Source organism: Oncorhynchus kisutch, linkage group LG14, assembly GCF_002021735.2.
Source record: "Oncorhynchus kisutch isolate 150728-3 linkage group LG14, Okis_V2, whole genome shotgun sequence".
Lineage (NCBI taxonomy): Eukaryota > Metazoa > Chordata > Actinopteri > Salmoniformes > Salmonidae > Oncorhynchus > Oncorhynchus kisutch.
This window is the reverse complement of record NC_034187.2, coordinates 242,327-314,415: the sequence shown is the minus strand read 5'-3', so window position 1 is coordinate 314,415 and position 72,089 is coordinate 242,327. Positions and strand designations below refer to the sequence as shown.

The window sequence follows — 72,089 nt, the reverse complement described above, 5'->3', positions numbered from 1 at the left end:
AATGTCCATCACGTTTCTTGGCCCAAGCAAGTCTCTTCTACTTATTGGTGTCCTTTAGTAGTGGTTTCTTTGCAGCAATTCAACCATGAAGGCCTGATTCACGCAGTCTCCTCTGTACAGTTGATGTTGAGATGTGTCTGTAACTTGAACTCTGTGAAGCATGTATTTGGGCTGCAATTTCGGAGGCTGGTAACTCAAATTAACTTATCCTCTGCAGCAGAGGTATCTCTGGGTCTTTCTTTCCTGTGGCGGTCATCATGAGAGCCAATTTCATCACAGTGCTTGATGCTATTTTTCTACTGCACTTGATGAAATGTTCAGAGTTATTGACATTTTCCGGATTGACTGACTTTCATGTCTTAAAGTAATGATGGATTGTCTTTGCTTATTTGAGCAGTTCTTGCCATAATATGGACTTGGTCTTTTACCAAATAGGGCTATCTTCTGTATACCAACCCTACCTTGTCACAACACAAAAGTTACAGACGGACAAATATCATACCCCCCCTCAAAAATGCTAACCTCCCCTGTTATTGTAATGGTGAGAGTTTAGCATGTCTTGGGGGTATTGTTACTGTAATTTCATTATTTCCAATATGTTTTCCTTAATTGAATTCACTTAGAATATTTTCTGAGAATTTGTAAGATTCTTATTTGCATAAAATAGACTGAGACCAGTCTTATCAAAAATGGATAATAGTATTTATTCTCGGAACGCGCTGCCACGTTACCACGAGCAACAGTTTATATACAATAACATGATGTCATTTTAGAATGAATCCCCTCCTCCCGACCTAGAATTAAGTGAGTTTAAAAGTTCATTCCAACTCACTAACACACACACAGGTCACACAACATAACTGAATTAACTCTTGACCCCTCACCATTATCGATCACCACTTAGCTGACAGTTCTAATTAACAGAAAACCTAGGAATGCACTCACTGCCTTATCTAAAACACCCCAGAGCTCAGTTTCGTTGGTTCAACCATAGGTTAACGACCCTATCTGCTTACTTAACCCACTCCTCTCCAGACTAGTTTGGAATGGTGTTCGTTATATTGAATTACTCCTTGTTCATACCACATAATCCCTTCTTATGAACTCATATTGTTAATCAGATATAATAAATAAAATAAAAAATAAAAAGTTTACTTAGTTACAGTTCTATTTAAAATTAGGATATTGTTTTGTCATTTATTCATAATATTCCTAACAGGTATGATACAGTATTTGAGCGTCTAACTTTCTCACTCATCATTATTCACGATTCATTCAGGACCGTAATCATGGTAGCATCCACATTAATGTAGAATTGTTTAGAAACATTCTTTTCTTTGTAACAGTAAAAGTTACTCAATACACTATTTACACAATACATTATTTACCATTCATTTCTACTGGGCACAAAATAATCTGAAACACAACCACAACAAACAGCAAATGCATCCAACAGGATTAAATTAAATGAGGACGTATCGTTAACGTGCAGAAAACCCAGGCTTTGACCAGAGCAGACATCAGTGAAGTAGAAAGAGCACAAGTCACAATGCACTCTGCTCTCCTGTATTTGGTATTTGGTATTTTATTAGCATCTCCAGTAGCTGTTGCAAAAGCAGAAGCTACTCTTCCTGTGGTTCAACACAAAACATAATACAGAATGACATAATACAGAACATCAATAGACAAGAACAGCTCAAAGACAGAACTACGTAAAATAAAATAAAAAGGCACACATAGCCTACATATCAATGCACACACTAACTACCTAGGTCAAACAGGGGAGAAGCGTTGTGCTGCGAGGTGTTGCTTTATCTGGTTTTTGAAACCAGGTGTGCTGTTTATTTGAGAAATATGAGATGGAAATCAGTTCCATGCAAAAAGGGCTCTATATAATACTGTACACTTTCTTGAAATTGTTCTAGATTTGGGGACTGTGAAAAGACCCCTGGTAGCATGTCTGGTGGGATAAGTGTGTGTGTCAGAGCTGTGTGTAAGTTGACTATGCAAACCATTTGGAATTTTCAATACATTAATATTTCATATAAAAAGAAGAAGTGATGCAGTCAGTCTCTCCTCAACTCTAAGCCGAGACAGACTGACATGCATAGTATTTATATCATCCCTCTTAATACAAAGAAGAGCAAGACGTGCCGCTCTGTTCTGGGCCAGCTGCAGCTTAACTAGGTCTTTCCTTCAGAACTGGACCACACAACTGGACAATAATCAAGATTAGATAATACTAGAGCCTGCAGGACCAGCTTTGTGGAGTGTGGTGTCAAAAAGCCAGACCTCTCCCCGATCTTTACAACCATTGAATCTATATGTTTTGACCATGACAGTTTACTATCTAAGGCAACACCAAGTAATTTATTCTCCTCAACTTGTTCAACACCCACACCATTCATTACCAGATACAGCTGAGGTCTAGAACTTAAGGAATGATTTGTACCAAATGCAATGCTCTTAGTTTTAGAGATGTTTAGGACCAGCTTATTACTTGCCACCCATTCCAAAACAGACTGCAACTCTTTGTTTAGAGTTTCAGTGACATCATTAGCTGTTGTTGCTGATACGTATATGGTTGAATCATCAGCATACATGGACACACATGCTTTGTTTATTGCCAATGGTGGCAGGTCATTGGTAAAAAATAGAAAAGAGGGCCTAGAGAGCTGCCCTGCGGTACACCACGCATTACATGTTTGACATTAGAGAAGCTTCCATTAAAGAAAACCCTTTGAGTTCTATTTGATAGATAGCTTCGAATTCACGATATGGCAGAGGTTGAAAAGCCATAACACATACACTTTTTCAACAACAGGTTATGGTCAATAATATCAAAGGCTGCAATTAAATCTAACAGTACAGCTCCCGCAATCTTCTTATTATCAATTTCTTTCAACCAATCTTCAGTCATTTGTGTTGGTGCAGTACATATTGACTGACCTTCTCTATAAGCATGCTGAAAGTCTGTTGTTAATTTGTTTACTGAGAAATAGCATTGAATTTGGTCAAACAAGTTTTTCTAACAGTTTGCAGCAAGCTTATAGGTCTGCTGTTAGAACCAGTAAAGCCAATTTCTTTGGCTTCCCTCCAGGCCTGAGGACAAAGACTTCCCTCTAGGCTCAGATTAAAAATATGACAGAAAAGAGTGCCTATAGAGTCAGCTACCATCCTCAGTAGCTTTCCATCTAAGTCAATGCCAGGAGGTTTGTCATTACTGATCGATAACAATATTTTTTTCACCTCTCCCATACTAACTTTACAAAATTCAAACTTGCAATGCTTTTCTTTTTAATGCATGAATACGAAGGCTCACTTGTTTGTTGTTGGCATTTCCTGCAGACATTTGCCCACATTGCCAATGAAATAATCATTAAAATAATTGGCAACATCAAATGGTTTTGTGATGAATAAGTCGTCTGATTTGATGAAATATTGAGTTGAATGTCTTTCTGACAATAATTTCATTTAAAGAACTCCCAAGTTTTTTTCCATCATTCTTCATTGAACTTGGCTTATTCTTCTTTTCGTTGAGTTTAGTCACAATTTCTCATTTTGCAGTAAGTCAGCCAGGGCCTCCCAAGTGGTGCAGTTGTCTAAGGCCCTGCATCGCAATGGTAGCTGTTCCACTAGAGATCCTGGTTAATGTCCAGGCAGCCAGCTGCGACCGGAGACCCATGGGGAGGCGCACAATTGGCCCAGCATCGTCCGGGTAAAGAGATGGTTTGGCCGGCAGGGATGTTCTTGTCCCATCGCGCACTAGCGACTCCTGTAGTGGGCCATAGGTGTGGCTGGCTTCCGGGTTAAGCGGGCATTGTGTCAAGAGTAATGCGGCTTGGCTGGGTTGTGTTTTGGAGGATGCACGGATCTGGAACTGTGCCTCTCCTCATTAATCACATCAGACCAACATTTTTTTTTTTACATCATCCACATAAGAGTCACAGCAAAAAAAAATGGGTGATCTCTTATACACTCTTTTAGGCCCAGCTGTTGGAACTTTGGCTTTCCTGGATATTGCCACTATATTGTGATCACTGCATCCAATGGGTACAGATAGAGCATTAATTTGATCAATACATGTTGATGATCTTGTTCCTGTAGTGTTCGTAAACACCCTGGTAGGTTGATTATTAACCTGAACCAGATTACAGGCACCGGTTACAGTGAGAAGCTTCCTGTTGAGCGGACAGCTTGATGAAAACCAGTCAATATTCAGGTCCCCAAGAAAGTAGACCTCTCTGTTTACATCACATACACTATCAAGCATTTCACAGATATTATTTAGATACTGACTACACTTGGTGGCCTAAAGGAACACCCCAAAAGAAAAGGCTTTAGATGTGCCAAGTGAACCTGCCACCACAACACTTCAATAACACTTGACATAAAATCTTCTCTAAGCATTACAGGGATATGGCTCTGAATATATATAGCAACACCTCCCCCATAAACATTACAGGGATATGGCTCTGAATATATATAGCAACACCTCCCCCATAAGATCTTCTCTAAGCATTACAGGGATATGGCTCTGAACATATACATCAACTCATTTCTGTCTCTTCTATAGATGTTATATCCTTGCATTGCTACTGCTGTTTTATTTTATTTTTATTTCACCTTTATTTAACCAGGTAGGCTAGCTGAGAACAAGTTCTCATTTGCAACTGCGACCTGGCCAAGATAAAGCATAGCAGTGTGAACAGACAACACAGAGTTACACATGGAGTAAACAATTAACAAGTCAATAACACAGTAGAAAAAAAGGGGAGTCTATATACATTGTATGCAAAAGGCATGAGGAGGTAGGTGAAATTGGGTGGGCTATTTACCAATAGACTATGTACTCTGTATCATCAAATGAATTATCTAAGTGAGTCTCAGAAAATGGCTAACATATGAATATTATCCAATTTCATGAACTTTATTTCTAAGGCTACATATATTAATATGGGCCATTTTCAGCCCTTTCCTGGGTAGCTTATCAGAGATGGACTTAATACTGAAAAGAGCAAACAAAGCAAGATAAAAAAAAATGTATTCAGCAGTCCATTAATCAGTTGGTGTGTGTGTGTGTGCGTGCGTGCGTGCGTGCTGTCGGGTTGAAGCTATGAACCCATAGGCTTGGCTCTCTCATCCCTTCCAGTCTTCTGGGAGGGAGGGTGGACAATGAGCCTGTCATAGCAGATCTAAGCAATGTCCCCACGGGCTCTGGCAGCTTTCATGGCTGGGATCAGTTCTTTCCTCTTCTGGCACACAGCTTCAGGATAGTCCTCCTTCTTGTTGAGGAAGAAATACGTTCCTCTCAATTTCTTGGCTCTTTCAAGAATAGCTACCTTGTCCTTGAACCTCAGGATCCTGACCACTATCGACCTGGGCCTATCACCTGAGCCGGAGGTGTGTTTTCCAGGCCTGTGGGCGCACTCCACCTCAATCTTCCTGTGGTCCATCTTCAATTTCTCAGAGATCATTTCCCTCACTTTGTCCTCAGACTCCGTCCAGGTCTCATGTGGAGATTCTCCAATTCCGTCCACAACCATGTTGTTCCACCTTGATTATCCCTCGAGAGAGAACACTGTCCTCAATGGTACTCCGGCATGCTTTGGTCATTGTCATGGTAGCTACAGTGGTTTGTCCTTTAAAAGTTGCAGATTACTGCAGCACAGCTTGCGTGGTGCAGCAGAATTCGATGGCAGGTTATTTAAGTGTGAACCACTGGTACCATTAATGCTAGTTAGTGCTAGTTTGACCACCAGAGGGCATCTTTGAGAAGAATTTGAGAGCCTTCAATAGTGGCTGTACTAGAGAATGTAAAAAATTTTTTGGAAGAACATAGTATATGGAACTGATATTAAGACATTTTGCTTAATTGATTTGCTAACTATTTTATGGTGTTTCTATTCCAAGAAAATGAAAAACCCTGGACTATTTAGCTAAAGAATTTGCGTTTTGTGCACAGGCACGCGTGAGACCTGGGTTCAATTCCCTGACGGGGAGGAGGGAGTTGGCTGTCCTTGTAAATAAGAGTTTGTTTGATACAGCAACTGACTTGCCTAGTTAAATAAAGGTTACACTAATAGCATAACATTTCTACACCATAATTCTAGTCTAACCAATCCTCAAACGGAGATTCAGTCAAAATAAAAATCTCTTTGCAGTGTGAAACGGTGATAAAATAGTTGTAGGCTAATGCTTCAAATCCTATTGCTTATAACTTCCATTATTAGTGCAATGCTCCTTAAAGTGCTGCTCTGTGCTACCCAGTGTGGTGTGGTGGGGTTCCACCCCCCCCCTCCATCCTCCTCCGTTCCCCATGGGCTGTACCCAAACTGGATGCACGCATGCACCGTTGAGCATAAATAGATTTTTTCCCCCACACCAAACGCGATCACAACACGCAGGTTGAAATATAAAAACAAACTGAACCAATTATATTAATTTGGGGACAGGTCAAAAAACATTAAACATTTATGGCAATTTACCTAGATAGCTTTCAGTTGCTAGCTAATTTGTCCTATTTAGCTAGCTTGATTTAGCTAGATAATTTGTCCTGGGATATAAACGTTGAGTTGTTATTTTACCTGAAATGCACAAGTTCCTCTACTCCGACAATTAATCCACACATAAAATGGTCAACCGAATCGCTTCTAGTCATCTCTCCTCCTTCCAGGCTTTTTCTTCTTTGGACTTTATATTGAGATTGGCATCTAAACTTTCATAGTATTATCAATCAAATTGATTTATGAAGCCCTTCTTACATCACAAAGTGCTGTACAGAAACCCAGCCTAAAACCCCAAACATCAAGCAATGCAGGTGTAGAAGCACGGTGGCTAGGAAAAACTCCCTAGAAAGGCCAAAACCTAGGAAGAAACCTAGAGAGGAACCAGGCTATGAGGGGTGGCCAGTCCCCTTCTGGCTGTGCTGGGTGGAGATTATAACAGAACATGGCCAAGATGTTCAAATATTCATAGACGACCAGCAGGAGTCATCAGGCCAGGTAGTCCCGAGGCATGGTCATAGGGCTCAGGTCCTCCGAGAGAGAGTAAGAGCGAGAGCGAGAGTGAGGAGAGAGAGAGAGGAGAGAGAATTATAGAGAGCATACTTAAATTCACACAGGACAACGGATAAGACAGGAGAAGTACTCCAGATAAAACAAACTGACCCTAGCCCCCCGACACATAAACTACTGCAGCATAAATACTGGAGGCTGAGACAGGAGGGGTCGGGAGACACTGTGGCTCTGTCCGACGATTCCCCCGGACAGGGCCAAACAGGCAGGATATAACCCTACCCACTTTGCCATCACCACGACGACCGACAAACTCAGTCTTCCAATCACTCACATGGGTATAACAAATGAGGAGATGGAACATGGGTATCTGCTTCTATAAACTAATGAGGAGATGGGAGAGGCTGGACTTGCATCGCGTTCAGCATCACAAATAGAAATGACTTCTATTGGAACGCTTGGCAACGCAGACGTTTGTTGGCATGGACGAGCAGTGTGGGTTTAATGATTGAATAACATTGTCATGACGTTGGCCTGGGAGTAGGTTTATGACAGTCATAAATACCTCTTACCCCCTTTTTCCTCTCTCTACCCTACTGATGTTACATTTGCAAAACCCTTGGTTAACATAGAGATTCTGGGAACATCAGAAGGTGGGGGGAAATTAACTATATTCTGGTAATCCGACCAACTGAACATTTGCGGTGGTACTTAATGAATATGATGTCAGTTCGGTTGTCATCTGAGATATTCTCATCAATGATAAGATGACATAAACTCTACAGTGGAAAGTCTACACATCAGAGTTATCGGATTCACATGGAATTGTTGTTCAATTTAAATGTTTGAATATGAAATGTTTCGTGATGGGATGCAATGTGATTTTAGCTTCTAAAATGTGAGATTTGGGTTTTCATAAGATAGGGCTCTGCTCAATCAGTGGCCGGCCCCTGTGAAGGGGCTATAAAACTTTTCAAACACGCCCTCCTCTCCCTTCCTATATAAAGCCTTGACGACAATATAACCTCCTGTTCCGAGGACGACGGTCCGACATCAGAATGGTTCAGATAATAACTACAGAATGAAGCCAACATCAGCGTGAGCTTTGGTTGCGAATAGTATGAACTTTGAACTCTTATTCACTACAGAAGTGATACCTCCTAGCTGTTGAGTTAGCAACAGCAGATGCAAACGAGGGTTAGCAAGGAACAGACAGAGTATCCCGTCTATCACACAACGACATTACCACAACGTATTCAATTTACCAGCAGAGACATTCTTCAAAGGACAAAGGACTCGGTTGGGCAACATGGCCTTCCATCTACCACCAACCTACCGAAGCGCAGCTCAGAGTAAATATTTATTGCATTTTCCTTTTCCAAATGGGCGGTAATTTGGAATGCATAAGATACTGTATTTACGATAGCATAGCTTCGCCCCTTTGCTCCTCAGTCTTCCCGCTCTTTCACTCAAACCCAGCCCTTTTCTTTTGTGTAACAAGCAGTCATATCTGTCCCGCCCGCTAGGGACGTTTTCCTTTATGGCATCATTTGTAATCAAGTTATGATTTAATTATGTGTATGTGTAATTCTGTGTGATTAGTTAGGTATTTAGTAAATAAATAATTACATTTTGTACTGCTGATTCAAATTGTTAGCCAGAGTTCGTGCAGATAACCAAGAATTTACAACTTTCAGATGAGACTGAATTAAGATGACGATTAATATTGACTGCTATTGATGTAAAATATTACTAGGTCTTTAAGAGTTTATTCAGAAGATAACAGCTCTATAAACACTCTTTCATGGTTCCCTGACTCTCTAGTTAATTACATTTACATAATTAGCTCAATCAGGTAATATTAATTACGGAGAAATTATTTTATAGAATAGCATGTCATATCACTTAATCCGGCATAACCAAAGACACGACAACATGTATGTAGTACATTTATTTTGCAACACTAGCAAACGCGATGAGTTCGGTTTGGGTAGCATGTAAGTCTGTCTTCTGTGCACGGCTCTGCGGCCCATCCCGTGCCCCCTGCTCTCGTGCGCTTTCAGTGAATACAGCTGGAGAACTGTAAGGAAACTCGGTACGCCACTCGGGAGCCATGACCAATATACCCAATATATATATATATATATATATATATATATAATTTTTTTGGGGGGGGGGTCCAAGATGGCGTAGCAGTCAGACGTCTTGTCGTGTCGTGTCCCTTGTATATATCGTTTTTTTACATATTTTTCTTCGCATATCTTTTAAAACATTTTGCTAAACCTCAACTTCTAAATACTCTCCGGCAACCCGCCTCACCCAATGTAGCGCGGATCTGCTTTTTTTCTAAAGTATTTATATTTACTTCGGATCCGGAACCCCAGCTAACTACCAGCTATCAGCAAACCATTGCTAGCGGTCTTCAGCTAACAGGTCATCAGCTAACCTCTAGCTCGGAAAGCTCTCGCCAGTTCGAACAACGCGACTCTAACCAGAGCATAACGGACCTATTATTTTTTTATCACCGGATTCCCACCGCAAACTGAACATTTTCAGCTGGATCTTCACAACTAGCTAACTAGCTAACCGCAACCCCGGATGATTACTCCTGGCTAGCGTTTCCACCCACTTAGCTTGAAGCTAGCCCGGCCAGAGCTCCTGTGCTACCACCGAAGCATACTCTTGGGCTACAATATCCGGACCCACGACCGGTCTATCGATGTCACCGCATGAAGAGGCATAAACAGACTCACCCCATCGCGACGTCCCCCAAAGGCTAACTTTCTAGCCCTTGCTATCTCCTTGCTTGCTAATTCGGCCTGCTAACTGCTAGCTTGTTTAGCCCCGGTCCGCTAACTGCTACCTTGTTTAGCCCCGGCCTACTAACTGTTAGCTTGTTAGCACAGGCCTGCTAACCGTCTGAATCGCCGCGCCCCAACCACTCACTGGACCCATATTTACTTTCAATCTCTTTTCGATTTTTAATTTGTTTATACCTTCCGGTAACCTGCCTCACCCAATGTGATAAGGAATCGCTATTATTTAAAATTTTTAGAACACACTCAAGAACGTCCAGAAGCTAACCAGCTAACTAGCTACATGCTATTTAGTCATTGTTAGCCACTGCTAGCGGCTTTTACCTTTTACCTTCTGCACAGCCAGCCAGTTTTTTTAACCTGGATAATACTCGCCAGTCTAGCTTCCCTGCCCCATCCACCGCTGCCCCCTGGACACTGATCACTTGGCTACATAGCTGATGCATGTTGGACTGTCCATTAATCACGGTACTCCATTCTGCTTGTTTATGTTTTATCTGTCGGCCCCAGCCGCACTCAGGCTCTGTGTGTAGTTAATCCGACCCTCTCTGCCTAGTCAACGCCATTTTACCTGCTGTTGTTGTGCTAGCTGATTATCTGTTGTTGTCTCAACCTACTGTTTTAGCTACTGTTTTAGCTAGCTCTCCCAATTCAACACCTGTGATTACTGTATGCCTCGCTGTATGTCTCTCTCAAATGTCAATATGCCTTGTATACTGTTGTTCAGTTTAGTTATCATTGTTTTAGTTTACAATGGAGCCCCTAGTTCCACTCTTCATACCCCTGATACCTCCTTTGTCCCACCTCCCACACATGCGGTGACCTCACCCATTACAACCAGCATGTCCAGTGATATAACCTCTCTCATCATCACCCAGTGCCTGGGCTTACCTCCGCTGTACCCGCACCCCACCATACCCCTGTCTGCGCATTATGCCCTGAATATATTCTACCATGCCCAGAAATCTGCTCCTTTTATTCTCTGTCCCCAACGCTCTAGGCGACCAGTTTTGATAGCCTTTAGCCGCACCCTCATTCTACTCCTCTTCTGTTCCGCGGGTGATGTGGAGGTAAACCCAGGCCCTGCATGTCCCCAGGCACCCTCATTTGTTGACTTCTGTGATCGAAAAAGCCTTGGTTTCATGCATGTCAACATCAGAAGCTTCCTCCCTAAGTTTGTTTTACTCACTGCTTTAGCACACTCTGCTAACCCTGATGTCCTTGCCATGTCTGAATCCTTTTCCTTCAAGATAGAACTGCCAAAGGTGGAGGAGTTGCAGTCTACTGCAGAGATAGCCTGCAAAGTAATGTCATACTTTCCAGGTCCATACCCAAACAGTTCGAACTACTAATTTTGAAAATGACTCTCTCCAGAAATAAGTCTCTCACTGTTGCCGCCTGCTACCGACCCACCTCAGCTCCCAGCTGTGCCCTGGACACCATTTGTGAATTGATCGCCCCCCATCTAGCTTCAGAGTTTGTTCTGTTAGGTGACCTAAACTGGGATATGCTTAACACCCCGGCAGTCCTACAATCTAAGCTAGATGCCCTCAATCTCACACAAATCATCAAGGAACCCACCAGGTACAACCCTAAATCTGTAAACAAGGGCACCCTCATAGACGTCATCCTGACCAACTGGCCCTCCAAATACACCTCCGCTGTCTTCAACCAGGATCTCAGCGATCACTGCCTCATTGCCTGTATCCGCTACGGAGCCGCAGTCAAACGACCACTCCTCATCACTGTCAAACGCTCCCTAAAACACTTCGGTGAGCAGGCCTTTCTAATCGACCTGGCCCGGGTATCCTGGAAGGACATTGATCTCATCCCGTCAGTTGAGGATGCCTGGTCATTCTTTAAAAGTAACTTCCTCACCATTTTAGATAAGCCTGCTCCGTTCAAAAAATGCAGAACTAAGAACAGATATAGCCCTTGGTTCACTCCAGACCTGACTGCCCTCAACCAGCACAAAAACATCCTGTGGCGGACTGCAATAGCATCGAATAGTCCCCGCGATATGCAACTGTTCAGGGAAGTCAGGAACCAATACACGCAGTCAGTCAGGAAAGCTAAGGCCAGCTTCTTCAGGCAGAAATTTGCATCCTGTAGCTCCAACTCCAAAAAGTTCTGGGACACTGTGAAGTCCATGGAGAACAAGAACACCTCCTCCCAGCTGCCCACTGCACTGAGGCTAGGTAACACGGTCACCACCGATAAATCCATGATTATCGAAAACTTCAACAAGCATTTCTCAACGGCTGGCCATGCCTTCTGCCTGGCTACTCCAACCTCGGCCAACAGCTCCGTCCCCCCCGCAGCTACTCGCCCAAGCCTCTCCAGGTTCTCCTTTACCCAAATCCAGATAGCAGATGTTCTGAAAGAGCTGCAAAACCTGGACCCGTACAAATCAGCTGGGCTTGACAATCTGGACCCTCTATTTCTGAAACTATCCGCCGCCATTGTCGCAACCCCTATTACCAGCCTGTTCAACCTCTCTTTCATATCGTCTGAGATCCCCAAGGATTGGAAAGCTGCTGCAGTCATCCCCCTCTTCAAAGGGGGAGACACCCTGGACCCAAACTGTTACAGACCTATATCCATCCTGCCCTGCCTATCTAAGGTCTTCGAAAGCCAAGTCAACAAACAGGTCACTGACCATCTCGAATCCCACCGTACTTTCTCCGCTGTGCAATCTGGTTTCCGAGCCGGTCACGGGTGCACCTCAGCCACGCTCAAGGTACTAAACGATATCATAACCGCCATCGATAAAAGACAGTACTGTGCAGCCGTCTTCATCGACCTTGCCAAGGCTTTCGACTCTGTCAATCACCATATTCTTATCGGCAGTAGCCTCGGTTTTTCTGATGACTGCCTTGCCTAGTTCACCAACTACTTTGCAGACAGAGTTCAGTGTGTCAAATCGGAGGGCATGCTGTCCGGTCCTCTGGCAGTCTCTATGGGGGTGCCACAGGGTTCAATCCTCGGGCCGACTCTTTTCTCTGTATATATCAATGATGTTGCTCTTGCTGCGGGCGTTTCCCTGATCCACCTCTACGCAGATGACACCATTCTATATACTTCCGGCCCGTCCTTGGACACTGTGCTATCTAACCTCCAAACGAGCTTCAATGCCATACAACACTCCTTCCGTGGCCTCCAACTGCTCTTAAACGCTAGTAAAACCAAATGCATGCTTTTCAACCGTTCATTGCCTGCACCCGCACTGACCAGCATCACCACCCTGGATGGTTCCGACCTTGAATATGTGGATATCTATAAGTACATAGGTGTCTGGCTAGACTGTAAACTCTCCTTCCAGACTCATATCAAACATCTCCAATTGAAAATCAAATCTAGAGTCGGCTTTCTATTCCGCAACAAAGCCTCCTTCACTCACGCCGCCAAACTTACCCTAGTAAAACTGACTATCCTACCGATCCTCGACTTCGGCGATGTCATCTACAAAATTGCTTCCAACACTCTACTCAGCAAACTGGATGCAGTTTATCACAGTGCCATCCGTTTTGTCACTAAAGCACCTTATACCACCCACCACTGCGACCTGTATGCTCTAGTCGGCTGGCCCGGTCTCAAATCAAATCAAATCAAATTGTATTTGTCACATACACATGGTTAGCAGATGTTAATGCGAGTGTAGCGAAATGCTTGTGCTTCTAGTTCCGACAATGCACTAATAACCAACAAGTAATCTAACTAACAATTCCAAAAAAACGACTGTCTTATACACAGTGTAAGGGGATAAAGAATATGTACATAAAGATATATTCGTCGCCAGACCCACTGGCTCCAGGTCATCTACAAGTCCATGCTAGGTAAAGCTCCGCCTTATCTCAGTTCACTGGTCACGATGGCAACACCCATCCGTAGCACGCGCTCCAGCAGGTGTATCTCACTGATCATCCCTAAAGCCAACACCTCATTTGGCCGCCTTTCGTTCCAGTTCTCTGCTGCCTGTGACTGGAACGAATTGCAAAAATCGCTGAAATTGGAGACTTTTATCTCCCTCACCAACTTCAAACATCTGCTATCTGAGCAGCTAACCGATCGCTGCAGCTGTACATAGTCTATCGGTAAATAGCCCACCCATTTTTACCTACCTCATCCCCATACTGTTTTTATTTATCTACTTTTCTGCTCTTTTGCACACCAATATCTCTACCTGTACATGACCATCTGATCATTTATCACTCCAGTGTTAATCTGCAAAATTGTAATTATTCGCATACCTCCTCATGCCTTTTGCACACAATGTATATAGACTCCCCTTTTTTTCTACTGTGTTATTGACTTGTTAATTGTTTACACCATGTGTAACTCTGTGTTGTCTGTTCACACTGCTATGCTTTATCTTGGCCAGGTCGCAGTTGCAAATGAGAACTTGTTCTCAACTAGCCTACCTGGTTAAATAAAAGTGAAATAAAAAATAAAAATAAATAAAAAATATTGTCCTACTTATAACAGGGTTAATAATATATATATTTTTTTTATTTTAATAGGCAAGTCAGTTAAGAACAAATTCTTATTTAAATGACGGCCTAGGAACAGTGGGTTAACTGCCTGTTCAAGGGCAGAACGACAGATTTTGTACCTTGTCAGCTTGGGGATTTGAACTTGCAACCTTTCGGTTACTAGTCCAATGCTCTAACCACTAGGCTACCCTGCCGCCCAAGGGACTTTTTTACATTTCTAAATTAATAATAATAATAATCTCTTTCTTTAAAAAAATAACAATATTTTGGAGATTTGATTTGATTTGATTATGATCTATTTTAGTACCCATTTGGACTAATCTTCCAAGAGTCCTTAAACATTAAAATACAATTTATAATACAAACACACTTTCACATATAACACACTATTACAAACATACATAATACTAGCATAATGACCCAATAAATACTAAATCTAAAAAATATTGATTCTTCATCTACTATAGTCCCACAACATTTCTATATACTATATTGAAATTGTTTTAAAATAATGTTTAAATGTATATATTGAAAGGTTTCTAGTTTGCTCAGTTAATTTATTCCATTTCTGTATTGCTCTAAATCTAAATGTTCTTTTGCCTATTTCTCTTTTCTGTCTGGATAACGGATAGATGGTGGACAATCTATTCCTAGTATTTACGGAACGTCTGTCTCTTACCAACTGAATACCGTTGTGAATAGAACTTGGCTGTTTTAAATGATGTATATTATAAAATAAAATAAGCATGTTTTTTTCAATTACCTTGTAATTACCTGCAACAGAAGAACCACATCTCCACCTTAAAACAATCCTTGCTGCTTTGTTCTGTGCATTCTGCAGTCTCCTAACTTCACTTGATGATGCATTTCCCCAGACCACCGAACAGTAGTTCACCTGACTCTCAATTAATGCTTGTGTTATTTGCTGAATAATTTTTCCTGGTAAATATTTAGCTATCCTTCTGATTATGCATGCTGTTTTCTTTTTATTTTTTACATAGATTAGTTATTTGAGACGACCATGATAAGCAGTTGTCTCGCTGCACTCCCAATGGTTTGGTTTCTGCCACTTCTTCAATTTGTACTTCTCCCATACTTAATTGTATCCCATGCTGTTTTGGCCTTTTCCTAGTCCAACATAACTTTGGTTTTCTTGGTGTTTAAAACAAGTTTGTTTTGGCAAACCCACTTCCTGATATTCTCCAAGTCTCCTTGTAAAGCCTGCTGTACCTGTTGAACCGATTGTCTTGCTGCATAAATTGTAGTATCATCTGCAAATATAGTAGATTGAGTTTCAACCAAGGCATAGGAAAGGTCGTTGGTATATATTAAATAAAGAAGTGCCCCAAGGCAGCTGCCCTGCGGTATTCCACAGTTTAACACATTAGGGGAAGAAAATGAACCATTGATATTGGTGGACTGTTTCCTGTCAATTAGATATGACTGTACCCAATTCAATGCTACCTCCTTAAAACCATAATGCATTAATTTTGTCAAAATTATTTCATGATCCACTAAATCAAATGCTGCACTGACATCTAAAAATAGTACACCTACAAATTTGCCATTATCCATAGCATTGAGCCACTGGTCAGTCCTGTCAACCAATGCAGTGGTAGTGGAATGGTTTTTGCGATAAGCATGCTGATTGGCTGTAATCAGATCATTCTTTTCCATGTACTCCCACATTTGTCTACTCACAATACCCTCCAATATCTTACTGAGTGTAGGGAGTAGACTAATTGGTCGACTATTGGCTGGAGTAATTGGTTCTTTGCAGTCTTTCGGGAATAGGACACAGTTTCATGCTTCCATACATTTGCAAACATCCCCTTTTCCAGTGACCAATTAAATATGTATCTCAGTGGAACTGCAATCTGGGGAGCAGCACAGCGAAGCAAAAAATTGTCCATAAGACCATAACCTGTAGATTTACCATCAGGTAATGACTTCAATAGGTTTAACACCTCCTCCACTGACACCGTTTGTAGACTAAAAGAGCAGATCTTATTGCTCATAATATGATCATCAATCCATTGGACAATAGCTTGTTTGGAAGAATGTATGTTTACATAGTTGCTCAGTAATTACATTTTCTGTGTAAAAAAATCTGCAAAATGATTGGCCATATCAACTGGTTTTGTTATTATTCTCCCGTCAACCTCCACACTAGATGGGCATGATGAGATAGATGTACCAAGTAAGCCCTTAACTGTGTTCCATACCTTTTTACAATCATTTTTACAATCAATAAAAGCATTGTTGTAAAATAACTTTTTTTTTCTTTCGATTCAATTTAACTGCATAATTACGTAATGTTCTATAATTCTGTTCATCAATTTCTAATTTTGACTTGGCTGCTAAGACTTTTGCCATATTTCTTTGAGAAAAAGCTTCACCCAGTTCATCATCAATCCATGGAGATGGACGGGCACCAACTGTTCTCTTTCTTATAGGGGCATGATAGTCCATTACCTCAGTGAGCAAATCAATAAAACATTCTGTGGTGTGATTTAAATCATCCTCTAGATAAATCAGCTCCCAGGGTACAGCAGCCAAATCATTTAGAAATAACTCATGATTAAATGTTTTAAAATTGATTTTGACCACAATCCTAGGAGGTTTCTTTGGAACCTTGGTGTTCATGGTTATGGTCACAATATTATGGTCTGTCCAGCCCAATGGCATTGATCTGGCTTTTAAGCATTGCAATGGTATATTACAGAAAATCAGATCAATGCATGTGTCTGAACGATAACCCAACTTAATTGAAGATCTAGTAGTATCATTAACCATTTGTTTCAAACCACAGTTCTTAGCATATCTCATCAATTTTGTTCTATTCAAATTATTGTGATCCTTCCAATTTATGTTAAAATCCCCCAAGATAAATACATCTCTGTTGGTATCTGTGGCCTGGTCAAACCCAGTACATAAGTCATCCAGATAGGACACCTTAGAGCTAGGAGGTCTATACACACATCCTACCAATATGGGTGCCTGGTGAGGCAGATGTCCTTGAGCCCATAGTGCCTCTATTTGACCTACATTAATGTCATCCCTCCTCTTAAAGGGTATATGATTCTGAATATACAGTGCTACACCCCCACCAATCCTTTTACTGACTCTTCTCATTAGACTATATCCTTGAATGTTAATTTGCCCATCATTTACAGATGCATCTAAATGCGTTTCGGTCAGAGTCAAAATATGAATATTATTTATGTTGACCAAGTTAAAAACATAATGTATTTTGTTAGGAAGGCTACATACATTAACCTGAGCTATATGCAGCCCTTTCCTTATCAAGTGGAGATCAATATAGCATGTATTTCTTATAGTTGAAGTTGTCATGATACACTACAACACACAAACTCAGTTTTAAACATTAAATTAAAATAACCAGGGAGTTACTCTAGAGTCCTGATACAATTTGATAAAAATAACCAGGGAGTTACTCTAGAGTCCTGATACAGTTGGATTAAAATAACCAGGGAGTTACTCTAGAGTCCTGATACAGTTGGATTAAAATAACCAGGGAGTTACTCTAGAGTCCTGATACAGTTGGATTAAAATAACCAGGGAGTTACTCTAGAGTCCTGATACAGTTGGATTAAAATAACCAGGGAGTTACTCTAGAGTCCTGATACAGTTGGATTAAAATAACCAGGGAGTTACTCTAGAGTCCTGATACAGTTGGATTAAAATAACCAGGGAGTTACTCTAGAGTCCTGATACAGTTGGATTAAAATAACCAGGGAGTTACTCTAGAGTCCTGATACAGTTGGATTAAAATAACCAGGGAGTTACTCTAGAGTCCTGATACAGTTGGATTAAAATAACCAGGGAGTTACTCTAGAGTCCTGATACAGTTGGATTAAAATAACCAGGGAGTTACTCTAGAGTCCTGATACAGTTGGATTAAAATAACCAGGGAGTTACTCTAGAGTCCCGATACAGTTGGATTAAAATAACCAGGGAGTTACTCTAGAGTCCTGATACAGTTGGATTAAAATAACCAGGGAGTTACTCTAGAGTCCTGATACAGTTGGATTAAAATAACCAGGGAGTTACTCTAGAGTCCTGATACAATTGGATTAAAATAACCAGGGAGTTACTCTAGAGTCCTGATACAGTTGGATTAAAATAACCAGGGAGTTACTCTAGAGTCCTGATACAATTGCCCGTTGATATAAAGTTTATCCATCACCATGGAGACTCGCTGATTCAGGCAACGCTTTTCCTTCATGATGGGATATAGTTTTTTTCTCCTTTCATTGATCTCGGTGGGGAAGTGATCATTCATTCCAAAATCAGTGTTTCTGAGTTCTCTCCCCATCTTCTATTGCAAAACATACAATAATAGCCTGTGGCCAATTTCCAGAGGCCTTGCCCATTCTATGGACTCTGGAGAAAGTGGCATTACGCACAACATCAGTGGGCAGTTTTAGTTGAGTTGACATAAAGTCTCGGACTGTGTCCTCACAGCCTCTGCTGTTGTCATTCTCCGGGATCCCTGAGAATATTAGATTGTTCCGCATTGATCGACACCGTACACCAAGCAAGGTTTCTTTAAGTTGTTTGTTCTCCCTTTGCACCACCTCCACCTTGCTATGAATAGAGTCTAAAGTACATTTCAGCGCCGTGTTCTCTTTCCTTAGATCATCAATTTGACGTTGGCTGAATTCGAGACTGGCACATAATGCATTGATGTCCTCTCGTAATATATCCAAGATATCAAGTTTGGCAAGCCTTTCATTGATGGATTTTAACAAGTCAACATCCATATCAGTAAACCTCTCCCCACTCGCCACACGCGCCCTCTTACTAGGGGATGGTTTGGTTCCATCGTTGATACCTATTGGCCAACCTGGTTTTGTTTTGTTGATTGGGTTGGTTGTCCTTGACAATGCTTGAATCCCCCGAACTCTTTGAGTTCGTAAGTATCTCTCGTCAATGAATCGTTCTTCAATGGATTCTGAATCATCCAGTGTGGTTACAGACAGAGTTAAACACATAAACTGTTCAGCCGCAACAGCGGAGATGATTTTCGTTTTCAAATAACTTTAAATTAGCAAGAAAAAGGCCATTCTTGAACATGGGGTGAGACATTGTTACTCATTTGTAAATAAAGCCAGTTTGTTATTTAGAATGATTTATTTCTGTTTTTAGAGGGAGAGAAACCAAAAACCTACAGTCATCTCAGTCGAGGCCGGCACAGGTATTGAACCAGCATCTGTAGCAACACAGCTTTCACCTCTATGAAGTGTCTTAAGACTGTTGCGCCACTCAGGCACTGTATAATGTGACTGGTCGGGAGTGGGCTACGGTACTACAGTAAGACCAAAATAATCCTAACAAAATAAAATCATAAAAACCTTAGTGTAACAACAGTTTTAGTAACTAATACTGAAGTTGTGCACAATTATCAGTTTCTATTTAGGTTTATGTCGGCCATTCATTGTCAGAGACAAAAGCATAATCAGTGCTCTAACTCCCTCTTGTGGTGGTCTGGAGCAATGAAGTGGTGACGCAGGGTACCGTACTAACCCACAAATTACCTCTAAGTACCACAGCATAATCGCAAAACTTTTAGTGGAGCAACCACTGTAGCAACGTAGGTTACGGTGTTACTCCTCACAGTGCCAGACAGGGCAGGTCACAGGGAAGATTGAAAACAACAAATAGCAGGGATCTAGACAGCCGCAAACCCGGGACATTCTGTGGTCCCAGCCACAATGGCTAACCGCATCGCGGGCTGCGTTCAAGACAACCCTGCTAGCTTGATATGCAGCTAGCTAGCAGCTAGGCTAGCTGCAACGCTGAATAACTCCTCAGACCCGTCCTTGGTCAGCATGATCACTGGAAAGAGACAAGCAGTCCCAGCAACTGATGCCATCTGCATCGCAATATCCAAACTAAGAAGCTAGCTAGCTACCAAGAACTTCCAATACACAACAAACATTTTTAAAAAACAAAGCTAAGGTGGACATGCACGTTTCCAGATATTGAGGCTAGCAAGAGTAGATGGGCCAGGGTGTACGTGCACATTTCCAGATATCATCAGCAGTATTACACTCAAGGCATGTCAGAGGACAGGGAGAGCTCTGCAGTGTTAGTTTATGACATTTGATTGTGTGTTAGATGGCAACAAGATCATGGTGTACAGAAATTTCATCAGCTAACATGAATACAAAGCCAGTTAGAGGTGGTTAGAATAGGATGGGAGGGAAAGAGTCTTTGTAACCAATAGAGAGTCAGAGTCCCGAGTGTGGGAACAAACACTGTCCCACGGTTGGGTAAACAAGAAAGTTCATAGTCAACAAAGCATGCAGTAGTCATGAGGCAAATGGGTTGGGGCCAATATAAGTTTAGCCTCACTCGCCCCAACAGTGCATGTGTCCTGGAGGCGAGCTAAAGCTTGGGAGAGAAGGGGGAGTACCTGTACCAGACAGGGGGAGACAGGCCAATACCTATACCTATTGCAGGTAAGTCAAACAAGAATCCATGTCTGTGTATGTCCTATGGTTAACAACTCCTTCATTAACACCTATTGCAGGTGTTCCAAAGGGATCTTAGTTTTAATCTGGAGCCCTATTAAACACCAGGTTACCCTGACCAGCCCAGACCACCACCACAGCATTCTCTCTCGACTAACCATCACCACGTGACCAACAGAACACTCTTCTCCCCCACTCTTTTAACAACCCCTATAAATCTTGCACATAATTGTAACAAAGAGCTTTAAAATCTCCAGTATTGTAAATTCCTAAAGACCTGTGATAATAAGTGTGACAGATCAGCCATGCTGAAAAACAACCCATACACTGCTTCTGGATGAGTTGTTTCTCACCGTCAATATTTCTATGGAGTTTGTCCCTGTTGGTTCAGTTCAGTAAGAATATTGATGGAAGGGCTTTTAATGAGTGGATAAGCTGCTAGATTAGTGAACAAAGAGAAGGGCGAGGCAAGGAGCGAGAGTCAACATTTACTCATTTTAACAGCAGAGCAACACAGCTCAAGGAACAGAACAGAGTGAAACAGCAGCTAGGTTCATTTGATCTGAAGACGATGATGACGATGATGATGAGTAAGAATTAGATCACACCAGATGTAGAACTGTTTTAAATATGATCACAACAGACAGCACACACAGAGGATATATAATTACTGTCAGATGGTTATGTTCATACCTATAGAAATAACACTTTAATACCATGTATTCCATCTGCAATAATGTTACCATCATTCAGCCAATAAGAGGTGAGAACTCAATTTGTGCTGAAGGCTGGGAGCACTATGCTGCTGTCTCATACTTCCATCTAGTGTCTCAAGACAGTCATTGCACTCTGCTTTCAAATGGCTAAAGCCAGTCACTAAACTATGCCATCTAGTGGTGAAAGACAGTCAATGCACTCTGCTCTCCTGAATTTGGCATTTTATTAGCGAGAGCAGCAGCTACTTTTCCTGGGGTCCACACAGAATATGAAACATGACATAATATAGAACATTAATAGACAAAACTAAATAACACATTGTGTTTATGCACAATGTAGTACTACAAACACACAAACTATCTAGGTCAAATAAGAGAGAGGCGTTGTGCCATGCAGCGTTACTTTGTCTGTTTTTGAAACCAGGTTTGCTGTTAATTTAAGCAATATGAGATGGGAGTTCCATGCAATAAAGTCTCTATATAATAATGTATTCTTTTTTGAATTTGTTCTGTATTTGCAGACTGTGAAAAGACCCCTGGTGGCATGTATGGTGGGGTAAGCTGACACACCACATGTATGGTGTGTCAGAGCTGTGTGTATTTTATTTACCCTATTTACCCTAAGAGAGCCCTGTACCCGAAGAGAATTCATCTGGGAATTTCTTTTTTTGAGCTCACCACTCATTATAATGGCTGTCTATGGGGATATCAAAGGAATACCTCCCAGATTGCAGTTCCTAGGGCTTCCAGTAGATGTCAACAGTCTTTAGAAAGAGTTTCAGGCTTGTTTTTTGAAAAATGAATTCGAATTTGTAGTATTTCTAAGTGGCTCCCAGTTTGGCTGTAGTGTTGTGGCACGCGTCGGTGAGGGTGCGCACTTCGTTATTTATCTCCGGTAATAAACATACTATTCTCCGTCTTAAATTGTATCGTTTATTTACATATTAGGGTACCTGAAGATTGATTAGAAATGTTGTTTGACTTGTTTGGACAAAGTTTTTCAGTAACCTTCGGGATTAATTTGTATGCATTTTGAACAAGGGAAACTGGTGGATTACTGAATCAAGCTCGCCAAATAAACTGACTTTTTTGGGATATAAAGGACTTTATCGAACAAAACAACCATTTGTTATGTAGCTGGGACCCTTGTGATGGCAAAAAGAGGAAGATCTTCAAAGGTAAGTGATTGATTTTATCATTATTTCTGACTTTCGTGATGCCTCTGCTTGGTTGGAAAATGTTTGTAATGCTTTTGTATGTGGGGCACTGTCCTCAGATAATCGCATGGTATGCTTTCGCCGTAAAGCCTTTTTGAAATCTAATAAAGCGGCTGGATTAACAAGAAGTTAAGCTTTTGAACAATGTAAGACACTTGTATATTTTCATGAATGTTTAATATTACGATTTTGTATTTTGAATTTGGCGAGCTCCGATTTCACCGGATGTTGTCGAATTTGATCCCGGTAACGGGATTTCCGCTCTTTAAGAGTTCCAGTGACTTCATCAGCTGTGGTTGCTGATGCGTATATGGTTGAATCATCAGCATACATGGACACACATGCTTTGTTCAATGCCAGTGGCAGGTCATTGGTAAAAATAGAAAAGAGTAGAGTGCCTAGAGAACTGCCCTGCGGTACACCACACTTTATATGTTTGACATTAGAGAAGCTTCAATTAAAGAAAACCCTTTGAGTTCAATTAGAAAGATAGCTCTGAATTCACAATATGGCAGAGGTTGAAAAGCCATAACACATACGTTTTTTCAACAACAGGTTATGGTCAATAATATAAAGAGGCTGCACTGAAATCTAACAGTACAGCTCCCACAATCTTCTTCTTATCAATTTCTTTCAGCCAATCATCAGTCATTTGTGTCAGTACAGTACATGTTGAGTGCCCTTCTCTATAAGCATGCTGAAAGTCTGTTGTTAATTTGTTTACAGAGAAATAGCATTGTATTTGGTCAAACTCAATGGCAGCCAGCTGATAGGTATGCTGTTAGAACCAGTAAAAACCGCTTTACCACTCTTGGGTAGCGGATTTCTTTGGCTTCCCTCCAGGACTGAGGACAAAGACTTCCCTCTAGGCTCAGATTAAATATATGACAGATAGGAGTGGCTATAGAGTCAGCTACCATCCTCAGTAGCTTTCCATCTAAGTTGTCAATGCCATTAGGTTTGTCATTATTGATCGATAACAATCATTTTTCCACCTCTCCCACACTAACTTTACAAAATTCAAACTTAAAATGCTTTTCCTTCATTATTCTTATTTTTGTTGCATGAATACGAAGGCTCACTGTTCATTGTTTGCTTTTCCTGCCGAAGTTTACTTCATTGGAAAAGTGAGCCAGAGACAGCAATGGGGTCAAACTGTAGAACCCACTTCCTACATTTGAATATAAAAATAGATTTTATCAAACAAAACAATGCTACATTCTATCTCTGGGACCCTCAGGATGACAAATCAGAGCCAGATTACTGAATGTAAGTACATTATTTACCTTCAGAGGTGAATGTATCAAACCAGTTGCCGTGAAAAAAAGTGTTTTGTTTTTGTGCACTATTCTCAAACAATAGCATGATATTTTTTTTGCTCTAATAGCTACTGTAAATTGGACACTGCAGTTGGATTAACAAGAATTTACGCTTTCTGCCCCGGAATTGTCTGTTTATTACAACATCTTTCTAGTCACATTATCGCATTTTGAGGAACAACTGTTTTTCAATTCCTCATCAATCCATTGAGCCTTAACAGTTCTAACCATCTGTTTCTTAACAGGTGCATTCTATTCGGTGGATTTGACAAATAAGATTTGATTTGATTTTAGGTAACAGAGTAATATGAGAAGGTTCATGTAGAACAAACAACCCTTTAGATTACACCATAGAATCAGTTTTCTGCTAATATATATATAACAATGTGCACACTTCATCTTTCATTGTCATCCCCAGCCGATACAGATACTGTGCCTATCAGCATTTTGTCTGGTGGTAATGTGGTTACCATGGTAACATGCCAGAGTGGTCATACCTTCCTGTCTGGTGGTAATGGGGTTACCATGGTAACATGTCAGTGTGGTCATACCTTCCTGTCTGATGGTAATGGGGTTACCATGGTAACATGTCAGAGTGGTCATACCTTCCTGTCTGATGGTAATGGGTCTACCATGGTAACATGTCAGTACCATGTTTTACAGTAGCTAGACAGTGGGAGTGGTATGCCATTATCCAGTCTGTATATTAGTACTGTAGGATTCCAGTACCATGTTTTACAGTAGCCAGACAGTGGGAGTGGTATGCCATTATCCAGTCTGTATATTGGTACTGTGGGATTCCAGTACCATGTTTTACAGTAGCCAGACAGTGGGAGTGGTATGCCATTATCCAGTCTGTATATTGGTACTGTAGGATTCCAGTACCATGTTTTACAGTAGCCAGACAGTGGGAGTGGTATGCCATTATCCAGTCTGTATATTGGTACTGTGGGATTTCCAGTACCATGTTTTACAGTAGCCAGACAGTGGGAGTGGTATGCCATTATCCAGTCTGTATATTGGTACTGTAGGATTCCAGTACCATGTTTTACAGTAGCCAGACAGTGGGAGCGGTATTTTTTTAATTTTTAAATTTATTTTAAATTTTACCTTTATTTAACCAGGTAGGCTAGTTGAGAACAAGTTCTCATTTGCAACTGCGACCTGGCCAAGATAAAGCATAGCAGTGTGAGCAGACAACAAAGAGTTACACATGGAGTAAACAATTAACAAGTCAATAACACAGTAGAAAACAAAGGGGGAGTCTATATACAATGTGTGCAGAAGGCATGAGGGGCGGCAGGGTAGCCTAGTGGTTAGAGCGTTGGGCTAGTGACCGGAAGGTTGCAAGTTCAAACCCCCGAGCTGACAAGGTACAAATCTGTCGTTCTGCCCTTGAACAGGCAGTTAACCCACTGTTCCTAGGCCGTCATTGAAAATAAGAATTTGTTCTTAACTGACTTGCCTGGTTAAATAAAGGTATAATAAATTTTAAAAAATTAGGAGGTAGGCAAATAATTACAATTTTGCAGATTAACACTGGAGTGATGAATGATCAGATGGTCATGTACAGGTAGAGATATTGGTGTGCAAAAGAGCAGAAATGTAAATAAATAAAAACAGTATGGGGATGAGGTAGGTGAAAAAGGGTGGGCTATTTACCAATAGACTATGTACAGCTGCAGCGATCGGTTAGCTGCTCAGATAGCTGATGTTTGAAGTTGGTGAGGGAGATAAAAGTCTCCAACTTCAGCGATTTTTGCAATTAGTTCCAGTCACAGGCAGCAGAGTACTGGAACGAAAGGCGGCCAAATGAGGTGTTGGCTTTAGGGATGATCAGTGAGATACACCTGCTGGAGCGCGTGCTACGGATGGGTGTTGCCATCGTGACCAGTGAGCTGAGATAAGGCGGAGCTTTACCTAGCATGGACTTGTAGATGACCTGGAGCCAGTGGGTCTGGCGACGAATATGTAGCGAGGGCCAGCCGACTAGAGCATACAAGTCGCAGTGGTGGGTGGTATAAGGTGCTTTAGTGACAAAACGGATGGCACTGTGATAAACTGCATCCAGTTTGCTGAGTAGAGTGTTGGAAGCCAGACAACTAGGTACTTATAGACGTCCACATATTCTAGGTCGGAACCATCCAGGGTGGTGATGCTAGTCGGGCATGCGGGTGCAGGCAGCGACCGGTTGAAAAGCATGCATTTGGTTTTACTAGCGTTTAAGAGCAGTTGGAGGCCACGGAAGGAGTGTTGTATGGCATTGAAGCTTGTTTGGAGGTTAGATAGCACAGTGTCCAAAGACGGGCCGAAAGTATATAGAATGGTGTCGTCTGCGTAGAGGTGGATCAGGGAATCGCCCGCAGCAAGAGCAACATCATTGATATACACAGAGAAAAGAGTCGGCCCGAGAATTGAACCCTGTGGCACCCCCATAGAGACTGCCAGAGGACCAGACAGCATGCCCTCCGATTTGACGCACTGAACTCTGTCTGCAAAGTAATTGGTGAACCAGGCAAGGCAGTCACCCGAAAAACCGAGGCTCCTGAGTCTGCCGATAAGAATATGGTGATTGACAGAGTCGAAAGCCTTGGCAAGGTCGATAAAGACGGCTGCACAGTACTGTCTTTTATCGATGGCGGTTATGATATCGTTGAGTACCTTGAGTGTGGCTGAGGTGCACCCATGACCGGCTCGGAAACCAGATTGCACAGCGGAGAAGGTACGGTGGGATTCGAGATGGTCAGTGACCTGTTTGTTGACTTGGCTTTCGAAGACCTTAGATAGGCAGGGCAGGATGGATATAGGTCTGTAACAGTTTGGGTCCAGGGTGTCTCCCCCTTTGAAGAGGGGGATGACTGCGGCAGCTTTCCAATCCTTGGGGATCTCAGACGATATGAAAGAGAGGTTGAACAGGCTGGTAATAGGGGTTGCGACAATGGTGGCAGATAGTTTCAGAAATAGAGGGTCCAGATTGTCAAGCCCAGCTGATTTGTACGGGTCCAGGTTTTGCAGCTCTTTCAGAACATCTGCTATCTGGATTTGGTTAAAGGAGAACCTGGAGAGGCTTGGGCGAGGAGCTGCGGGGGGGGGCGGAGCTGTTGGCCGAGGTTGAAGTAGCCAGGCGGAAGGCATGGCCAGCCGTTGAGAAATGCTTATTGAAGTTTTCGATAATCATGGATTTATCAGTGGTGACCGTGTTACCTAGCCTCAGTGCAGTGGGCAGCAGGGAGGAGGTGCTCTTGTTCTCCATGGACTTCACGGTGTCCCAGAACTTTTTGGAGTTGGAGCTACAGGATGCAAACTTCTGCCTGAAGAAGCTGGCCTTAGCTTTCCTGACTGACTGCGTGTATTGGTTCCGGACTTCCCTGAACAGTTGCATATCACGGGGACTATTCGATGCTATTGCAGTCCGCCACAGGATGTTTTTGTGCTGGTCGAGGGCAGTCAGGTCTGGGGTGAACCAAGGGCTGTATCTGTTCTTAGTTCTGCATTTTTTGAACGGAGCATGCTTATCTAAAATGGTGAGGAAGTTGCTTTTAAAGAATGACCAGGCATCCTCAACTGACGGGATGAGGTCAATGTCCTTCCAGGATACCCGGGCCAGGTCGATTAGAAAGGCCTGCTTACAGAAGTGTTTTAGGGAGCGTTTGACAGTGATGAGGGGTGGTCATTTGACTGCGGCTCCGTAGCGGATACAGGCAATGAGGCAGTGATCGCTGAGATCCTGGTTGAAGACAGCGGAGGTGTATTTGGAGGGCCAGTTGGTCAGGATGACGTCTATGAGGGTGCCCTTGTTTACAGAGTTAGGGTTGTACCTGGTGGGTTCCTTGATGATTTGTGTGAGATTGAGGGCATCTAGCTTAGATTGTAGGACTGGCGGGGTGTTAAGCATATCCCAGTTTAGGTCACCTAACAGAACAAACTCTGAAGCTAGATGGGGGGCGATCAATTCACAAATGGTGTCCAGGGCACAGCTGGGAGCTGAGGGGGGTCGGTAGCAGGCGGCAACCGTGAGAGACTTATTTCTGGAGAGAGTAATTTTCAAAATTAGTAGTTCGAACTGTTTGGGTATGGACCTGGAAAGTATGACATTACTTTGCAGGCTATCTCTGCAGTAAACTGCAACTCCTCCCCCTTTGGCAGTTCTATCTTGACGGAAGATGTTATAGTTGGGTATGGAAATCTCTGAATTTTTGGTGGCCTTCCTGAGCCAGGATTCAGACACAGCAAGGACATCCGGGTTAGCAGAGTGTGCTAAAGCAGTGAGTAAAACAAACTTAGGGAGGAGGATTCTGATGTTGACATGCATGAAACCAAGGCTTTTTCGATCACAGAAGTCAACAAATGAGGGTGCCTGGGGACATGCAGGGCCTGGGTTTACCTCCACATCACCCGCGGAACAGAGAAGGAGTAGTATGAGGGTGCGGCTAAAGGCTATCAAAACTGGTCGCCTAGAGCGTTGGGGACAGAGAATAAGAGGAGCAGGTTTCTGGGCATGGTAGAATATATTCAGGGCATAATGCGCAGACAGGGGTATGGTGGGGTGCGGGTACAGCGGAGGTAAGCCCAGGCACTGGGTGTTGATGAGAGAGGTTGTATCTCTGGACATGCTGGTAGTAATGGGTGAGGTCACCGCATGTGTGGGAGGTGGGACAAAGGAGTTATCAGGGGCATGAAGAGTGGAACTAGGGGCTCCATTGTGAACTAAAACAATGATAACTAACCTGAACAACAGTATACAAGGCATATTGACATTTGAGAGAAACATACAGCGAGGCATGCAGTAATCACAGGTGTTGAATTGGGAAAGCTAGCTAAAACAGTAGGTGAGACAACAGCTAATCAGCTAGCACAACAACAGCAGGTCAAATGGCGTAGACTAGGCAACGGGGCCAACAGATAAAACTAACAAGCAGAATGGAGTACCGTGATTAATGGACAGTCCAGCGTGCATCAGCTATGTAGCCAAGAGATCAGTGTCCAGGGGGCAGCGGTGGATGGGGCAGGGAAGCTGGACTGGCGAGTGTTATCCAGGTAAAAAAAAACTAACAATGACTAAATAGCTTGTAGCTAGTTAGCTGGTTAGCTTCTGGAGGTTCTTGAGTGTGTTCTAAAAATAAAAAAATAATAGCGATTCCGTATCACATTGGGTGAGGCAGGTTTCCGGAAGGTATAAACAAATTAAAAGTCAAAAGAGAGAAAGTAAATATGGGTCCGGTGAGCGTTTGGGACGCGGCGATTCAGGCAGTTAGCAGGCCTGTGCTAACAAGCTAACAGTTTGTAGGCCCGGGCTAGACATGGTAGCAGTTAGCGGACTGGAGGTGGACAAGCTAGCAGTTAGCAGGCCGAATTAGCAAGCAGGGAGATAGTGAGGGCTAGAGAGTTAGCCTTTGGGGGACGTCGCGATGGGGTGAGTCTGTTTATTCCTCTTCATGCGATGACATCGATAGACCGGTCGTGGGCCCGGGTATTGTAGCTCAGGAGTATGCTACGGTGGTAGCACAGGTGCTACGGCCGGGCTAGCTTCAAGCTAAGTGGGTGGAAACGCTAGCCAGGAGTAATCCGGGGTTGCGGTTTAGCTAGATAGCTAGTTGCTGAAAAATCCAGCTGAAAGATGTTCCGTTTGCGGTGGGAATCCGGGGATGAAAAATAAATAGGTCCGTTATGCTCTGGTTAGAGTCGCGTTTTACGAACAGTAGAGAGCTTTCCGAACTACAGGTTAGCTGATGACCGGTTAGCTGAAGACCGCTAGCATACCCGCTGGTTAGCTGGCTAGCTTCAGTTGAGGGGTCCCGAAGTAAATATAAATACTTTAGGAATTTAGGAAAAATAGCTACATTGGGTGAGTCGGGTTGCAGGAGAGTATTTGGAAGCTTAGGGTTTAGCAAAATGTTTTCAAAGAGATATGTGGAGAAAATATGTAAAAATATGTAAAAAAACGAAAAAGAAACGATAAATACAGGGACACGACAGGACAGGACGACTTACTGCTACGCCATCTTGGAATCCAGTCTGTATATTGGTACTGTAGGATTCCAGTACCATGTTTTACAGTAGCCAGACAGTGGGAGTGGTATGCCATTATCCAGTCTGTATATTGGTACTGTGGGATTCCAGTACCATGTTTTACAGTAGCCAGACAGTGGGAGTGGTATGCCATTATCCAGTCTGTATATTGGTACTTTGGGATTTTTTAAAATTGTTTTTTATTTCACCTTTATTTAACCAGGTAGGCTAGTTGAGAACAAGTTCTCATTTACAACTGAGACCTGGCCAAGATAAAGCAAAGCAGTTTGACACATACAACAACACAGAGTTACACATGGAATAAACAAACTTACAGTCAATAATACAGTAGAAACAAGTCGATATACAGTGTGTACAAATGAGGTAGGATACGGGATGTAAGGCAATAAATAGGCCATGGAGATGAAGTAATTGCAATTTAGTATTAATACTGGAATGGTAGCTGTGCAGAAGAACAATGTGCAAGTAGAGATACTGGGGTGCAAAGGAAAAAGATAAATAAATAAATAAATACAGTATGGGGATGAGGTAGTTGGATGGGCTATTTACAGATGGGCTATGTGCTGTATGTGAGCTGCTCTGACAGCTGGTGCTTAAAGCTAGTGAGGGAGATATGAGTCTCCAGCTTCAGTGATTTTTGCAGTTCGTTCCAGTCATTGGCAGCAGAGAACTGGAAGAAAAGACGACCAAAGGAGGAATAGGCTTTGGGGGTGACCAGTGAGACATACCTGCTGGAGCGCGTGCTACGGGTGGGTGCTGCTATGGTGACCAGTGAGATGAGATAAGGGGCTTTACCTAGCAGAGACTTGTAGATGACCTGGAGCCAGTGGGTTTGGCGATGAGTATGAAGCGAGGGGCAGCCAACGAGAGCGTGCAGGTCGCAGTGGTGGGTAGTGTATGGGGCTTTGGTGACAAAACGGATGGCACTGTGATAGACTGCATCCAATTTGTTGAGTAGAATGTTGGAGGCTATGTTATAAATGACATCGCCGAAGTCGAGGATCGGTAGGATGGTCAGTTTTACGAGGGTATGTTTGGCAGCATGAGTGAAGGATTGAGGATTCCAGTTCCATGTTTTACAGTAGCCAGACAGTGGGATGCCATGTGAACCATGTAATACCAGCATCCTTCTGACTGAAGGTAAACTAAAGTATTCGAACCCCAGACCTCAGTTACTATAAACATAATCTAAACAGAGGGACGTTACAAAGCACTGAGGTTCCAAACTACGTTTTAGACGAGACTGACTTTGTGATCCTATTTCCACTTTGAAAACCATTTAGACACCAGAATAAATGTTTCTGATTTATATAAATGCCACAGTCCGTTTTCAGTTGCTCTTTAAAAAGGTCATGTTCCTGCATTTGCGGAAACTGCATTCATGGTAAATGCTGCATATTTCAGCTCAAACGGAAATTATGTTTACATTTCAATCGTGCAATTAACGCAGATCTTCAGCGTTACGGATTGAATCAAGCCCCAGAAAGGGAGTTTTATGGGGAAGAATTAAACACACAGGATAAGGTTGTGTTAGTTGTTTTATTGCATCGTAAAGCCAACAGTAAGCATCAAGACATTTCAGAGCAGAACAAAACATTCAGTCTTTTTGTTTGAAGGTGGAGCTGTAAGCATCACTGTACAGAGCAGAACAAGACATTCAGTCTTTTGTTTGAAGGTGGAGCTGTAAGCATCACTGTACAGAGCAGAACAAGACATTCAGTCTTTTTGTTTGAAGGTGGAGCTGTAAGCATCACTGTACAGAGCAGAACAAGACATTCAGTCTTTTGTTTGAAGGTGGAGCTGTAAGCATCACTGTACAGAGCATATGAATACAGAGGGGCTTGTTCATATCAAAGGTCTCAGAGTAGCTCAGGTCCCTCCTGTCCATAACAACTTATTAAGTGTGATCTGAAAGGCAATATAGATCCTAAAACGGTACTCCTACTCCGACAACTTTGATACATATGGACGAAAACAGGGAGGAAAAGGAGAGACAGACAGAAACCTGTATGGTTTCACAGGTAATGAAGCCAACTATGAAATGGACCTCAGTGGAGATATTATAGATATAGAGCAGACCAGTTATGATCTAATAATAATAAGTCATTTAGCAGACGCTTTTATCCAAAGTGACTTACAGTTATGCGTGCATACATTTTATGTATGGGTGGTCCGGGGAATTGAACCATGGCCGTGCAAGCACCATGCAATACCAACTGAACCATATAGGACCAGGATACAGTTATATTATCCAGGTCATGAGATGGAACAATGATAACAATTATTTTAGCAGTTAAGATGACTAAGAACCCATTCTCATTTACTGAAATGACCTGGGGAATAGTTAAAGGGGGGAAGAGGGGGAATGAAACAATTGGAACAATGCATTATCAGGAATCCAGCAACCAATATCAGAGTATAGTTTATACAGCATGGTTAACATTATGTAGATTATACAGCATGGTTAACATTATGTAGATTATACAGCATGGTTAACATTATGTAGATTATACAGCATGGTTAACATTATGTAGATTATACAGCATGGTTAACATTATGTAGATTATACAGCATGGTTAACATTATGTAGATTATACAGCATGGTTAACATTATGTAGATTATACAGCATGGTTAACATGTAGAATAATATACAGCATGGTTAACATTATGTAGATTATACAGCATGGTTAACATTATGTAGATTATACAGCATGGTTAACATTATGTAGATTATACAGCATGGTTAACATTATGTAGATTATACAGCATGGTTAACATTATGTAGATTATACAGCATGGTTAACATTATGTAGATTATACAGCATGGTTAACATTATGTAGATTATACAGCATGGTTAACATTATGTAGATTATACAGCATGGTTAACATTATGTAGCGGCCCACCCCCTTTCCTAATGGGTTCTGTACTTTACTATTTATTATTTACTATTTACAACATTTACTTCACTACATTTCTAATGAAAAATGTACTTTTTACTCCAGACCTTTTCCCTGACACCCAAAAGTACTCATTACATTTTGAATGCGTTGCTTAGCAGGACAGGAAAATGGTCCAATTCACCCACTTATGAAACCTTCCTGGTCATCCTTAATCCTTTGTAAATGGATGTCCGAGTGTTAGTGTGTGCCCCTGGCTATCTAAAAATAAAAAGTAAAATAATTTTAAAAATGATGTCAATGGTGCCGTCTGGTTTGCTTAATACAAGGAATATGAAATGATTTATACCTTTACTTTTGATAATTAAGTATATTTAAAGCTATACTTTTAGAATTTTACTCAAGTAGTATTTTACTGGGTGACTTTCACCTTTACTGGAGTCCTGTTCTATTAATGGACAGTGTCTTTATGTCTACTGGAGTCCTGTTCTATTAATGGACAGTATCTCTACTTTCCTCAAGTAAGACAATTGAGTTATTTTTCCACAACTGCTGGTAAGGCAGGAGGGATAGGGGTTAAGGTTGGGGTGGTTAAGGTTATGGTTGGAGGTTAAGGTTATGGTTGGAGGTTAAGGTTATGGTTGGGGGGGGGGGGGGTAGAGGTGGTTAGGGTTATTGTATAAGCATTGTGAATGATCATTCCATGACGCTTGCATGAGAAATAAAAAATAAACACAATCATTCAGGATCAACCAAAGTTTATTCAAACACATTTTATGTAAAAGTTAATTATTTACATAAAGATTTGATTTATGACAAAAAAGCTCAGATTTGGACTAATGTTGAAGTAAACTATTGCTACCAAGTCATCTGAATCATGTTCAAAATGTTATTCAACTTTTCAGTCTGATTAAATAAACAGAATTATACAATATCTTCAATATAAGCACAGGTTATTAAGAACATTGAATTTATTTTCATTAACATTTTAAGTAGTGAATGTCATTATACTGCAATGTCTTGCCTCTCAAACCTAATTGAATCCTCTAACCAGAGTTTGGTGCGATGGTCATTAAAAACATAAAACAATAGCAGTGCATAATATCATATATGATACGAACTGAGCTCTAGTAACTAGCCTTGTAGAACAGACTTCAATAGAACTATTACAGAATTCTCTTCTAGAACTTAGATTGGAGTCAGTTCTGTCTGTTGTCCCGGTCCTCCTCCATCATACTGCCAATCTGATGCTATACAACTTATAGGTTACTGCTAGCCTGCTGCCAGTCAGGATGGACAGTTACTCACCCTAACATGCTGCCAGTCAGGATGGATAGTTACTCACCCTAACATGCTGCCAGTCAGGATGGATAGTTACTCACCCTAACTTGCTGCCAGTCAGGATGGACAGTTACTCACCCTAACATGCTGCCAGTCAGGATGGATAGTTACTCACCCTAACATGCTGCCAGTCAGGCTGGATAGTTACTCACCCTAACATGCTGCCAGTCAGGCTGGATAGTTACTCACCCTAACATGCTGCCAGTCAGGCTGGATAGTTACTCACCCTAACATGATGCCCACCAGCCTCTAGATGTGCAGATGACTTCAATTTTAAAAATAATCCCAATCTGAAACACTATCCACTAAAATAGCATTTCATCAGATGATGAATTAGCTATTACAATGTACGCTCTCTCTCTCAAAAAAAGCACATTGTACACTTAACTTTTCTCCAATAAAAACTATGAATGACTTATTGCTTCAACTATTGTCTTCTCTAGTATCGCAGAACCAGGGTACACAGTCAGATACACCCTGAGTCCACATGGACAACAAACATGGATTTGATTATTAGACTAATAGACTATAGTGCAATTACAAACTCCATGAAATAATTTCCCCCTTGCGGTTAGAGGCCAGCCAGCAGCCGGATGGTTGCCAGTTTCAATAACGGACCGACCAGAAGAATCTGTCGGGAAGTCAACTGGAAGGTTGCTGGTATCAAATCCTACCACTACATGCCATTGTGCCCTTGAGCAAGGCACTTAACCCCACACAACAACAGCTCCCTGGACGCACAGTGTAGCCCCTGCACCTCTCCAATACCTGTATATAGAATGTGTTTCTTCCAGAGGAGTTGGGTTAAAAGCACAAGTCAAATTTTGGTTGGACCTTGTGTGCAATTGACTCCTCTACACCTTCCTCTGTCCTCAAGTGGTTGAAGACTCCTCTTCACTAGTGGTTGAAGACTCCTCCTGAACTAGGCTTTGGCGGTATACCGTATATATCATATCTGAAACTATTTCTTTGAAGTATTTCCAATACATTTTAATATTTGTAGATTGTTTTAAATTAAATAACTGTAGTCAACTTGTGCAATACATTAAGAGATAAAGCAGATTGCATTCTTCATTTCAACTCACACATTTTACATTATGAAGCTTACCATAGTCCCCCAGAACAGCTGACCCAGTCACCTGTTTGTTTGTAAACAGCACAACATGAGAAAGTGGGAGCAGGTGAGTCCAGCTGTGTATTGACAGGGGTCACGTTTTATATCCAAAGTCTTTTTTGCTTCAATATAGTGATCAGGACCGTGCAACTATAGTTTTCCTTCACAGAAAATACATTTGTGCAACACATCAGGCCGAAAATAGCTTAATTTTCATCAGATGACAACAGAAGTGTAATGATATGTCTGACAGCCACAAAAGTAAATGAACCTACAATGAAAAGCAAGGTATTTCTTGCGAAAACGATGCATGGCCAACATTTCTAATGTTTAGGCCTACCATAGGAAGAATGTAGGCAGCTACATTTCCTAATGTCTTACATTCAACAGGAGAAAAATAGTCTGGCTACACCGAGAAAAGTAGAGCGCAGCCTGCCGATAGACGGTATCAGTCAGAGCGCAGCCTGCCGATAGACGGTATCAGTCAGAGCGCTGCCTGCCGATAGACGGTATCAGTCAGAGCGCTGCCTGCCGATAGACGGTATCAGTCAGAGCGCTGCCTGCCGATAGACGGTATCAGTCAGAGCGCTGCCTGCCGATAGACGGTATCAGTCAGAGCGCTGCCTGCCGATAGACGGTATCAGTCAGAGCGCTGCCTGCCGATAGACGGTATCAGTCAGAGCGCTGCCTGCCGATAGACGGTATCAGTCAGAGCGCTGCCTGCCGATAGACGGTATCAGTCAGAGCGCTGCCTGCCGATAGACGGTATCAGTCAGAGCGCTGCCTGCCGATAGACGGTATCAGTCAGAGCGCTGCCTGCCGATAGACGGTATCAGTCAGAGCGCTGCCTGCCGACAGAAGGCCTGGTCCTGAATTATGAGTTTAGAAGTGCAACTGAAGCACAAAATTAGTCTGATGCCGAGCAGAAATGACAATAAGAAGCATTTTAGGAATGTGTTTACAACACTCACAAAGATATTTCTAATGCATTTTCTATTTTTCCTGATTGAAAAATGCTGAATTAACTTGCTAGCTATCTATGTGGCTAAATGAATAAGGTAAGGGGGGCATCATATTGTGTTTGCTTTCTGCCATGATTAAGTTGTCAAAGCCCTTTGGATCAGTTCTGTACAGCTGCCACTGCCCTCTCTTGATTTCCTTTCATTTTTTCTCCTCTCGTCTGCTCCACCCCCACCTTCTAAGCAGAGCAGGCAGGCCCGTTGCCCTAGCGACTCCAGACTCCACACAAATACAGCATGTAGACATCGTGCTCCAGAGTCAGTACTGTTCATTTGCACAATGTCTCTCGTTCACATGCATTTGTAAATGTAAAAACTCACCAAAAATTACATTCGGTAGTGCCTACCTATATACGTAGAATTTTATGCGCTGGACTGCCTTTCTTTGCAATTAACTTATTTTTGTCTGCGCTCGTTAGCATATTTAGGTAGCAGCCTCCATGCCATTACTTGTGCTAATTTTGTTAGCATTCTACTAATAAGACGCCCAATGCGATTTTTTGGGTGCCCACTTGTGTACTAAACCGGTAATACTGTAAATCCCGGGATAAGAGGACGGTCTGATATGAAAATATGGATATCGCCCATTCCTAGTGTGAGCTGATCATATACGACAGCCAACCCTCCAGCGTCACAGCAAACCCCAATGTGTTCCAGGAATGGATTAAAGGTAACATCTCAATATCCTTCTCACCCTAGCCCTCCGAACCAGCAACAGGCTCCTACACTTCTCACCCTAGCCCTCCGAACCAGCAACAGGCTCCTACACTTCTCACCCTAGCCCTCCGAACCAGCAACAGGCTCCTACACTTCTCACCCTAGCCCTCCGAACCAGCAACAGGCTCCTACACTTCTCTGCCTAGAGCTCAGAAATAAGGAAGGTTCTGAAATCAACATGTATCAGACAGACATACCTTCTGATGTCCAATACAACTCAACCAAACTAACTCTATACACACCTCCGTGGATTTAGTAACAGACAAAGTCAAGTACTCAAGTCAAAGTGGGCAGAATATTATATATTCATCAAAAACAACAATACATCTTTGACAGTATCCGTAATGTCTGGTTCTATTCAAGGCCAAGATGCTGATTGGTCAGACTCACCCTGTGCTCCATGCAGCTCAACACAACCGATTATTGATTTCATTACATTTGATTGCTTCTTTAGTCAGTTAGAATGGGTTTGAAAATGATAAGGTTCTGGTCAAATAGAGAGACCGGGCAGGTCTGTCTCTCCTAACATCAGGTATAGTCTACAGTAGAACTTTGACAGGTCATAAACTCCTATGGATCCTATAAGTAATGGGGTCCCTTTGGTGACGAACCCTAAAGCCTCTAGAATGCATTACCTACATCTTTATGTTACATTCAACACAATAAATAGCAACAACTCAGTTAACACGTATTAACATCAGGAGCTAAAAAAATTAAATAAAGTTCAATCAAAAGCAAATTGGGCTGAGTGGAATAAATGAATGAGATTTAGTGTGCAAAGTCGAGGAGTGATCTTGAAGAACGAATCATTCCTTTGATGGTTGAATGAATAGAAGGCAAGCTGGTTCATCTCAAACCAGAGCCATTATACAGGTTGTAAAGTATGGCTATATACACTGAATGTACAAAACATTAGGAACACCTACTCTTTCCATGACAGACTGACCAGGTGAAAGCTATGATCCCTTATTGATGTCACTTGTTAAATCCACTTCAATCAGTGTAGATGAAGGGGAGGAGACAGGTTTAAGAAGGACTTTTAAGCCTTGTGTATGTCATTCAGAGGGTGAATGGGCAAGACAAAATCTTTAAGTGCCTTTGAACGGGGTATGGTAGTAGGTGTCTTTGAACGGGGTATGGTAGTAGGTGCCTTTGAACAGGGTATGGTAGTAGGTGCCAGTTGAACGGGGTATGGTAGTAGGTGCCAGAAGCAGTGGTTTGTGTCAAGAACCGCAACGCTGCTGAGTTTCACACGTGTATCAAGATTGGTCCACCACCCAAAGGACATGCAGACGAATTGACACAATTGTGGGAAGCATTGGAGTCAACAGCCAGCATCGCTGTGGAAAGCTTTGGACACCTTGTAGAGTCCATGCCGTGCCAAATTGAGGGTGTTCTGAGAGCTAAAGGGGGTGGAACGCCATATCAGGATGGTGTCCTTAATGTTTTGTAAACTGTAGCTGTGAGATAGGAGACCCTGTTATATCATTCATTGTTGCCTCGGCCTTATTACGTACCTGTTGAAGGCCTAGATCAGGGGTGTCAAACTCATTCCACGTAAGGTCGAGTGTCTGCAGGTTTTTGGTTTTTGGTTTTTCCTTTCAATTAAGACCTAGACACCCAGGTGAGGTGAGTTCCTTATTAAATAGTACAAGTGTGGAGCGGAAACCCAGACACTCGCCCCTCCCTGGAATGAGTTTCACACATGGCTGAGATAAAGCATATCTAACCAAGTACTACCATTAGATAGATAGCTTGGGTCCCAGTACTACCATTAGATAGATAGCTTGGGTCCCAGAAACATCATTTGTTTCTAAGACCATGTTGTTTGAGTATAATTTTTGGGTACTTTGGGATAAGTTGAAATAATGTTCATAAGGGCACAAAAGCCTTTCTGAAACAGATTTCTGAACAAAAAGTCAGCCTCTAATTCTATTGGAAGAAACTGTTTAGAGTGGGTGGGTGGTAGCTCATGGTGCCGGTCGACTGGTCAGGGTATACGGAGGTCTGGGGTCCAGAGATGAGCTCCAGTTACGTCATCTCGGAGGCGGTTTCCTCCCCCAAGCAGAGCCTCTTCTGTGGGCTAGTTATTTAACTTAGCAGCCTGCTCCTTCTGGGCCTTCTCCTTCTCTTGCAGCTTCTCCTCCTTCTGCAGCATCACCATGATTTCTGCTACCTGGCTGGTGTTGATGTCAATGTCCTCCTTGTCAATCAACTCCACCAACTAGAATAACACACACAACGAGACACACATTGGGTTAGCGTTCATTTGTTGTCACCACCTGTCTGTCTTTCATTCAGCTGATTGGCTGAGAAGACACAGCCAGAGGTCCCAACACATACCTTGATGACATCGTCAATGTCAATCTTCCCGTCCTTGTTGTCATCGAGAGCGTCAGCGATGCTCTGCAGCTTGTGCTCTGGAATGTTCTGGATCTGCCTCATGACAGTGATGAGCTCGTTGATACTGATCAGGTTCTCCCTAAAGGTAAACAGAAGGCTACATACAGGAGGCATGTTACTGGCTCACACAGGTCACATGGTGGGGGAGGAGGAGCCAACGCTGTTGCCATGCAGGATCAAAAGTCCCAGATCAGAGCACACCAATCAGATCAAATCACATGACATTTTAGGGAATATTTTATCAGTGAAGTGCAATGAAGAACAAGCTCAAATGAAAAAAATATTAAAAAGCCTTTCCTAGGAATTGCATCTTTTGCGAAAAATCATATCTAGAAAATGATTGATCTTTAATTTAGCAAATGAGAGTTATCATTATTGTGAATAAAAAAAGCAGTACCCTTAATAAATAATGTTGAGGTGTATTATGATAGTCACTATATAGAAACAGTTTAAATGACATATGGACTATACTAGTGGTTCTCAACCGGTGCAGCACACATTCCATTCCTTTACTTTAGATTGGTGTGTATTGTTGTGAAATTGTTAGACTTTACTGCAATGTTGGAGCTAGAAACACAAGCATTTCACTACACCCACAATAACATCTGCTAAACATGTGTATGTGACCAGTAAAATGTAATTTGAGGTGTGCTGCTTGAGGAACTCAGGTGTGCTGCAAAACTTTTCCTAATCTTGACAAATTTTTTGAACCCTCACTTTTAAACATGTAAAGTTGACTTGGGAGCACTAGAGTTGGTCAGATAACACATTCAATGGTTACACATAGTTCCATCTGTATAGTTGGTTCCAGTCCAGTGTGCTCAGGCTGTTGTTACATGTATCACCTGAGGGGTGCGCATCAACAGCAAAGTCATTTGTATCATTTTACTTTTGTCTATAAAAACAGTTAGCACAACTAAGTCTGATAGGGTTTAGTCATTTATTTCTTAATATATGGCTCTGGGCTTAGCTATACCACGGCCTCTGCTCTAGAAACAAACAGAGTGGCTTCGTGTCCATGGTTGCACCTTTACAATACAGAAAACCACTCCTCTGTAGCCCAAACTGTTCAAAACTAAAACATTTTACCAGAGCTAAAAAAAAAAAGATCCATATTATTTGGGGAGAAGATTTGCGGGTCGCTCTTCAAGGGGCGGGTGTCATTGCAAATGAAGCCTTTCCAGTGTAGTTTGATGGACTAAATGGTTGAAACTCCAACACATTGTTAACGTCTGACAAGCCGCAGATAAATGAGGTCGCAGCTTTTACCAACATTTAGCTTAACTTTTAGCAACTCCATATTTCTCAATGAATAATCGGAATAGTAAGAACAATTTAAATGTGTTAGCATCTGATCCTAGAAAAAAAAAAGGTTTCTTGTTTTGATTGTTTTGGGAAGGCCTCAGTGTCAGAATGGTAAAACTATTGTTAGTCTGTCTGCTTGTTTAAATAAGGGTTAGGTTTAACTCTAACCCAGACTGGCTTCTCAGGAAGTCTACATTAGAACAGACACCATCAATAACAACATAGTGATGATGCATGTTTGTCATTTCAAATGAAGAATGACTTTAAAAGGTCAAAGAACAGAGACGTACTAAAAGACCCCATGCTTCTCCTTAAAGGAAATACACCATTTTAAAATGGAGACAGCCCTTAATGGCGCTGCCCATGCTGTCACAGGAGCTGCTATTATGAAGAGTTCAGTATTGGGGCGGCAGGGTAGCCTAGTGGTTAGAGCATTGGACTAGGAACCGGAAGGTTGCAAGTTCAAATCCCCGAGCTGACAAGGTACAAATCTGTCCTTCTGCCCCTGAACAGGCAGTTAACCCACTGTTCCTAGGCCATCATTGAAAATAAGAATTTGTTCTTAACTGACTTGCCTAGTAAAATAAAGGTTACATTTTTTTAAAGTATAAAGCCCCACCCCAGTGAAATGAATGGACCTGTTCCATCAGATTGAACCAGGCACAACTGCTGAGGGCAGAGAGCCCTGCTCAGATGGAACAGTAAACTGTGCCACTAAGCAGGGTTTCAGGTAGCCGGTATTAGACGGCATTTGGACGCTATTTTTGTTTTTAGGAAAGCCGATAACGGTAAGGGAACATTATTATTTAGTCTCGTCATCGATGTAAATACATTTGACCTGTCATGCTTATTAGTCTCTAGGTTCATTTGCATAATTGAACAGAATTAAATTGGTGTGTGTATATTCGTTATGTAACTTATTTGTGACTCGTTTCAGTAAGGTAGGCGTATGATGGACGTCACTACTTCACAGGAGAGGCATATTAACTTTTTGTTTGTTTGTTGCAGAAATGCCTTCTGGGACATGTGAACTTTCAAGTGCCTTAATAACAAACTTGTATGTCATATGTAAATACGAATACAATTGTTAAGTTACGAGCATGGTTGGTTTAGACAGGAACTTTCCCGCTAGCCATGATTGGCTGAGATAATGGATGGACATAGCGAGACATGAGTTCGGATTGGTCTGCCATGTAACATACTTCTGTCTATAACATGAGCTGTTCTCAGTAAGTGTGGATACTTGCTACCGCAGCTTTTTTGAAAGATGTAACGTTAACCGTGGAGAATGCAAAGTGATGCTACTGCTCTCAACAACAATGCTGCCCTGAATTCCCTGACTTAGGTAAAAGCGTTTTCATTGAACCATCTTCCGATGACAGCGATTGGGAAGAAACGACGATCAATAGCGTTGTTGTCGCGGAAGAAGTTGACCATGTTTTGAAATCAGTAGAATGCCTGGTGGAAGCAGAGTATGATAAGGAGATAAATAGAATTCTGCCGATTGATTACAAATGCAGAGGGAGTGGAAAAGAAAACAAGGCTGTAGTATAAAACTTCTGTCTCCGGATTACATCTTCAAACTATGGGCAACTATGGCATCCGCGACAGAGAAGGAGAAAGATTGGATGATTATGGCATTGCACACGGTCAGTGTGAACCAGAGTGACTGGACACAATGGGCAAAGCAAGCTGTACAAACAAAATGAAAACGACACAGGGCACACAAGGCATCATATTAGCATCTCATGCTAGTTGATGATAATCCTAGTCATATTAGCAACCCATGCTAGTTGATGATATCCCTAGTCATATTAGCATCTCATGCTAGTTGATGATAATCCTAGTCATATTAGCATCCCGTGTTAGTTAATGATAATCCTAGTCATATGAAATCAAATGTATTTATATAGCCCTTCTTACATCAGCTGATATCTCAAAGTGCTGTACAGAAATCCAGCCTAAAACCCCAAACAGGTGTAGAAGCACGGTGGCTAGGAAAAACTCCCTAGAAAGGCCAAAACATAGGAAGAAACCTAGAGAGGAACCAGGCTATGAGCATTTCATGCTAGTTGTTGCATATTAGATCTACCCTCTTTCTAAATTTCTAACTGATATTGTCATCCCCTTCACATGAAACCGCTGGCTTTTGACAACAGTGTGGCGTGTATCCTACTGCCTTGTGCGTATTGCTGCATTTATACTATGAAGAAAAAATAGTTTACCAACATTTTAAACTAAAGGTTCTGATCTGTTGTATCAGACTCATTGCTTTACACATTGTTGCATCTTCGACTTGCATGTTCTGTTAAAGTGGATTGCAATAATCTGACACACCGTCAACAACCCTGTCACCCAGACAAACTGTCAACAACCACTCTCCATCAAATGTCAAATGAACATTCTCCAATTTTCAAACTAGCCTAGTTTTTGTTGAAGGCATATTAAGTGATATTTCTTTGGAGGCATGTGTTTTTAGCGAGAGCGAACACATTTCAGCATGTGAATAAGACTCCTAATCCATTACTCCAAATGCTACCTAACTATACGTTAACACCGGTCACATGACGTCCATATCCTGTTCCAGTCTGATCGAACAGAGTGGTTCTATGACGACACTGCTGATTTCTTACCCAATAGGAGGAGTGGATGGTCTGTCCATCTGTCCGTCGAGGACCACCTTGTCCTGCTCCAGCTCTGTGATGATCTTGCCTATCCTACTGATCATCCTGTTGACCCTCTTAGAGAGCCGCTGAGAGGCCTTACTCTCCTGCACGGCCTTCTCCTGGCCAGTCTTAGATAACTCCTTCTTTATCTCCTTTAAGTCCTGGACAAAAACACACATCCCCCGTCAGTAGTGATGAGATCCCACCCGACCCCCCCATCAGTAGTGATGAGATCCCACCCGACCCCCCCATCAGTAGTGATGAGATCCCACCCGACCCCCCCCGTCAGTAGTGATGAGATCCCACCCGACCCCCCCCGTCAGTAGTGATGAGATCCCACCCGACCCCCCCCGTCAGTAGTGATGAGATCCCACCCGACCCCCCCCGTCAGTAGTGATGAGATCCCACCCGACCCCCCCCGTCAGTAGTGATGAGATCCCACCCGACCCCCCCCGTCAGTAGTGATGAGATCCCACCCGACCCCCCCCGTCAGTAGTGATGAGATCTCACCCGACCCCCCCCGTCAGTAGTGATGAGATCCCACCCGACCCCCCCCCCCCGTCAGTAGTGATGAGATCCCACCCGACCCCCCCGTCAGTAGTGATGAGATCCCACCCGACCCCCCGTCAGTAGTGATGAGATCCCACCCGACCCCCCCGTCAGTAGTGATGAGATCCCACCCGACCCCCCCGTCAGTAGTGATGAGATCCCACCTTACCTCGCTGTACTCCTGCACGTCATCTTTCAGGTCCTCTAGCTCCTCCTTTTCCAGAGTGAGTAACTTCTTCTGTTCCTTCAGCTGGGTACATGCATCACTCAACATGTCTATCTCTTCCTTAGTGATCTCCTCTCCCTGTAGGGGACAATATATACTAGATTATTATTAGTTTGGTACAGGACAATATATAGGACACGTGCCTGTGCGTTACCCTGACGCCCTCTAGGACAGGTGCCTGCCTGCGCGTTACCCTGACGCCCTCTAGGCGTCATGACGCCCTCTAGGACAGGTGCCTGCCTGCGCGTTACCCTGACGCCCTCTAGGCGTCATGACGCCCTCTAGGACAGGTGCCTGCCTGCGCGTTACCCTGACGCCCTCTAGGCGTCATGACGCCCTCTAGGACAGGTGCCTGCCTGCGCGTTACCCCGACGCCCTCTAGGCGTCATGACGCCCTCTAGGACAGGTGCCTGCCTGCGCGTTACCCCGACGCCCTCTAGGCGTCATGACGCCCTCTAGGACAGGTGCCTGCCTGCGCGTTACCCCGACGCCCTCTAGGCGTCATGACGCCCTCTAGGACAGGTGCCTGCCTGCGCGTTACCCCGACGCCCTCTAGGCGTCATGACGCCCTCTAGGACAGGTGCCTGCCTGCGCGTTACCCCGACGCCCTCTAGGACAGGTGCCTGCCTGCGCGTTACCCCGACGCCCTCTAGGACAGGTGCCTGCCTGCGCGTTACCCCGACGCCCTCTAGGACAGGTGCCTGCCTGCGCGTTACCCCGACGCCCTCTAGGACAGGTGCCTGCCTGCGCGTTACCCCGACGCCCTCTAGGACAGGTGCCTGCGCGTTACCCCGACGCCCTCTAGGACAGGTGCCTGCGCGTTACCCCGACGCCCTCTAGGACAGGTGCCTGCGCGTTACCCCGACGCCCTCTAGGACAGGTGCCTGCGCGTTACCCCGACGCCCTCTAGGACAGGTGCCTGCGCGTTACCCCGACGCCCTCTAGGACAGGTGCCTGCGCGTTACCCCGACGCCCTCTAGGACAGGTGCCTGCGCGTTACCCCGACGCCCTCTAGGACAGGTGCCTGCGCGTTACCCCGACGCCCTCTAGGACAGGTGCCTGCGCGTTACCCCGACGCCCTCTAGGACAGGTGCCTGCGCGTTACCCTGACGCCCTCTAGGACAGGTGCCTGCGCGTTACCCTGACGCCCTCTAGGACAGGTGCCTGCGCGTTACCCTGACGCCCTCTAGGACAGGTGCCTGCGCGTTACCCTGACGCCCTCTAGGACAGGTGCCTGCGCGTTACCCTGACGCCCTCTAGGACAGGACCCTGCGCGTTACCCTGACGCCCTCTAGGACAGGTGCCTGCGCGTTACCCTGACGCCCTCTAGGACAGGTGCCTGCGCGTTACCCTGACGCCCTCTAGGACAGGTGCCTGCGCGTTACCCTGACGCCCTCTAGGACAGGTGCCTGCGCGTTACCCTGACGCCCTCTAGGACAGGTGCCTGCGCGTTACCCTGACGCCCTCTAGGACAGGTGCAGGTGCGTTACCCTGACGCCCTCTAGGACAGGTGCAGGTGTGTTACCTTGATGCCCTCTAGGACAGGTGTCTGTGCGTTACCTTGATGCCCTCTAGGACAGGCGCTGTGTCTCGTAGTGTCTCTGAGTGTACAGCCATGTCCACACTAGTGAGGGGGTATTCTGTCCTCTCTGCTGCGTCCGCCAGCCTCTCCATCTCTCGGTCCTTGTTATCCTGACGTATCGCTGCCTCCTCCTGCAGCGTGGCTTCCAGCTTGGTCTTGTTGTCCACCTGGGAAAGCTCCATCTCAGCCACCTTAACCTGGGCCTCCTTAGCCTGGAGAGAGAGAGACACCACCAAGTCATATAAACCTCTAACTGACCCCGGGACTCTAACCCCGGGACTCTAACCCCGGGACTCTAACCCCGGGACTCTAACCCCGGGACTCTAACCCCGGGACTCTAACCCCGGGACTCTAACCCCGGGACTCTAACCCCGGGACTCTAACCCCGGGACTCTAACCCCGGGACTCTAACCCCGGGACTCTAACCCCGGGACTCTAACCCCGGGACTCTAACCCCGGGACTCTAACCCCGGGACTCTAACCCCGGGACTCTAACCCCGGGACTCTAACCCCGGGACTCTAACCCCGGGACTCTAACCCCGGGACTCTAACCCCGGGACTCTAACCCCGGGACTCTAACCCCGGGACTCTAACCCCGGGACTCTAACCCCGGGACTCTAACCCCGGGACTCTAACCCCGGGACTCTAACCCCGGGACTCTAACCCCGGGACTCTAACCCCGGGACTCTAACCCCGGGACTCTAACCCCGGGACTCTAACCCGGGACTCTAACCCCGGGACTCTAACCCCGGGACTCTAACCCCGGGACTCTAACCCCGGGACTCTAACCCCGGGACTCTAACCCCGGGACTCTAACCCCGGGACTCTAACCCCGGGACTCTAACCCCGGGACTCTAACCCCGGGACTCTAACCCCGGGACTCTAACCCCGGGACTCTAACCCCGGGACTCTGAAATGGAGGGCGCTACACCTTGATTCCACAGTAGTATACCAACCCTATAAAATAGTTTGTACCAGTATTTCCAGGTGGAACTATACTCATACATACCACTATGTCAGGCAGATTCTGCAGGGTGGTCTTGAGCTGGTCTGCAGGAGAGAGAGTATCCGGGAGGAACATGGCTCTGGAGAGGAGGAGGAGTGAGGTGGGGATGTGCTGGTTCAGGTGCAGCTCCAACCACTGGAGAAGAGGAACACACACATACACCTTACTACTCACCAACTCACGACCCCAGGTTACATCTAATCACAGTGAAGAAGAAGTCTTGTGGTTTACCAGGTTACATCTAATCACAGTGAAGAAGAAGTCTTGTGGTTTACCAGGTTACATCTAAATCACAGTGAAGAAGTCTTCTGGTTAAAGTGTTTAGTAGGTTTAATGTAGGCTGTCTCAGTCTCTCCACCATTAGGACACTGATATGTTAATATATAATAATAATAATAATAATAATAATAATAATAATAATATGGGTGTTTTTTACCTGCTGGAGCTGTTCTCTCAGCCTCTCCTCTGTGACTCCCAGAGCTCTCATCCCTCTGACTCGACAGGCTGCCTGGAGCTCATTCACACTCAGAGTGTCCACCCCCTCTTCAGCTATCAACTGTACTGACAGACAGAACAGTATTCAGTAGTATTGATTCAACACGGACGACAGATTATTTATGTTCTTCATTCAGGTGAGTGATTAGGGTTAAAAAGGTCAGGGTGTCTAATGTCTGACCTTGTTGTCACCACAGATAGCTCACATTTTACTTTTCATTTATATTTAACCTTTATTTAACTAGGCAAGTCGGTTAAGAACAAACTCTTATTTTACAATGATGGCCTACCCCAGCCAACTAACTAACTCTGGGCCAATTGTGCGTCGCCCTATGGGACTCCCAATCACAGCCAGTTGTGATACGGCCTGGAATCGAGCCAGGGTCTGTAGTGACGCTTCTAGCACTTAGATGCAGTGCCTTAAACCGCTGCGCCACTCGGGAGCCCAAGGTCGTAGGTTGAGGTCAGGGGTCAGAGATTACGGATGGCTCGTAGCTTCATGATCACACAGACACTTATTTTTTGACTTGCCTAGTTAAATAAAGGTTCAATAAAAAGTATACGTTGGAAGGCTTAGGGGTTAAAGGTCAGGGGTTACAAATCTTGCCGTCAGAGAGGATGGCTCATAGCTTCATGATGAGTTGAAAGGGTTAGGGGTGAAAGGTCAGGGGTTAAAGGTCAGGGGTTACAGACCTTGCCGTCAGCACGGATGGCTCACAGCTTCATGAGGAGTTGAAAGGGTTAGGGGTTAAAGGTCAGGGGTTACAGACCTTGTCGTCAGCGCGGATGGCTCGTAGCTTCATGATGAGTTGAAAGCGAAGGAAGTTGTTGGTTCCTATAGACTGTAGCTCCAACAGACGACACAGAGCAACCAGCTGAGGACGAGTCAGGTTGTCCAGAGTCAACTCATCCTCAAACAGCTTAGAGAACCTGATGATCTGCTCATTACTGGGACGCTCCCCTGAGTCACGGATCTAAAGGGGAAGAGACCGAGACACAGGGGGAGGGGGCAGAGAAGGTTAGGGAGAAATTTGGAAACAGAGACAGGGGGGGGGACAGAGATAGGGAGACAGGGGGGGACAGAGACCGAGACCGGGGGGGACAGAGACCGAGACCGGGGGGGACAGAGACCGAGACAGGGGGGGACAGAGACCGAGACAGGGGGGGACAGAGACCGAGACAGGGGGGGACAGAGACCGAGACAGGGGGGGACAGAGATCAAGACAGGGGGGGACAGAGATCAAGACAGGGGGGCAGAGACAGACAGGGAGACAGATTTTATGGAGACGGGGGACAGAGGCGCTTTGACTGTAGCGATAGATGGATGGTACCTTCTGAAAGAAGGTAGAGAACTCCTCAGTGACGTTTCCCTTGGCAACCTTGTTCCTCAGAGCGATCTCCTCTACAGTGTCCTGGAGGAATTTAGCCATCTCCAGCTTCACACGCAGCTCCGTCTTCAGCCTCTCCTCCTGGAACAAGCACACACATTAGATCAGGGAGGGCTAAGGTCAGCGGCAGGGCTAGATTAAAGGGGAGATCAGAGATGTGGCGAGGAACCTAAAGAAGGCTATGGCTGGTGTGACGACCCTCCCACTTTGTCTTGACGAATTCTCTCTTTGCTCTTCTTTTCCTTAATAGGATGTTGGTGGGCGGAGCCGGGAGGGTTGTCAGTGAAATGGGACACACCTGGGCTCGGGTATATCTTTAGCTCCATCTTTGTAGTGACTGGGTGTATTGATACACCATCCAAAGTGTAATTAATAACTTCACCCTGCTCAAAGGGATATTCAATGTCTGCTTTTAAAATGTTTACCCATCTACCAATAGCTGCCCTTCTTTGTGAGGCATTGGAAAACCTCCCTGGTCTTTGAATCTGTTTGAAATTCCCTGCTGGACTGAGGGTCCTTACAGATAATTGTATACGTGGGGTACAGAGATCAGGTAGTCATTCAGAAATCATGTTCAACACTATTATTGCACACTGAGTCCATGCAACTTATTATGTGACTTGTTAAGCACATTTTTACTCCTGAACTTATTTAGGCTTGACATAACCAAGGGGTTGAATACTTGAACATGAAAAGCTGAAATGTCTTGTGTCAATTCATTTGTAAAAAATATAATTCCACTTTGGCATTATGGCGGATTGTGTGTAGGCCAGTGACACAACATCTACATTTAATTGATGTTTAAAAAGGCTGTAACAACCAAATGTGGGAGAAAGGTCCAGGGGTGTGGATACTTTCTGAATGCAGTGAGGTCAGTGTTCCGGAAATGAACATTTATACTGTGGATAAATTGGATTCTGGGGGGGGGGGGGGGGGGGGGGGCAGGGTCATCGCTTGAAGCAGCCATTCTACACACAATGATTCTCTGACAACGAACTACAGTCTCATGGCTGTTTAACTAGGAAGGCCCACTTTCTTAAATTCCCCATGAGGTGGGCCAAGCAGAGAGCAGGAAATCGACCTCACTCCTCCCTAAAGTTTGTTGTAGCTTTTTAAAAACACGTGATCACCCCCAAATCCGTCGCTGAGGGAGAATAACCATACATGGAACTCATTTGGAAGCCGTTTCCTACATGTTCTTTAACGTGACCTGAACAACGATTGAGAAATTGTTAAAATCCAGAACGTTCCTTTAAGATAAGGGTTAAGGAGGAGGTCCTACCTTCTTGGACTGCGTCTCAAAGGTTGAGGGCAGCATGTTGGGGAAGAGCTTCAGTGCCACAGGAAGCAGGAACTCCATGAATGGCACAATGATGAACACCAGGAAGGGAAGGAGTCGAAAGACATCGGCACAAGTTCTTAGGAACTGAGGAGGAAAATAGACATTATTTAGTTAAAAGCAGTTTCTGTATTTATTTATTATGGATCCACGTTACTCTTCCTGCGGTCTGGAAAAATGTTAAAACATCACAATACTCCAACAAAAATCCATCAGTTTAAGCTAGATATGTCCACCAATAGCAGCCTGCCACATCAGCAGAGGAAAGTGGCAGAGTTACAGCGCTAGGGATGAACACCAGTAACCGGGATCCATCTGCAAAAATACGACTCCAGTTTGCCAAATTGCACCTGGATTATCATCAAGACTCTTGGAAGAATGATGATTCAAAATTACCACTTTTTGCACGACATGGGTCCCATTATGCCTGATGAAACACTGCCTTCCAGAGTAAGAACCTCATACCAACGGTCAAGCATGGTGGTGGTGGTGGGATGGTTTGGGGTCAGCGTGGTGGTGGGATGGTTTGGGGTCAGCGTGGTGGTGGGATGGTTTGGGGTCAGCGTGGTGGTGGGATGGTTTGGGGTCAGCGTGGTGGTGGGATGGTTTGGGGTCAGCGTGGTGGTGGTGGTGGGATGGTTTGGGGTCAGCGTGGTGGTGGTGGTGGGATGGTTTGGGGTCAGCGTGGTGGTGGTAGTGGGATGGTTTGGGGTCAGCATGGTGGTGGTGGTAGTGGGATGGTTTGGGGTCAGCATGGTGGTGGTAGTGGGATGGTTTGGGGTCAGCATGGTGGTGGTGGTAGTGGGATGGTTTGGGGTCAGCATGGTGGTGGTAGTGGGATGGTTTGGGGTCAGCATGGTGGTGGTAGTGGGATGGTTTGGGGTCAGCATGGTGGTGGTAGTGGGATGGTTTGGGGTCAGCATGGTGGTGGTAGTGGGATGGTTTGGGGTCAGCATGGTGGTGGTGGTAGTGGGATGGTTTGGGGTCAGCATGGTGGTGGTGGTAGTGGGATGGTTTGGGGTCAGCATGGTGGTGGTGGTAGTGGGATGGTTTGGGGTCAGCATGGTGGTGGTGGTAGTGGGATGGTTTGGGGTCAGCATGGTGGTGGTGGTAGTGGGATGGTTTGGGGTCAGCGTGGTGGTGGTAGTGGGATGGTTTGGGGTCAGCGTGGTGGTGGTAGTGGGATGGTTTGGGGTCAGCGTGGTGGTGGTAGTGGGATGGTTTGGGGTCAGCGTGGTGGTGGTAGTGGGATGGATTGGGGTCAGCGTGGTGGTGGTAGTGGGATGGTTTGGGGTCAGCGTGGTGGTGGTAGTGGGATGGTTTGGGGTCAGCGTGGTGGTGGTAGTGGGATGGTTTGGGGTCAGCATGGTGGTGGTAGTGGGATGGTTTGGGGTCAGCATGGTGGTGGTGGTAGTGGGATGGTTTGGGGTCAGCATGGTGGTGGTGGTAGTGGGATGGTTTGGGGTCAGCATGGTGGTGGTGGGATGGTTTGGGGTCAGCATGGTGGTGGTGGGATGGTTTGGGGTCAGCATGGTGGTGGTGGTAGTGGGATGGTTTGGGGTCAGCATGGTGGTGGTGGTAGTGGGATGGTTTGGGGTCAGCATGGTGGTGGTAGTGGGATGGTTTGGGGTCAGCATGGTGGTGGTAGTGGGATGGTTTGGGGTCAGCATGGTGGTGGTAGTGGGATGGTTTGGGGTCAGCATGGTGGTGGTAGTGGGATGGTTTGGGGTCAGCATGGTGGTGGTAGTGGGATGGTTTGGGGTCAGCATGGTGGTGGTAGTGGGATGGTTTGGGGTCAGCATGGTGGTGGTAGTGGGATGGTTTGGGGTCAGCATGGTGGTGGTAGTGGGATGGTTTGGGGTCAGCATGGTGGTGGTAGTGGGATGGTTTGGGGTCAGCATGGTGGTGGTAGTGGGATGGATTGGGGTCAGCATGGTGGGTGGTAGTGGGATGGTTTGGGGTCAGCATGGTGGTGGTGGTAGTGGGATGGTTTGGGGTCAGCATGGTGGTGGTAGTGGGATGGTTTGGGGTCAGCATGGTGGTGGTGGTAGTGGGATGGTTTGGGGTCAGCATGGTGGTGGTGGTAGTGGGATGGTTTGGGGTCAGCATGGTGGTGGTGGTAGTGGGATGGTTTGGGGTCAGCATGGTGGTGGTGGTAGTGGGATGGTTTGGGGTCAGCATGGTGGTGGTGGTGGTGGTAGTGGGATGGTTTGGGGTCAGCATGGTGGTGGTGGTGGTAGTGGGATGGTTTGGGGTCAGCATGGTGGTGGTGGTGGTAGTGGGATGGTTTGGGGTCAGCATGGTGGTGGTGGTGGTAGTGGGATGGTTTGGGGTCAGCATGGTGGTGGTGGTGGTAGTGGGATGGTTTGGGGTCAGCATGGTGGTGGTGGTGGTAGTGGGATGGTTTGGGGTCAGCATGGATGGTGATGGTGGTGGTAGTGGGATGGTTTGGGGTCAGCATGGATAGTGGTGGTGGTGGTAGTGGGATGGTTTGGGGTCAGCATGGTGGTGGTAGTGGGATGGTTTGGGGTCAGCATGGATGGTGATGGTGGTGGTAGTGGGATGGTTTGGGGTCAGCATGGATAGTGGTGGTGGTGGTAGTGGGATGGTTTGGGGTCAGCATGGTGGTGGTAGTGGGATGGTTTGGGGTCAGCATGGTGGTGGTGGTGGTGGTAGTGGGATGGTTTGGGGTCAGCATGGTGGTGGTGGTGGTAGTGGGATGGTTTGGGGTCAGCATGGTGGTGGTGGTGGTAGTGGGATGGTTTGGGGTCAGCATGGTGGTGGTGGTAGTGGGATGGTTTGGGGTCAGCATGGTGGTGGTGGTGGTGGTAGTAGTGTGATGGTTTGGGGTCAGCATGGTGGTGGTGGTGGTGGTAGTGGGATGGTTTGGGGTCAGCATGGTGGTGGTGGTAGTGGGATGGTTTGGGGTCAGCATGGTGGTGGTGGTAGTGGGATGGTTTGGGGTCAGCATGGTGGTGGTGGTGGTAGTGGGATGGTTTGGGGTCAGCATGGTGGTGGTGGTGGTAGTGGGATGGTTCGGGGTCAGCATGGTGGTGGTGGTAGTGGGATGGTTTGGGGTCAGCATGGTGGTGGTGGTGGTGGTAGTGGGATGGTTTGGGGTCAGCATGGTGGTGGTGGTGGTGGTGGTAGTGGGATGGTTTGGGGTCAGCATGGTGGTGGTGGTGGTGGTAGTAGTGGGATGGTTTGGGGTCAGCATGGTGGTGGTGGTAGTGGGGGTAGTGGGATGGTTTGGGGTCAGCATGGTGGTGGTGGTGGTAGTGGGATGGTTTGGGGTCAGCATGGTGGTGGTGGTGGTAGTGGGATGGTTTGGGGTCAGCATGGTGGTGGTGGTAGTGGGATGGTTTGGGGTCAGCATGGTGGTGGTGGTAGTGTGATGGTTTGGGGTCAGCATGGTGGTGGTAGTGTGATGGTTTGGGGTCAGCATGGTGGTGGTAGTGTGATGGTTTGGGGTCAGCATGGTGGTGGCGGTAGTGTGATGGTTTGGGGTCAGCATGGTGGTGGTGGTAGTGGGATGGTTTGGGTCAGCATGGTGGTGGTGGTAGTGGGATGGTTTGGGGTCAGCATGGTGGTGGTGGTGGTAGTGGGATGGTTTGGGGTCAGCATGGATGGTGATGGTGGTGGTAGTGGGATGGTTTGGGGTCAGCATGGTGGTGGTAGTGGGATGGTTTGGGGTCAGCATGGTGGTGGTGGTGGTGGTAGTGGGATGGTTTGGGGTCAGCATGGTGGTGGTGGTGGTGGTGGTAGTGGGATGGTTTGGGGTCAGCATGGTGGTGGTGGTGGTAGTGGGATGGTTTGGGGTCAGCATGGTGGTGGTGGTGGTAGTGGGATGGTTTGGGGTCAGCATGGTGGTGGTGGTGGTAGTGTGATGGTTTGGGGTCAGCATGGTGGTGGTGGTGGTGGTAGTGGGATGGTTTGGGGTCAGCATGGTGGTGGTGGTAGTGGGATGGTTTGGGGTCAGCATGGTGGTGGTGGTGGTAGTGGGATGGTTTGGGGTCAGCATGGTGGTGGTGGTGGTAGTGGGATGGTTTGGGGTCAGCATGGTGGTGGTGGGATGGTTTGGGGTCAGCATGGTGGTGGTGGGATGGTTTGGGGTCAGCATGGTGGTGGTGGTGGTGGTAGTGGGATGGTTTGGGGTCAGCATGGTGGTGGTGGTGGTGGTAGTGGGATGGTTTGGGGTCAGCATGGTGGTGGTGGTGGTGGTAGTGGGATGGTTTGGGGTCAGCATGGTGGTGGTGGGATGGTTTGGGGTCAGCATGGTGGTGGTGGGATGGTTTGGGGTCAGCATGGTGGTGGTGGTGGTGGTAGTGGGATGGTTTGGGGTCAGCATGGTGGTGGTGGTGGTGGTAGTAGTGGGATGGTTTGGGGTCAGCATGGTGGTGGTGGTAGTGGGGGTAGTGGGATGGTTTGGGGTCAGCATGGTGGTGGTGGTGGTAGTGGGATGGTTTGGGGTCAGCATGGTGGTGGTGGTGGTAGTGGGATGGTTTGGGGTCAGCATGGTGGTGGTGGTAGTGGGATGGTTTGGGGTCAGCATGGTGGTGGTGGTAGTGTGATGGTTTGGGGTCAGCATGGTGGTGGTAGTGTGATGGTTTGGGGTCAGCATGGTGGTGGTAGTGTGATGGTTTGGGGTCAGCATGGTGGTGGCGGTAGTGTGATGGTTTGGGGTCAGCATGGTGGTGGTGGTAGTGGGATGGTTTGGGTCAGCATGGTGGTGGTGGTAGTGGGATGGTTTGGGGTCAGCATGGTGGTGGTGGTGGTAGTGGGATGGTTTGGGGTCAGCATGGATGGTGATGGTGGTGGTAGTGGGATGGTTTGGGGTCAGCATGGTGGTGGTAGTGGGATGGTTTGGGGTCAGCATGGTGGTGGTGGTGGTGGTAGTGGGATGGTTTGGGGTCAGCATGGTGGTGGTGGTGGTGGTGGTAGTGGGATGGTTTGGGGTCAGCATGGTGGTGGTGGTGGGTAGTGGGATGGTTTGGGGTCAGCATGGTGGTGGTGGTGGTAGTGGGATGGTTTGGGGTCAGCATGGTGGTGGTGGTGGTAGTGTGATGGTTTGGGGTCAGCATGGTGGTGGTGGTGGTGGTAGTGGGATGGTTTGGGGTCAGCATGGTGGTGGTGGTAGTGGGATGGTTTGGGGTCAGCATGGTGGTGGTGGTGGTAGTGGGATGGTTTGGGGTCAGCATGGTGGTGGTGGTGGTAGTGGGATGGTTTGGGGTCAGCATGGTGGTGGTGGGATGGTTTGGGGTCAGCATGGTGGTGGTGGGATGGTTTGGGGTCAGCATGGTGGTGGTGGTGGTGGTAGTGGGATGGTTTGGGGTCAGCATGGTGGTGGTGGTGGTGGTAGTGGGATGGTTTGGGGTCAGCATGGTGGTGGTGGTGGTGGTAGTGGGATGGTTTGGGGTCAGCATGGTGGTGGTGGTGGTGGTAGTAGTGGGATGGTTTGGGGTCAGCATGGTGGTGGTGGTAGTGGGGGTAGTGGGATGGTTTGGGGTCAGCATGGTGGTGGTGGTGGTAGTGGGATGGTTTGGGGTCAGCATGGTGGTGGTGGTAGTGGGATGGTTTGGGGTCAGCATGGTGGTGGTGGTAGTGGGATGGTTTGGGGTCAGCATGGTGGTGGTGGTAGTGTGATGGTTTGGGGTCAGCATGGTGGTGGTGGTAGTGGGATGGTTTGGGGTCAGCATGGTGGTGGTGGTAGTGGGATGGTTTGGGGTCAGCATGGTGGTGGTGGTAGTGGGATGGTTTGGGGTCAGCATGGTGGTGGTGGTAGTGTGATGGTTTGGGGTCAGCATGGTGGTGGTAGTGTGATGGTTTGGGGTCAGCATGGTGGTGGTAGTGTGATGGTTTGGGGTCAGCATGTGGTGCGGTAGTGTGATGGTTTGGGGTCAGCATGGTGGTGGTAGTGTGATGGTTTGGGGTCAGCATGGTGGTGGCGGTAGTGTGATGGTTTGGGGTCAGCATGGTGGTGGTGGTAGTGGGATGGTTTGGGTCAGCATGGTGGTGGTGGTAGTGGGATGGTTTGGGGTCAGCATGGTGGTGGTGGTAGTGGGATGGTTTGGGGTCAGCATGGTGGTGGTGGTAGTGGGATGGTTTGGGGTCAGCATGGTGGTGGTGGTAGTGTGATGGTTTGGGGTCAGCATGGTGGTGGTAGTGTGATGGTTTGGGGTCAGCATGGTGGTGGCGGTAGTGTGATGGTTTGGGGTCAGCATGGTGGTGGTAGTGTGATGGTTTGGGGTCAGCATGGTGGTGGCGGTAGTGTGATGGTTTGGGGTCAGCATGGTGGTGGTGGTAGTGGGATGGTTTGGGTCAGCATGGTGGTGGTGGTAGTGGGATGGTTTGGGGTCAGCATGGTGGTGGTGGTAGTGGGATGGTTTGGGGTCAGCATGGTGGTGGTAGTGGGATGGTTTGGGGTCAGCATGGTGGTGGTAGTGGGATGGTTTGGGGTCAGCATGGTGGTGGTAGTGGGATGGTTTGAGGTCAGCATGGTGGTGGTAGTGGGATGGTTTGAGGAGGCTTTGCTGCCTCAGGACCTGGACGACTTGCCTTAATAGAAGGAACCATGAATTCTGCAGGAGAATGTCAGGCCATCTGAGCTGGAGCTGAAGCTGAAGCACAGCTGGGTCATGCAGCAAGACAATGATCCAAAACACATAATCAAGTCTACATGAAAATGGCTAAAAATAAACAAATGTGATGTTTTGGAATGGCCTAGTCAAAATCCAGATCTAATCCCAATAGAGATGTTGTGACAGGACTTGAAATGAGCAGAAATGAGCATGTTGCTGACTTAAAGCAGTTCTGCATGGAAGAGTGGGCCACAATTCCTCCACAGCGACGTGAGAGACTGATCAATAACTACAGGAAGCATTTGGTTGGAGTCATTGCGGCTAAAGGTGGCACAGCCAGTTAGAGTTTAAGGGGGCAATGACTCCGAATGGGAGCCCCCAGTGCCAAGGTGTCCATCCCCCACTGAAGCTGGTTCATCCAGCTCCTGCCACAAGTGGCATTCATCTGCCCAAATGTATTTCTGCAGGCATGGATGTGCCTCAGGGCCAAAAGGGCACATCATGGAGGCGTCGCTGTGTACTTCGCAAAATTAAGTCCCTCATCACCTGCACCACATGCTTGGTGACCCTCTGCTTTACAGCAGATAGACACTGCTATGGCACCTGGCATCAGCAGCACAATATTGTGTATTGGACTGAGGGTCTTCCAAATATTGAAAGTGTTATTTTGTAAATGTATATATATTTTTTCATGTTTTTTCTCATTTTTGGGGGGTGTGTTAGAATACCATTTCGGTATTTTGTATATAGTTATTCCATTCAAAATGTATAACTTCACCAATTTGGCCACTTGGGTACATTTGGGCTACTTGTGTGGGACACCTGGGTGACTTCATGATAAATGTCATGTAGCATACTCATTTTGGAAGTTATCATTCTGAAACTTTGCACAAGCACTGTTGCCCTCTTGTGGTTTTCACTGAAATTGTCCCCATCATCCTATCTGAATGTTTGTTTTGCCTTGTTCATTTTAAAGATGATGATACAACAATAAAAAAACATGTTTTGTTCATTGTATTATCTAAACCAGATCTATTGTGTTATATTCTCCTATATTCAATTCACATTTACACAAACTCCAGAGTGTTTTCTTTCAAATGAAATCAAGAATATGCATATCCTTGGTTCTGAGCCTGAGATAAAGGCAGTTAGATTTTGGTATGTCTTCAGGCGGAAATGTAAAAAAGTAGGGGGGTAGCTGTGGTGAATCTCTTATACAATGTGTTTATGTACAGGTGTAAAATAGTAAATAATGGTTACTTCTCAGAAATTTTGCTTTTAAGAGGAGTAAAACAAGACTGTCCATTATCTCCATATCTATTTCTTATGGCCATTGAAATGTTAGCTATTAAAATTAGAACCAAAAAGAACATCAAGGGGTTAGAAAACAAGTGTTAATGTATCCCGATAACTAGTGTTTTCTTAAGTTCGCAAGCTGGATCCCTGCACAGTCTGAAGATCTTGATCACTTGTCTAGCCTCTCTGGACTAAAACCCAATTATGACTAGAGTACCATATTACGTAATGGATTGTTTAAAAAAAAAAAGTGTTTACACTACTTTAAAATGGGCAGATGGTGAAGTAGACATCCTTGGTATTCATATCTCCAAAAATATAAATTAACTTCCCACAATCAATTTCAAATCTGAGGTGCAGTTAGTTGCGGATTTCTGAGGCTGTTAACTAAAATGAACTTATCCTCTGCAGCAGAGGTAACTCCAGGTCTTCCTTTCCTGTGGCGGTCCTCATGAGAGCCAGTTTCATCATAGCACTTGATGGTTTTGGCGACAGCACTTGAAGAAACGTTTAAAGTTCTTGAAATTTTCCGGATTAACTGACCTTCGTGTCTTAAAGTAATGATGGAGTGTCATTTCTCTTTGCTTATTTGAGATGTTCTTGCCATAATATGGACTTGGTCTTTTACCAAATAGGGCCATCTTCTGTATACCTCCCCTACCTTGTTACAACACAACTGATGGGCTCAAACGCATTAAGGAAAGAAAATCCACAAATTAACAAGGCACACCTGCTAATTGAAATGCATTCCAGGTGGTGACTACCTCATGAAGCTGGTTGAGAGAAAGCCAAGAGTGTGCAAAGCTGTAATCAAGGCAAAGGGTGGCTACTTTTAAGAATCTCAAATATATTTGGATTTGTTTAACACTTGTTTGGTTACTACATGATTCCATATGTGTTATTTCATAGTTTATGTCTTCACTATTATTCTACAATGTAGAAAATAGGAAAAATAAATTGGTGTGTCAACTTTTGGCTGGCACTGGGGCATACAACCATCTCAGCTCTGTAGATGTTGCTGTGAACAGACATAGGGGGTCTTGCCCCTATGTAGTTTGTTTCTGGTCACAGATTCAGAAATGGTTCAAAAAAATATCACGACACTCACTTAAAATTAACCTGACAAATAGCAGTGTTGGGCGATCTGGAAAGACAAATATTTTTTTTTCTCACTATGTCAGAATGGTTTTCATCTTTAGCTCACAATCTGTGGATACTATATGATGAGAAAAGTTCAAAGTGTATACATTTGAAAAGTATGGCACATGGAATCCAAATGAGGGTGGTCTATGGTGATAGGTGGGATGCGCTGAGAGGCTGGGATTAAAGAGCTGAGGTCCATGGTGATTGGTGGGATGGGCTGAGAGATTGAGGGGGTGGGATTAAAGAGCTGAGGTCTATGGTGATAGGTGGGATGGGTTGAGGGGTGGGATTAAAGAGCATGTTTGGTAATGTATTATTGTTGTGATTGTTGTATATAAAAGTACCATGTATGTACAGTGCCTATGGAAAGTATTCAGACCACTTGACAGGGACTGGGAGACTAGTCAGGACTAGTCAGGATCAATGCAAAGATGAACAGATTAAAGTACAGAGAGATCCTTGATGAAAACCTACTCTAGAGTACTCAGGACCTCAGACTGAGGCGAAGGTTCACCTTCCAACAGGATAATGACCCTAGGCACACAGCCAAGACAACGCAGGAGTGGCTTTGGGACAAGTATCTGAATGTCCTTGGGTGGCCCAGCCAGAGCACGGACTTGAACCCGATCTAACATCTTTGGAGAGACCTGAAAATAGCTGTGCAGCGATACTCCCCATCCAACCTGACATAACTTCAGAGGATCTGCAGAGAAGAATGGGAGAAACTTCAAATGCCAAACTTGTAGCATAATACCCAAGACGAGAGGCTGTAAATGCTGCCAAAGGTGCTTCAAAGTACTGGGTAAAGGGTCTGAATACTTAAGTAAATGTGATAAGTTTTTTATTTTTAATAAATTCGCAAACATTTCAAAAAACCTGGGGGGGGTGTAAATTGAGGGAAAAATGCTGTAACCTAACAAACGTGGAAAAAGTCAAAGGGTCTGAATATTTTCCGAAGGCGCTGTATATGTAGCAGAAAAGGGTTAATAAAATAAATGAAAGACTACAAAGGATCCCTGATCTCCTCACCTGTCTCCTCTCCCGTCGGGACAGGGGGTGCCCGTTGAGGACCTGCCACAGCATGCGTCCAGCGATGGTAGTGTCGATCCACAGCAGTCGGAAGCCGTGGTAGTAGTGTTTAACCTCGTCTAGAACACGTTGTCCTATAGTTCTCCTGACTATGGTATGGTCTACTGTAGGACTGTACACCGGCCCACCCTCCTCTAGCTTCTTGTTCTTATCCTTCAGAGAGCGGAGAGACTTCTCTACTTTAGAGTCGTCACGGAGACATCTGGAGGTGTGGATCCACCGTACCCCGACCACGTTCCCCCTCACTCGCCAGGATGCCGTCCACTGTGGGTACCCACCTCCCAGGTGGTACAGAGAGGAGGTGGTGGAGGAGCCTTCCACTACAGCAGAGTACAGCCTCATAGAAGGGGTGTGGTCTGTGGCGTGGCCTGGAACCCTGTAGCTGTCTGATGCTGTATGCAGCGAGGGGCCTAGGAAGGAGGGCGGAGCCAAGCTCCCACCTCGGACCACCAGCCTATCACCATCCAGTCTACTGAAAACACAGAAACACTCAATAGCAACATGAACAACAGAACTATTGTTAAAAAAAATAATACTGTGCCCTTAAAATGTATATAGTATGTATAAGCTGGGAGTAGAAGCCTAAGTGTTGTTGTCCAATAGTTTACTCTAATTAGGGAAGTGGTGGTAGGGTTAGGGGAAAATATATATATTTTTTAAATACGCAGACAATTAAATTGATGGAAGCCACAATCTGCAATATTAAAGGCGATCTACCCCCTAAAAAAATGAAATATGAACAGCACACTCAATAACATGAACAACAAAAACACCAGTCAAACCCTAATGACGCTGGGCCAATTGTGGGTCACCCTATGGGACTCCCAATCACGGCAGGTTGGGATACAACCTGGAATCGAACCAGGGTCTGTAGTGACACATCTAGCACTGAGATGCAGTGCCTCAGACTGCTGCGCTACTCGGGAGCCCAGGAAAGAACTTCTGCCAGCAATGGAAGCTGCCAGAGCGGGTGGAGACATTGCTTACATCTGCTATGACAGGCTCATTGTCCACCTTCCCTCCCAGAAGACTGGAAGGGATGAGAGAGCCAAGCCTATGGGTTCAACCCCCCAATGCGCGCGCACACACACACACACACACCTGAACATGTATTTTTTTTATCTTGCTTTGTTTGCTCTTTTCAGTATTAAGTCCATCTCTGATAAGCTACCCAGGAAAGGGCTGAAAATAGCCCATATTAATATATGTAGCCTTAGAAATAAAGTTCATGAAATCAATAACTTGCTGACATCAGATAACATTCATACAGTGCCTTGCGAAAGTATTCGGCCCCCTTGAACTTTGCGACCTTTTGCCACATTTCAGGCTTCAAACATAAAGATATAAAACTGTATTTTTTTGTGAAGAATCAACAACAAGTGGGACACAATCATGAAGTGGAACGACATTTATTGGATATTTCAAACTTTTTTAACAAATCAAAAACTGAAAAATTGGGCATGCAAAATTATTCATTCTGATGATACAGCAGTAGAAACAAGGATATAGGAGACAGAAATGTTTATAGGGGAGGTGTTGCTGTATATATTTAGAGCCACATCCCTGTAATGTTCATAGGGGAGGTGTTGTATATATTCATAGCCATATCCCTGTAATGTTTATAGGGGAGGTGTTGCTGTGTATATTCAGAGCCATATCCCTGTAATGTTTATAGGGGAGGTGTTGTATATATTCAGAGCCATATCCCTGTAATGTTTATAGGGGAGGTATTGTATATATTCAGAGCCATATCCCTGTAATGTTTATAGGGGAGGTGTTGTATATATTCAGAGCCATATCCCTGTAATGTTTATAGGGGAGGTGTTGCTGTGTATATTCAGAGCCATATCCCTGTAATGTTTATAGGGGAGGTGTTGTTATATATATTCAGAGCCATATCCCTGTAATGTTTATAGGGGAGGTGTTGTTATATATATTCAGAGCCATATCCCTGTAATGTTTATAGGGGAGGTGTTGTTATATATATTCAGAGCCATATCCCTGTAATGTTTATAGGGGAGGTGTTGTATATATTCAGAGCCATATCCCTGTAATGTTTATAGGGGAGGTGTTGTATATATTCAGAGCCATATCCCTGTAATGTTTATAGGGGAGGTGTTGTATATATTCAGAGCCATATCCCTGTAATGTTTATAGGGGAGGTGTTGTATATATTCAGAGCCATATCCCTGTAATGTTTATAGGGGAGGTGTTGTATATATTCAGAGCCATATCCCTGTAATGTTTATAGGGGAGGTGTTGTATATATTCAGAGCCATATCCCTGTAATGTTTATAGGGGAGGTGTTGTATATATTCAGAGCCATATCCCTGTAATGTTTATAGGGGAGGTGTTGTATATATTCAGAGCCATATCCCTGTAATGTTTATAGGGGAGGTGTTGTTATATATATTCAGAGCCATATCCCTGTAATGTTTATAGGGGAGGTGTTGTTATATATATTCAGAGCCATATCCCTGTAATGTTTATAGGGGAGGTGTTGTATATATTCAGAGCCATATCCCTGTAATGTTTATAGGGGAGGTGTTGCTGTGTATATTCAGAGCCATATCCCTGTAATGTTTATAGGGGAGGTGTTGCTGTGTATATTCAGAGCCATATCCCTGTAATGTTTATAGGGGAGGTGTTGTATATATTCAGAGCCATATCCCTGTAATGTTTATAGGGGAGGTGTTGTATATATTCAGAGCCATATCCCTGTAATGTTTATAGGGGAGGTGTTGCTGTGTATATTCAGAGCCATATCCCTGTAATGTTTATAGGGGAGGTGTTGTTATATATATATATTCAGAGCCATATCCCTGTAATGTTTATAGGGGAGGTGTTGTATATATTCAGAGCCATATCCCTGTAATGTTTATAGGGGAGGTGTTGCTGTGTATATTCAGAGCCATATCCCTGTAATGTTTATAGGGGAGGTGTTGTTATATATATTCAGAGCCATATCCCTGTAATGTTTATAGGGGAGGTGTTGTATATATTCAGAGCCATATCCCTGTAATGTTTATAGGGGAGGTGTTGTATATATTCAGAGCCATATCCCTGTAATGTTTATAGGGGAGGTGTTGTATATATTCAGAGCCATATCCCTGTAATGTTTATAGGGGAGGTGTTGTTATATATATTCAGAGCCATATCCCTGTAATGTTTATGGGGGAGGTGTTGTATATATTCAGAGCCATATCCCTGTAATGTTTATAGGGGAGGTGTTGTTATATATATTCAGAGCCATATCCCTGTAATGTTTATAGGGGAGGTGTTGTTATATATATTCAGAGCCATATCCCTGTAATGTTTATAGGGGAGGTGTTGTATATATTCAGAGCCATATCCCTGTAATGTTTATAGGGGAGGTGTTGCTGTGTATATTCAGAGCCATATCCCTGTAATGTTTATGGGGGAGGTGTTGTATATATTCAGAGCCATATCCCTGTAATGTTTATAGGGGAGGTGTTGTATATATTCACAGCCATATCCCTGTAATGTTTATAGGGGAGGTGTTGCTGTCTATATTCAGAGCCATATCCCTGTAATGTTTATAGGGGAGGTGTTGTATATATTCATAGCCATATCCCTGTAATGTTTATGGGTGAGGTGATGCTGTATATATTCCGAGCCATATCCCTGTAATGTTTCCCTTAGAGATCATTTGTCAAGGGTTACTGAAGTGTTGTGGTTGCAGCTTCACCTGACTCATCTAAAGCCTTTTATTTTGGGCTGTTGCTGTAGGCCACCAAGTGTAGTCAGTATCTAAATAATGTGTGTGAAATGCTTGATAGTGTATGTAAACAGAGAGGTCTACTTTCTCAGGAACCTGAATATTGACTGGTTTTCATCAAGCTGTCCGCTCAAGAGGAAGCTTCACTGTAACCAGTGCCTGTAATGTAGTTCAGGTTATTAATCAACCTACCAGGGTATTTACAAACACTACAGGTACAAGATCATCAACATGTATTGATCAAATTGTTACTAACACTGTAGACCTTTGTTCTAAAGCTGTATCCGTACCCATTGGATGTAGTGATCACAATAGTGGCTATATCCAAGAAAGACAAAGTTCCAAAAGCTGGGCCTAAAATAGTGTATAACAGATCCTATAAAAGATTGACTTTTAAGTGGAGGATGTTAAAAATCTTTGTTGGTCTGATGTGATTAATGAGGAGCATCCAGACGCTACATTTGATGAATTTATGAAATTGCTCCTTCCAATTATTGATACACATTATACAGAGCCATTATAGCATGGAACTCTGTTTCATCTCATATTGCTCAAAATGAACAACAAACCTGTTTTTTAAAACCCAGACACGGCACAATGCCTCTCCCCTGTTTGACCTAAATGGTTTGTGTGTATGTATGTGTAGGCTGTGTGCCTTCTGTAAAACTTTTTTATTTTATTGATTTAGTTCTGACCTTGAGCTGTTGTCTATTAAATGTTCTGTATTCTCATGTTTCATCTTTTATATGGACCCCAGGCTGAGTAGCTGCTGCTTTTGCAACAGCTAATGGGGATCCTAATAAAATCCCCCAAAAAACAATAACCACACCACACTCATTGACAATATGAACAGAAGAACCCCAGCATGGTGATTAATTTAACTGTTACTTTGTATCAGTTAGAAACTACCTTTGACTGGAGCGTCTGAGAGATGTACAGCTGAAACAGGAGCCATCTTGAAGCTTCCCTGAAAACACAGAGAGAAACAGATATATTGACCTATAAGGCAGGCTGCAACAGAATAGTACATGACAGGGCAGAGAGTCAGTTTACAGTATGCCACCCATTCATCATCCAGGATGGATACTACAGCCAGCTTGGGTCCATCGGGCCCCACTGCCCTTCGGTCCTCGAGGGGTTTGCGAAACCACCCAAGGCAAAAGAACAGCCAGACCTCCTCAGCCATTGCACAAGTTGTCTTCACCAGGAGCTCTATTGTAAGAACCCTGTGCTATCCTGGAGCACAAGTACAGGACATTACAAAGCTGCTTCTGACCGTTCTATGACCGTTGCCGGGAACTGTCGTAGTCCACGTGGGGTCAAACGACATCAGGAGAGCTAGCTCAGAACTTCTGAAAAATTATTTTAAAGAACTGATTCTAGCACTGAAAGATTACAAAAAGCAGCCAATCAATTCAGGTCCGGTACCGTCATTGGGCCACGGTTGTGAAGGATTCAGCAGGCTACTGGCATTACACACCTGGCTAAAAGATTACTGTAACTGTGTCAGACTGACTTCTATAGATACTACACCTACATAAACACCTCTAAACACTGTCACCTCCACCTCTAAACACTGTCACCTCCACCTCTAAACACTGTCACCTCCACCTCTAAACACTGTCACCTCCACCTCTAAACACCTCTACAAACACCTCCACCTCTACAAACACCTCCACCTCTACAAACACCTCCACCTCTACAAACACCTCCACCTCTACAAACACCTCCACCTCTACAAACACCTACATAAATGTTCAAATTCATGCAATTAACAACCCAATCAGTGAGTAAATGTGTCATGAACAGATCTAATGTCCTCTGCATCAATGGACTTATTGTTGATGAAATTGAGAGAATTGAGACTGCTGGCATGTCCCTGCTACTCCCTCACAACATGTCTCCATGCTTCACAACATCCAGACCGACTAAATGTGTTTTGCTCTGGTGGTTTATACCAGGTTTAACTTGCCATATAAAACAGGTCTGTCTCGGGGGTGCTGAGATATATACAGCGAAACTGCACCATAGCAGGCCAGGGAAACGGCACCATAGCAGGCCAGGGAAACGGCACCATCCCTATGAAAGAACCTGCCCTCGAATGACGTCTCCTCCCAATACTACATTCGCACGGTGTGGTGCCTGAAACGATCACATTTCGACCACGATACACCGCCAAAAATACATACAGGACGTGTTTATAGATAACAGCATAAAATACATTGGAATGGAAATTGACTGAAAGCTGTCGAGGATCTGAAACCTGATGCTTTGTATAGTTAGTGGATGCGCCAGACTAGAGCTTTATTCGAATAATGACCGTCGCATAAACACCAACCGGGGAGCCTGATGATAGGGAGATGTGACAACTAACGTTAGTTATAGCTACGTCTTCTAGGCCTCACGGACCGACCGCCCCCCCCCAGACCCCTGCCATTAGTCTTGGCCTTAGATGACCTGACAATGTATTCACAACCTCTGCAACAGAAACACGTGCAATGCCCACGTTGAACCGCTTAGTTAACGTTGTAGTTAATAGATGAGCTGGAATCAGTCTAGAAGTTGCTGCCGCGCCTCTGTCCACAGCGCTGTCATGCCCGGTGTAATAGATCAACAAAGGCCGGGACGGGACCATGCCACAACACACGTTTCTGGAACCGGTATACACCGTTACCGGCGGAGCTACTGCTAGTTGCTAACTATAGTAACTTATTAACAGAAATAGCCCGTATAGTTAGCTGACGTTACCATTATCTCAGTGAAACAACTAGTTAACCTCTACACGGTCATAAAACACGTTTAGCTATGAACATGTATCTTTCTACAAAGCCAAGGGATTGACTAACGTTAGTTATTTAACTGTCTGAACCAGCTAATCTCGTTTAACTACGGTTTCCTCATTAACCAACAATGACATTCACAGCTAAACAGCATTGTCAGTCTAGCTACAATGTTAAAACAAGCTAATACAAATCGAAACAAATTACAACAAAAGACTTCAACACGTATCGACAGTCGACATGAAGAATCCTTCTCACCGTTGCGGAAATCGCTCTTTAACGAGCGAGATGTTTTCATCAGCGGAGTGCGAGACCTCGTCAACAAGATTAACGCCATGCTCCTGGCTCTGATAACGGCTTTTAGTCGGTCAAACTAATGGAAAACGAACGTACTGCGCTGCTAGCTACTTTAATATGGCACTAGCTGAACTAGCCCCATGTCCTTGCTTTCTCCGTGGGTGAGTGCGGCGAGGTGGATGAACTGCGGATTATATTGGCTTCCGTCTTCGTCGTTCTTCTTCTTCTTCTTTAAAGTTTAATGGCAGTCCACACCTATTGGTGAATCGCCGCCACCTACTGTACCGGGTACATAACATAATATACTCAATTGCGGGAAGGGGGGATCGGAGATAATACAAAAATCAATCAAACAACCATCCCACTCCTTCAGTCATATTCAAATCACATCTCTACACAGGTGCCTGAGGACGGAGCATTCATCGACAGGATTCATTGTAATGCCTCTGCAGAGAAGTCCCTGAGTCCCAAAAACCGCTCAGCTGCACTCCTGGTACCTGAGAAGCCCACTTCTCATTATTCTTACTGACGCCACCTCACCCAACACAACCACAATTTTAATAGAGAATTCAAAACAGATCTCTCTGGTAACAACATCGATTCAAAACCCTTATTCCAACCAAAAAAAGACTAAGAACTAAGTTTGGATTTACTAGTTTCCACCACCAATTTAGTTCTCTTATTCCCTTCTGCATTCTCCACTGTAATCCAATTCCTCTCACTCTCTTGTCCACTCCACACGAAATCTGATTCAAACACAACATCCACTTCCGCCATTTTCCCGTTGATTTATGTCTTCCTGGAGACCGATTTGAGTAGATTACCGTTCTCCTGGCAGCAGGATATAATGGCAGCAACATGAATGCAGATTTGTTTGTTTTTTTTCAAAATAAGAGTAAAATCAATCAAATGTTATTGTCACATACACCGAATACAGCAGGTGTAGACTTTACCGTGAAACGTTTACCTTCCAACAATTCTGAGTCAAAAAGTAAGAAACATTTGCAAAAGAGGAAATAGTAATACAATAAAACAACAATAATGAGAATATACAGTGTCAGTCAGAAGTTTTAGACCACCTACTCATTCAAGGGTTTCTCTTTATTTGAACAATTTTCTACATTGTAGAATATTTGTAAGTTTGAGTTTGAGTTTATTTTTATTTTTACAGGGATAGTGCACATGAATCAACATTTCAGTAAAAAGTGCCGGTTTTAGCCAGCCAGCTAATTTTCAACAGCAGTCCCTGGGCAGGTTATTAAAAACAATTACAATAACAATACAGACAATCAGTGAGCACATGCAGAGCAACATAGGACAAGCTAGATGTAGAATGCAGACAGAGAAACATAGCACAAAAAGCAACAGGGCAAAATCCATAAAATCAACAAAGTGTTTCCACACCTCACAAGCTACAGACAACATGGAAAGCGGCAATACACAACTAGAGATTATGTTCACAAATCTGATTGACCTTTAGCCATGTCTTCATGTTTTTTGTGAAAGTGTGATAGGTGGTGCAGTTGTGTGTGTCTGATGGCAGTGTAAAGCTCTCACAGAGAAAGCAGATTGACTAAAGGTGCTTTTCCTTATTGGGATCGGTGTCCCTTCCATGGGACGGTTGAGCTAACGTAGGCTAATGCGATTAGCATAAGGTTGTAAGTAACAAGAACATTTCCCAGGACATAGACGTATCTGATATTGGCAGAAAGCTTAAATTATTGTTAAACTAACTACACTGACACATTTACAGTAGCTATTACAGTGAAAGAATACAATGCTATTGCTTGAGGAGAGTGCACAATTTTGAACATGAAAAGTTGTTAATAAACAAATTAGTCACATTTGGGCAGTCTTGATACAAAATTGTGAACAGAAATGCAATGGTTCATTGGATCAGTCTAAAACTTTGCAAATACACTGCTGCCATCTAGAGGCCAACATCTAAATTACACCTGGGCTGGAATAATACATTATGGCCTTTCTCTTGCATTTCAAAGAAGATGGTAAAAAAAAGTTTTAACAAAAGAACAGTTGTTTTTTTATTTATATTGTCTTTTACTATATCTATTGTGTTATATTCTCCAACATTCCATTCACTTTTCCACAAACTACAAAGTGTTTCCTTTCAAATGGTACCAAGTATATGCATATCCTTGCTTCAGGTCCTGAGCAACAGGCAGTTAGATTTGGGTATGTCATTTTAGGAGAACATTTTAAAAATGGGGTGGATCCTCTCATGGCAGACCTTGTGGATCTGCTGCCATATGCTTGGGTTTTCGGTTTAACAAAAATACTGAGTGGAGGGGGAGCCAAGCCATTTAGGATCTTGAATACAAGACATGTGTCAGTGTATTGCACAAGATTTTTCCAACTCAGGAGCTCATGCTTTCTGAGGATGTAACAGTGATGATGGCTATTGGGCTTCGAATCAAGCACTTTGAGAGCCTGTTTGTAGACAGAATGAATGGGTTTTAACAGCAAGCTTGGGCCCAACTAGTCAAGCAGTATGTTAAGTGGGGGAGTAAAGTTTTGCTAGTCAAATAATTGCGTATAAGTCAGAAATTAGCTAGGTTGAATTTGGTTATTTGAGTTACCTTTTTCACCTGCTTTTTAAAAGAGAAGTTGGAATCAAGTATGATGCCAAGGTACTTAAAATCAGATACCACCTGGAGCTTCTCCCCTGACACAAAGACATCTGGCTCGGTAGCATCAGATACCACCTGGAGCTTCTCCCCTGACACATAGACATCTGGCTCAGTAGCATCAGATACCACCTGGAGCTTCTCCCCTGACACATAAACATCTGGCTCAGTGGCATCAGTTGTCCTCTTTGTGAAGAAGACGCAGACAGTCTTTTTCACATTGAGATGCAAACATGAGTCACTGAGCCACTTTGTAACCTGGACCATTACAGTAGTGAGTTCTTGTGCAACTTGTTGTTTGCTCTTTGCATACACAATTATCACTAAATCACCTGCACACATCTGAACTTCAGACCCAGTACAGACAGAATGCAGGTTGCTGGGGCGGCGGGTAGCCCAGTGGTTAGAGCGTTGGACTAGTAACCGAAAGTTTGCAAGATCAAATCCCTGAGCCGACAAGGTCAAAATCTGTTGTTCTGCCCCTGAACAAGGCAATCAACCCACTGTTTCTGAGGCTGACATTAACTGACTTGCCTAGTTAAATAAAGATACAGTTAATGTACAGGCTGAACAGTATTTTTTATTTAACTAGGCAAGTCAGTTATTAAGAACAAATTCTTATTTTCAATGACGGCCTAGGAACAGTGGGTTAACTGCCTGTTCAGGGGCGGAGGCGTTGCTAACATTTACGAAAGCAAATTTAAATTTACCAAAAATATTAAACCACATTTTCGTCATTTGAGCTTCTAGTCATGAAATCTATGCAGCCTACCCAATCATTTTTTATAGCTACTGTTTACAGGCCTCCTGGGCCATATACAGCGTTCCTCACTGAGTTCCCTGAATTCCTATTGGACCTTGTAGTCACAGCAGATAATATTAGCATTTTTGGTGACTTTAATATTCACATGGAAAAGTCCACAAACCCACTCCAAAAGGCTTTCGGAGCCATCATCGACTCAGTGGGTTTTGTCCAACATGTCTCTGGACCTACTCACTTCCACAGTCATACTCTGGACCTAGTTTTGTCCCATGGAATAAATGTTGTGGATCTTAATGTTTTTCCGCATAACCCTGGACTATCGGACCAACATTTTATTACGTTTGCAATCGCAACAAATAATCTGCTCAGACCCCAACCAAGGAGCATCAAAAGTCATGCTATACATTTTCAGACAACCCAAAGGTTCCTTGATGCCCTTCCAGACTACCTCTGCCTACCCAAGAACGTCAGAGAACAAAAATCAGTTAACCACCTAACTGAGGAACTCTATTTAACCTTGCACAATACCCTAGATGCAGCCGCAACCCTAAAAACTAAAAACATTTCTCATAAGAAACTAGCTCCTGGTGTACAGAAAATACCCGAGCTCTGAAGCTTCCAGAGAATGGGAACAGAAATGGCGCCACACCAAACTGGAAGTCTTCCTACTAGCTTGGAAAGATAGTACCGCGGAGTATCGAAGAGCCCTTACTGCTGCTACACCAAACTGGAAGTCTTCCGACTAGCTTGGAAAGACAGTACCGTGGCAGTATCGAAGAGCCCTCACTGCTGCTCCACCAAACTGGAAGTCTTCTGACTAGCTTGGAAAGACAGTACCATGCAGTATCGAAGAGCCCTTACTGCTGCTACACCAAACTGGAAGTCTTCCGACTAGCTTGGAAAGACAGCACCGTGCAGTATCGAAGAGCCCTCACTTTTGCTCCACCAAACTGGAAGTCTTCCGACTAGCTTGGAAAGACAGAATCGTATCGAAGAGCCCTCACTGCTGCTCCACCAAACTGGAAGTCTTCCGACTAGCTTGGAAAGACAGAACCGTATCGAAGAGCCCTTACTGCTGCTCCACCAAACTGGAAGTCTTCCGACTAGCTTGTAAAGACAGTACCGTGCAGTATCGAAGAGCCCTCACTGCTGCTCCATCATCCTATTTTTCCAACTTAATTGAGGAAAAATTACAATCCGAAATGTATTTTTGATACTGTCACAAAGCTAACTAAAAAGCAGCATTCCCCAAGAGAGGATGGCTTTCACTTCAGCAGTAATAAATTCATGAACTTCTTTGAGGGAAAGATCATGATCATTAGAAAGCAAATTACGGACCCCCCTTTAAATCTGCGTATTCCTCCAAAGCTCAGTTGTCCTGAGTCTGCACAACTCTGCCAGGACCTAGGATCAAGGGAGACACTCAAGTGTTTTAGTACTATATCTCTTGACACAATGATGAAAATAATCATGGCCTTTAAACCTTCAAGCTGCATACTGGACCCTATTCCAACTAAACTACTGAAAGAGCTGCTTCCTGTGCTTGGCCCTCCTATGTTGAACATAATAAACGGCTCTCTATCCACCGGAGGTGTAGCAAAC

General features: G+C 44.5%; 1 protein-coding gene across 4 annotated transcripts; it reads right to left on the bottom strand.

The window, feature by feature from the left end:
* Nucleotides 1-33,748: 33,748 nt before the first annotated feature.
* On the bottom strand, nucleotides 33,749-67,293 carry letm1 (leucine zipper-EF-hand containing transmembrane protein 1). Of its 4 annotated transcripts, none has more exons than XM_031787617.1 (13): nucleotides 67,041-67,293; nucleotides 64,912-64,969; nucleotides 60,204-60,732; nucleotides 50,101-50,244; nucleotides 48,762-48,899; nucleotides 48,201-48,404; nucleotides 47,372-47,491; nucleotides 46,939-47,070; nucleotides 45,908-46,141; nucleotides 44,291-44,425; nucleotides 43,540-43,733; nucleotides 39,542-39,698; nucleotides 33,749-39,422 (listed from the first exon to the last, which is right to left on the bottom strand). In XM_031787617.1, exons 1-13 carry the CDS (start codon nucleotides 67,117-67,119, stop codon nucleotides 39,282-39,284), a joined length of 2,265 nt encoding a protein of 754 aa, XP_031643477.1. In that variant the 5' UTR covers nucleotides 67,120-67,293; the 3' UTR covers nucleotides 33,749-39,281. The 4 variants fall into 4 exon arrangements, with proteins under 4 accessions (XP_031643477.1, XP_031643479.1, XP_031643476.1 ...); XM_031787619.1 differs by having other exon boundaries at nucleotides 39,542-39,680; XM_031787616.1 differs by having other exon boundaries at nucleotides 60,204-60,735; nucleotides 67,041-67,292.
* Nucleotides 67,294-72,089: the final 4,796 nt, after the last annotated feature.

Bases quoted from the DNA above. Each gene is read 5' to 3' on its own strand.
- letm1 (XM_031787616.1), bottom strand. From the start codon at position 67,119: ATGGCGTTAATCTTGTTGACGAGGTCTCGCACTCCGCTGATGAAAACA. The intron at 50,245-60,203 runs GTGAGGAGATCA...TTTCCTCCTCAG, and splicing joins CCCGACGGGAGAGGAGACAG to TTCCTAAGAACTTGTGCCGA. The intron at 47,071-47,371 runs GTAAAAAACACC...CCTCTTCTCCAG, and splicing joins TGAGAGAACAGCTCCAGCAG to TGGTTGGAGCTGCACCTGAA.